This window comes from Myripristis murdjan, chromosome 9 (assembly GCF_902150065.1).
Source record: "Myripristis murdjan chromosome 9, fMyrMur1.1, whole genome shotgun sequence".
NCBI classification, from domain to species: domain Eukaryota; kingdom Metazoa; phylum Chordata; class Actinopteri; order Holocentriformes; family Holocentridae; genus Myripristis; species Myripristis murdjan.
Window position 1 is genome coordinate 6,173,088 of NC_043988.1, and position 72,089 is coordinate 6,245,176.

The 72,089-nt window shown below is 40.3% G+C and overlaps 2 protein-coding genes across 2 annotated transcripts; one reads left to right on the forward strand and one right to left on the reverse strand.

The window, feature by feature from the left end:
- The first annotated feature begins 12,141 nt into the window (after positions 1–12,141).
- On the forward strand, positions 12,142–32,355 carry htra4 (HtrA serine peptidase 4). Its single transcript, XM_030059182.1, has 9 exons — positions 12,142–12,562; positions 20,978–21,077; positions 22,623–22,827; positions 25,966–26,160; positions 26,312–26,344; positions 27,084–27,198; positions 28,329–28,386; positions 29,193–29,288; positions 31,550–32,355. Exons 1-9 carry the CDS (start codon positions 12,142–12,144, stop codon positions 31,713–31,715), a joined length of 1,389 nt encoding a protein of 462 aa, XP_029915042.1. The 3' UTR covers positions 31,716–32,355.
- Positions 32,356–33,706: 1,351 nt separating this feature from the next.
- tm2d2 (TM2 domain containing 2) lies at positions 33,707–42,778 on the reverse strand. The gene is made up of 4 exons (XM_030060635.1): positions 42,384–42,778; positions 41,759–41,846; positions 41,545–41,660; positions 33,707–36,890 (listed from the first exon to the last, which is right to left on the reverse strand). The coding sequence occupies exons 1-4, from the start codon at positions 42,656–42,658 to the stop codon at positions 36,677–36,679; spliced, it is 693 nt and encodes a 230-aa protein (XP_029916495.1). The 5' UTR covers positions 42,659–42,778; the 3' UTR covers positions 33,707–36,676.
- Between the last annotated feature and the right edge of the window lie 29,311 nt (positions 42,779–72,089).

Below are 72,089 nucleotides of genomic sequence, written 5' to 3' on the forward strand. Positions count from 1 at the left end.
GATGGTAGTTAGCAGACAGATTGCGGTGCAAATGCCTTTTCTATCAGGGTCAAGGTAAAAGCAAAAATACTGATCCATAAAATCACAAAAATGAAACATTTGCCAACAGCCTCTCAAAAGTTTTGCTGATGCTTTGCTATACGTCCATATTTTTCTCAGCTCAGTTAATTGCCTTGTTTGGATTTGCATATTTAATTACAGGAGTGTTGGAATGAACAGAGCTTCCTTCCACTAGAAGACCCAGGCTTACGTCCCTGTGACATTAAGCGTCCACCCTGCTGAAGGACATTTCAGCAGGGTGGATGCTGATAAATTAAATTCTGCTGGAGAAAAGTTATTCAGTAATGAAAAGTATGGGAGCGTCCTGGTGATTCATTGGTCTAAGGCGTCAACAGTGTAAGTTAGAATCTGTCCTCGGACTTTTGTTGAATGTTTCTCTACCCAATCTTTCCTGTCTCTCTACTTTAAATTTTCAAATAAAGGTGACAAAGAAAACAAAAATCTTGAAAAAAAATAACACAAAAAGAGAGAAAAGTATGGACAAAGATGTTGTGCTTTCTAGGATCTAAACACAAAGTGAAACTGGTTGCGCTGAAGGTTTTGGTCGTTGTTTGAAGGACTGCACAACTTTGACCAGTTAATGGTAGTAAAATCACTTCATCAGTTTCTGCTAGATAGCTCTTTATTGTGCTCATGCTAATGCTTCAGCGTACCCAACAATATGTTAAGGCGAGCGAGACTAAGTGTGTTCCCCAAGGTCTTTTGTTACAAGGCCCTGTGTTCCCAGTGTCCCATGTCCTTATTGTCCTATGTTCCCAATCGCCCATGTCCCCAGGGTCGTATGTTCCCAAGGCCCTTTGTTCTCAAGTACCTATGTTCCTAGTTCCTATTCTTTCTTATACCACTGTCAAACACCGTTTGAGATGTTATTTGTTCATAATATATTAATACCAACATTTTTGTTCATATATATGAGGCCATGGATGTTATTGCTTTTATGTTGAGGGAACATAGGGTTGTGTATTTTGCTAATGCTCCACAGGAAGACATTCCCTCCTGTAGCCATCAGACTCTGTAAGGCCTCCAGTGGAGAGTCAGACAGTCAAAGTTACCAGACTGCGTAACTGTACACCATTTAAATTGTTTATTTAACCATTTAACTGTGCAATAATTTATACCTGTAGGACTTAACAACTCAACAGTACACAGTATCCCTGTGCATATATGGTGTATATAGGTATACCTTTTTATATATATGCTCAGTTTCTTATTTCTGTATTTATTGTTGACATTTTTGTAGGAGTTAATGCACATGTAGGACTTAATGCACATAATGTCCATAGTTTTGACACAATTTATGCATAATGCACACAATTTTTTAAAATTTGTAAGACACAATTTTTTATATGTCGTATTGCTTTCTATTTCTTGTAATTATTTCTTCTCTTGAGAACTGAGCAACTGCAACTGACCCAATTTCTCCTCGGGATCAATAAAGTATTTCTGATCCTGATTCTGATACAAGTCCAATGTTGTTTTTGCCAATGTTGGCCAATTCTGTTGATATTTTGCCAGGTTAATAAAAAGTGTGTTTGAATAACAGAGAATATTTGGAAGCAGCTTGACCATAAAAGCCAATTTGATATTATTTATAAAACATGTACTATGCAATTCTGATTTCTTTTGTATAACAAAGGCAAAGAAATCATTTTTGTTTTTATGAGGGAACATAGTTTTGAGGGACATGGGGTTTGAAAGGATGGCATTTACATTACTTTGTTAAGTTAAAAATAAGGAAAAAAAAATTATGGAACCTTTGGCCTGGGAACATACAGGACTTTGAGAACAGAGGGTGGATCCCATGTTAAGTAATCTGGTCAATTAGCATCACCCAAAGTATGAAAATAATCTTTTTAGTAACGCTGAAGGTTCTCTTTCTCCTTTTTCTATTGGCCTATATATTCATAACTTAATGAAAACAAAGTCTGAGTCTTTATTATTAGTGAAGTCTGTTGCAGATAACAGCATCAAACACTTGAACTGTGTGTAAACTGTCTGGCTAACTTCACCCACTTCATCTTTGAACCATACATGTTACATGGCTCTTGTTGAATTCAACTAAACCTCTACAGAAGCCATGCATGTTTAGATGTGTCATTAAAATGAACGAACCATCAAGCTTTGGATCGCTGCAAGTTGTCATTTTCTCACTTTTAGGACAATGGTAATTGTCTATGATTACCTGTGTACAGCTATGTACCAGAGACAACGAGATGGTTTTGGCTCCAGTCCTCTCATCTCATACGAGGCGAAGCGAACCAACAGTCAAAACTCCCAAAATGTGAGTGCACTCTTTTGTGTCTCCAGGGAATCAAAGTATAAATAACAGCTAATCCAGCTCCATTTTGCTGGGCTTCCGTCTACAGGCTAACTTTCCCCGTCTCCAGACTGAAACACAGCCGCTTGTCTTTTCACAGCTGTCACTGCTGCCCAGTCCCAAAGGGTAATTGCACCGCCAAATCATTACCGTTGTCCCTTATCAAATGGCCACCAAACTCTCGGTGCCAACAGTTCAGAACCCTTTCACATAAAACGAAGCGAAATCCAATAAGCAGCAGAACAACAAAGATGAATCTTCTCTCAGACTTGTCTGATCAAAATGATTTCAAACATAAATTCTGCTTGTAGGACCTCACGGTTTTTCTTGTAAATTTCCCAAGGCAAGCAGCAAGTTACTGGGCCAGTATATCTTACATGGCCCTGCCTTAGTCAAGTTGGCAGAAATAACACTACCCACACACCTTTTTTTTTTTTTTTTTTTTTTTGCCTCTGGTACAGAAAATATTTCATAAACAATGACTAGCTCATAAAGCTACAGTAAGGTCAAAAAAATATGACTAGAATCCTTTGAGTCAAGCAGATGTGAAGGAGAGGGGGTTTCATGAAATACATTTTAGCTTTAAATTGTATGCTTTTTCTGTGGCACGGTGACAGGTGATGACTGAAAATGTTGGGTCCATGGTTATTGCTTTCCAGTGTCAAGAATTTCTATGAAATACTTATCTGTGGACTCATAGACTATATGTAGCAGCTGAAGCGCTTTCACAGCTAATGAGTTTTCCAAGATCATCACTGAAGTTGCCCTTACCTCTTGTTACTGTAGTTTTATACTGGAATTTTCTGACATTAAGAAAGCTAATTCTCTGTGAGTTCTGCCCTCAATTTCAGACTAGCCCAAATCCTCTTAATAGATTATGCACCATCAATCAGCACACAAAAACGAGAGAGAGGGAGTAAACTCCATATCCATGACTAAGCTTATTTTCCTTGGTGGTGATCTGACAGCTACCACCGGAGAGGGGATGTTGAGATACACTTTGCCACCACATTACATCTCATCCACAACAGCAGACAAGGCTAATGAAAGAGGATATGACGAGTTCCCCCTCAAACAGCCCTGGCTCTGACAATTGCCATATGGGACCTTTAAAAAGCTGCATCTCAGAGAGTCCAGAGGGGCTGTCATCTCTTTTCAGTTTCATTTTCAGTGTCACACAGGCAACCCATAGCCAATTAGTCTGGCGATCATCAGTGGAAGAGGAGAAGAGCTGCGGTCAGTGCTGGTCCTCAGATGGCTGACCTTGGGAGCAGCAGCCCTTCCCTTCATGCATCAGGGTCCACAGAGGCAGTGGAGCTTAGAGGCGTTCTCCCTGCTGCACCTTCTGCCCCAAATCAGATAGGAAACGCTGGATTACAGAGCGGATGAAATATGGATTACTTCTGCCCCCTACTGGCAGTCAGAGCATCCCCCCCCCCTCCTCATAACCAACAGTAACAGCAAAAGGTGATGATCAAATGCTGCTCAGCTAAAAAAAAAAAAAAAGAAGAAGAAGAAGACTCTGGAGAAGCCTGCACTGCACACAGGCCTGGCTCACACCATAAGTGTGACAAACCATGGCTAAGAGGAGTATACGCACACACACACCCACTGAACAAGCCTCGGTGTGATCTGCACTTTCTCTTACAAAAGGACAAACAGAGTCTTTTCAAAGTCACTGGGAAGAATCTGTACAAGTTGGAAGAATAAACGCTTTTGAAACTGTTCTTGACTTTCAAAACTAGGCCACTCCTGATCAGGAAATTGCACAAAGGACGCGCACAGCCTCTTTAATTCACACCCTCTGTAATGAGCTTATGAATTATGAGTTTTCCGGGGGAAATAATGGATTTGTATGCTGAACGAGCAGCCGGAATGACAGCCGCTATAAATGAAAAAAAACGACTCGTGCAGTTACAGTCAGCCATTCTGGAAATGTCAGGTCATTTCTTTTGCCTCTGATGTAAGGGTTCTTAACTGCACTATGTTAAATGCAATCCATTTACCGTGTGGACATACTGTAATTATAATCATAACAAAATAATCAGGAAATTGAATTCCACCACAGTCTGCTATTATTGTGTCTCATTTCAGCCATTATCCAGTCAGCTTGAGGAAAAGTATAAGGTCCTTGCCAGTTATTGCAGTCGTTTGAAATATGGCAATATGCAGACTTGCCTGAGAAGTTGCACATGCAGAACACTTGGAATTAATTGAAATACATTTAAGGAGGTAAGTTTTAAGTTGGTCTAATTTTCAAAACCGGATTCCTGTGAGCTGTTTTCAATACTACAGTAAATCAGGAGGTGTAATTTTTGCTACTCTTTCTCAAAACATGATGTGTGCTTTGGTGAGACTGTTTCAACACAAACAAAGCCACATACAAAGCCACAATAAAGCCTGGCAGATGCTACTCTTGTGTCCGTCTGGTCTTCGCTAATAACAAGACTGAGGATCACCATATAATGAGACCTGGAAGCCTTTCAACACATCATGTAACATCATGTAGCTGGACCCTGGCCAAAAGATGAGGCATGTGGAGCATCAGTATCATTATTATAACCCATACTGTTAGTTTTATCAAGACCTCACTCGGTGACATGCCTCTCCGTGGCTTTGTTCAGTCTTCCCAAATAATAACTCAAAGGCAACCCTCCTGAGCTAAAGTAAGATCGATGGTTTGAATAAAGTATCATTAAGTCATTAAAGAAAAATAAAACCGGGGTGAAAGCTGAATGGAAATAAAGAGATCATCTAACACATATGAGACAACACAGTTTGAACACTACTGATGCAACTATATTCAAAAAGAGGGACAGGCATACATACTGTGTGTGTGTGTGTGTGTGTGTGTGTAATATCACAGTACTCCCCCAAAATTAATATGTCATTGGCATGTTATTAGTAGACCAAGAGGTGGCCTCAGTATTTGTAGTATCAGTAGTAATAGTACCACTACAGTAATAGTATCAATAGTCTTAATTTTTAGTGGTAGTTTTTTGTTTTGTTTTGTTTTTTGTTGTTTTGTTTATTGGGATAAAGAACTTAATCGATCACAGGCAAAAAGATGGTTGCAGTGATCTTTACCAGCCTTTAACTTGGGAAAATTTGACATCGGAGGCATGAAGAATCTTATTTTTGAAAAGTTAAAAATGGATCGGGTCATATGTGGGCCAAGCCAAACCTTCAGACCTTTTGTTTGATAAAGAATGGGTTTTGTGCTGGGAAAAGAGGTCACTATGTGCCCAAATCAGATGTGGAATACTGCGTCACATTGAAAATTATGTTTTCTCAGGACGGCTGCAGAAGCAAGGTTTTGTAAATGGACTTTTTTCATAGGAGGCATTTTCATATTTAATTGCAGCTATAACAAAGGTGTTACTCATGACATTAATTAATGTTTAGTTCCATTTATGTGTAGCAGGGTTAGTTCCAGTGAGCCAGCAGGCAAAACACCAGGAGCCGGGCTCTATTAGACCTGAGTGGAGCAGAACCTTTGTTGTTGTCATGGTAACCCCTGTGTTTACCCTGCTATTCATGTCAAAATGGCTGCTGTGAAAAAGTCTGCTGTGTGATCTGAACATCGTGGAAGACGAAGCATGTTTTGTTTTACACTGTACACGTTAGTTATCCACAAAGTGAATTCCATGGTGGATTTGTTTGCAACTGGTGACAGTGAAATCCTCAAATTGCTCTTTGAGAATGATTTTTTTTTTTTTTTTTTTTTTTTTTTTTTTTTACCAGATTATGTGGAGAAAGCATGGAATTTCAGGAAATCTTTTGGTGTAAAATAGGCTTGTTTTATGTTGATTCTTTGCTGCCTTGGCCCTCTAACACTGTTGTATGTGAGGCTCTGTTGGGAGCATGGTCCCTCAATCTGTGTTTTGTTTTCATGGTGTCTTGTAATCCCATGGATGTGGCCACTGTATGGCATGACACAGTAATAAAAAAATAATCAGTCATCCAGTCAATCACTAGTGGTGGTAGTAGTGGTAGCAGTTGTTATTGTAGTATCGATAACAGTAGTAGTAACAGCGCTATCAGTAGTACTAGGAGAACTATCAGTATTATTGGTAGTAGTATGGGTCATAGCAGCAGTTGGGGCAGAAGTACAATCAGTTCATGTAACTGCACACTACTGGTTGTATTCATGGTAATAGTGGCATTAGTAGCAGTGGTTGTTGAAACAGCAGTAGTAATTATTAGGATTTTCATCCAACTATACATATACATACATAATGTGTTTTTTATTTGAAAAGTACATTAAAATAATATATGCATTGGGCCAGTGCTTCAATGGTATTTTAATGTCATTGCATTAATATTATATTATATGCATGCAAATTCAAGTAATAATATTTTAAATAGTTTATGGGTCTGTATGGTGGACTTGCAGTGGGTCTGAGCCAGTGTTTAGTAAGCGACACAGCCCACAGATGAGGCGTGGTGAGGTTAAGGCCGCTATAATAAGGTTCCTTTCACAACCTATGGAACTATTATCTAGGTCTTTCCAAACAGAATGAGGGGATCCAAACGCTGTGCCATCACAGCGCCACCGAGCACAGTGATGGGAAAATAAGTACACAGATGGACAATTCATGTCTTTTCCAATCAACAGAAAGTAAATGGTGTCATCTAAAAACTATTGTACAAGCACTCTGCGACACCGAGTCATACCTCTGCTGTCAAAACCGGCCATAATGTCAGAGTTAAAAAGTTCAGCAAAATTTTAGGAGAGGTGAAAATTATCAAGTAGAATCTCAATGGCCACATACTTCAAAGATGGGCAGCCAAGCGCTGTCCTAATGACTGTCCACAATATCAAAGATTGCTCTGAGCACAGAGAATGTTTCATGTTTAAAAGGCAGTGGTGAAAGCAGATCCCATTTGATCCCAGTGGATGACTTCTCTAATTGATAGATTATGAAAATGATCAAATATAATCGGGGTCAGAGAATGTGGCAAATACTTTAGATTCATCCATTATAAAACAGGAAAGGAGTAGCCTAAAACATTTAATTGGAACCACTAGTACTATGTACAAAGTGAAACAATTTATTGATGGGCTGCATGTCTGGGATAGGATCAGATGATTTTATATTATAACCAGTAACTACATGAACTCTGTGAGAACGAGTTCATCAGAATAGCACCTGAACATATAGATGATTGTAGATATGTACATAGGAACAATTAATAGCTGACATCTATTAAAGGCTGTTTTACTGTTTGCTCCAATAGTGATATTTTTGAATGAAGCTGTCAGCAACAACCATAATAATTCTACTAATACTATTACTATTGATACTATTACTGCTACTACTGCTGCTGCTGCTACTACTGCTGCTACTACTACTACTACTACCCATAACAATAATAATAATAATAATAATAATAATAATAATAATAACAACAATAATCTTTATTTATACAGACCCCTCATGTCATGGAATACAGCTCAAAGTGCTTTATGGACAGGCATATAAAAATTCATTAAAAATATCAGGCATTTAAATGTACATAAAAAGCAAAATATGCTACATATGTATGTAGGTGCACACACACACACACACACATATATAACAAACATATAATGCACACATGTAACATATTTGCTGTTTGTGCCTATATCTCCATACTTACGTCCACACATGCACACATATACATATACTGTATGCATATCTATCTATCTATCTACCTATCTATTTAAAAGAAATAAAATAGCCAGCATTCACTATTTTGCTCCAATATTCCATTTGATTAGATATGATCATTTCCCTACCATAAAATTCCAAAAATAATTATTAGAATTAATCAGTGTTTACTAAGAATTAAGAAGGTTGCCGCATACCAAATGACAGTTGCTCCTTGAAAATGTCTCGATAAAGATTTTATACCCAAATGTCAACAAAAATATTATGCTAAAAAAAAAAAAGCAGCAATATTATGCAAGTATCACGCAGAAGTGAAGAGAGTGTGGGAGCTCTCTTTATTCTCAGTAATGTTCTCCTACGGGGTTTCTCTCCCAGCTCCTCAATTTTCTTCATGAAATTATCCACTGTTATCCACAAAACCTTATTCCTGTCATCGTGGAACCCCCTTTTGAAAAGGCATCACCGGACACCAAAACTCTCTATCAACAGCCTGCTTAATATAAAGCACAAAACCACAATATTATCAGCCTAATGACACACTCATGCACACTCAAAAATGTTGCATCAGAATCAATTGAGAGTTGGACGACACTGACTGATATCTGATTTGTAGTTTAAGGCCAATATCAGCCCAGTATATAGGTCTAAGCTTAGTACTTCAGTACAGGGAATCATTTAAAGGACTGTCGTAAACTTGCATTTTGAAATGAGTTAAGACAGTTCCTTTAAGCATTGCTTTTGCATGTACAGCTCAAACTTTACAGCAGAAAGGTCTATCTTTAAATTGAATTATCACATACTGCCAGTTCTGCTACATGCACAACAAGCAGAGGATCTTCTCAGCTTGAATCAGAAGTTAATTTTAGGGTTGTTATGACAGCTTCAGTTTCTAAATTTGATTTCAATAGAGGCTTCTTCGGTTTAGACTTCCACGTCTGTCCACATTACGAACCAACAGGAGACGATCAAAGCGATCAGGCTGCTTTGGATCTTTCAGTGAAGCCCCTCAAACATGATCAGATTGAGTCCAACAGTGCCAGTGTTTATCAACTTTCAAGAAATAGCATCAAATGAGTTCCAACTCTGGATCAAATAGGCGCTGCCCCCCCAACAGGTATAATTTAGGTGAGAGAGACACCGGCCACTGATCAATAGATGGTGAGCTATTCTCTCAGTGATAACAAGAGCAGACAGCTAATTATGGTGTCTAAACGCTGAACCAAAAAACAAAGATGATCACAGGCAGACTAAAGCAGAATGAAATCTTTTGTCTTTTTGAAGATTGCGTGTGTGCCTGTGCTATCATCTCAAAAAAAAAAAAAAAAAAAACACAAAACACACAAAAAACAGAGGGATTCAAATGTATTCAAAGTACACTCATGAACTTGAAACCACCATCCTAAATTGACACCATCATAATGAGGTATGTAGCAATTATGAAAACACAATACGGTTCACTTTTGGTATCTTTTAGTTACTTTTGATGCCAGAGCCCAAGCTTTGTGCTTGTACACTGTCAGACAAAGGGGTGCAGCAGGAGTCCATGTCTGTCCCCCAAGGTGCAATCTACATAAATGTTCCCCCTGTAGGGCCAATTATTGGACCTCAAGGTAATTATGTGAAGCTTTTTCAGAGCCAGAAAGGTCCATATATGTTCCCAAGCAGAAAAATGTACATGTACTGTTTCCTCCAAATGTTAAAGTGCAAGTAGCGTTTGTTAGGCCAAATACAATGAATGAATAAATAAATACATAAATAAGTACTTATAAGGTACAAACCACAAGGGTGAATATGAGTACCCAATGTCAAGGGTACAAAAGCTGTACTTTAGAGCGTACTGCTCCAGTGACAAGCCTCTGTGCCCCTACAGGTACTATTATGTGCTTTATTTTCTGGGAGTGTAATATAGTCATATTTGAAGAAAAGGTTTACTGACACTATTTCACCCGTCCACTTAGTGCACAAACGGCAAACAGCTTAAAGTATGTGGTGAAACTATGACTTTGTAAACTCACAACAGATTTAATTGTTGTGACTTTACAGTAAAAAAAATTAAAAAGTGGGGAACAAAAAATTATTGATTTCATTAGTTTTGTAGGATTTTGGGTGTATGTCCAGGTTTTAGGGTCGTAGAATTGTAAACAAATAATCATAATGTTGTGCGCTGCACAGCTCGGTCAAATCCACCCATCTCCACTGAGGGCCGACCAGTGAATGAGGACGTCTTCTTCCAGAAAGTGTAAGATGCCTGTTTGCTCAAAAACGGTTCCTGAAAGTCACCCGGAGATTCGCCAAAAATTCCAACTCCATGGATTACATGTCTGACAAGGACCTTAGTGGTTTAAAACAATCTGTGTGACCTGTGTTAATTCTTAGAGTCAAGTTGTTTCATGGTTCAAATGTTGTTTGGGGGTTCACTGTCACTCTGTGCAACAAATACTTTGGTGGCTCAAGCACATTCACTGGAAGAATTCTGACTTTATTCATTAAACCAACAGGTTTTGGTGCTCAGCCATCTTCAAGGTCATTTCCAGAATGGATGAAAGCGCATTTTGTATGAACTCTGCAATATGACCAACCATCTGCCGGCTGATGAGTCCACTACAAAAAGCAGTGCTACATCCACAGCAATTTCAGCATACAAGCTTCCTTTTAAAAACCACTGCTGGTGCTATAAAGAAGAATTTAAAGACGTCCATGTTCCAAATCAGCAGAGTTAAAATAACATTGAGTTCTTTTATCCAGTGTACCATGTTTTTTTACTACCAATGTTACTGAGGTCATAATATTGGCTACTCCAATTTTGCCTCTTACTCATTTTTATGCCATTCTCATGTATTCAAAAGATGCAAAAATATCTGGTACAGCATCTCTTGTTCATGATGCTGTGGCTCTGAACCTTTTGCTCCCAGCTCTTACTCACGGATGTTTGTACATCAGGACATTGAAGGTGCTGCAAGTCACATTTTAACATCAATCACATTGATTATGACAAATTAGTGTAATTACTGTAAACAGATCACTATAATTGCAGCGATCACAAATGCACTGACAATCAGTGATGTATAAATCACATCTTTATTATCTTAGCTAGTTTTATACCTAAACAGTTTTATGGTCAAATTTGTCTTTAGCAGTCTACATATTTCAGTTTTAATTTATTAATTTGAAAAGGGGAAATGTATATAAATCAACATTCAAATAAATGTAAATATATAAATGTTTACCACAATACATTTACATTTTTTTCTGCTTTGGCACTCACTGTACATTGCTTCATTGTCACCATCACATGTCTATTCCCACATTTAAATGTTTGAAATATAGCAGATGAGTTTTGCTCTGCATTGCCTCATATTCTTGTCAGGTTCCCATATCTACGTCCATGCAAGCAGAAATGACAGCTTATCTATTTCTTTATGTGACAAGAGCTTCTAAGTTATGACAAGAATGAAGAGCTGATGGAGACCTGGCAGGTGTGATGAGGAGACTGGCTACAGGCACAGATGTGAAAAATCAAAATTTTATCATATGATATGATAATTCAGTTGTTAAAAAAAAACACATTACATGTTACATTTGTATGAAGAACAAAATAAAATATATCCAGTGATGTGAGGCTTGTTCATGATTCTGAAAAGGTAAGCTTTCAGAGTGGGCCCCCAGCTTCACTGCAGCATCAACACACACCACCTCCTCTTTAATTGAATGCTACAAGCAAAGAAAGCATTTAGCTGCAACTTAATATCAGATGCATTTTGTCTCAATATGTGTGTGAGAGCCTGAGAGTGCATGGCCTGAGGTGGTGGCTCCTGGGTTTCCAGTGAAAAATACAATCACCTCCTACCACCGCATTCCACAGCGCTTACTGAGGACTGCAATGTACAGGGAGTTGGATGAGAACCCAGGATCAGCATGCTGCTACTAGAAGATAATTACAATGACATTCAGACAATCCTATGCAAATTAAAGCAGCTGTGGGTACATTATGTGTGGTGGCTTGTGGTGGCTGAGGCCTGGATGAACCTCTTTACCAATGTGGACTCGGCAAAAAACACAGTGCTGTTTTGAACTGTTTGAGGACAGCTGCGCCATAATTGTTGGATCAAGATGAAGTTTGCGGGTTATTTCATCCTGCTGACCTGTGCGGTTCATGCCCACCTGGTGATAAAAAGGCAAACCTGCCCGGAGGTGTGCGATGCACCTCGCTGCCCCGTCCCGCCCCAGGCCTGTTACTACGGGCGGGTGAAGGACGGCTGCGGCTGCTGCGTGGTGTGTGCGACCGGGGAGGGAGAGCCGTGCGGGGAGCGGAGCGACGGACCCTCCTGCGGCGAGGGGCTGCGGTGCGACTCCGCGCCCGCGAGGCGCAGCGGCCTCCGCAGCGCCTGCGTGTGCGCCTCCTCCGGCCCGGTGTGCGGCAGCGACGGCAGGACCTACCCCAGCATCTGCCGCCTGGCAGCCGAGAACAAGAGAGCGGAGCTCGGCGAGACCCCGCCGGTCATTCTGCTCCACAGGGGAGAGTGTGACTCTGGTGAGTTGACTTTCTGCCTGTCTGTCTGTCTTTCTTGTTTTCCAGTTTTCTTGGTTGCTTGTTTCTTTATTGATTTATTTTTTGCGTTCTTGTTTTCTTCCTTCCTTTATTGCTTTCTTGTTTTCTTTCTTCTTTCTTTCTTTCCTTTCTTGCTTTCTTGCTCTTGTTTTTTCTTGCTTGCTTTTTCATTGTTCTTTCTTTCTTTCTTTCTTTCTTTCTTTCTTTCTTTCTTTCTTTTTGATTGAGGTAGGCTACTGATTTTACCCTTGCTGTTATTACTGCTACTACTGTTGCTGCTGCTGCTACTGCTAAAACTACTGCTAGTACAACTACTACTGCTGCTGCAAATACAGAGATTACTGCTTGTAGCCGATGGGCCTTCTGATAACAATAACCCTTATTTAGTGAGAGCTTAGCATAATTGAGTTGCAGGGCACCTTTTAAAAATGTGAAAAAAACAAATAAATAATAAATGAAGAAAAGTACCAAATACTAAAGGGCTAACACAAAGACTGAGGAAAAATAAGACTAAATTTGAAAAAACGGTCAATTGCAGCCCGCCTAAAAGAGCATTTTTCACAGCGTTTTAAAGGAAAGCACTAAATTAGCAAGTGGCTCCGGAGTCTTGAAAACTCCATTAGCCTTATTAGTCTTCAGCTCCTACTGGAAAATTACCAAAACTTGCTGCTGCTCCGAGGAACTCAGAGCTTCCCAGAGACAAACAGATAGCTCTCTAGCACCAGCAAACAGCCCCCCGGTTGACAACAATTCATCCAGTGGGCTCTCATCTGAAAAGGTTTTCATCATGTCTCGTTTGAGCTAGTGCATGATTGTGTAACTTTCTAGCTGGGGGAGATAATTATGGGGCTCAGGAACCTATGATTATGACTCATTCTTACACTTTCATTCATTGTTATTTTGTAGTGAATGAAACACCAGTGATATAAAGGATTTTGGCATTATGCTTGGAACACACTAGGTCCCCTGCAGTGACCTGAGTGGCTGGTATAATGCTCACTTCTCAAAATTAAAAATGAATAAATAAAGTGATGACATCCATGCTGCTTTGTCCAGGCCCTGTCACTGCTTGGTTCACAGACTTCCCAGACCTCAATTGCATCTGCCACACTTCTGCTTTTTGACCAGTATCCCTGATGGGGATAACATAAAGGCAAGGCAACATAAATGTACCTCAGAGTAGCATCCACATCACTGCAGGTCATTTAGTAAGAGTGGCTCTAGGCTGGAGGTTGGACAAGACGACTTGTGACTCAAAGGCTTCTCAAATCCTGGACAGGCTCGAGAAAATGGTAAAGTACAGGGCTGCCACAACAGTTATTTTTATTGTTGATCAATCGATCACCTCTTTTCTTGATTGATCGATCAGTCATTTAGTCTAAAGATTGGCAAAAATAACAGTGAATGCCCGTCCCAACTTACTTTAATCTAAACTGATCTCTTAGAAATGCTTTCTTACGGTAAAATGTCTTTGTACTGCAAATCCCTGAATTAAAAAAAAAAAAAAATGTGAATTTCAAAAAAAATAAATGTGTTCTTAGATCAAAAAGTACAAAAAATATTCATCTTATAATGACATGAAATAGCGAGAAATAAACAAATGTTGGAAATGGTGATGCTGGAACCAAAATTTCTTGATAAAAATGTTGCATTTTTTTCTTTATAAGTGACAAACAATTATGATTCACAGTTATTGTAATCAGTTAATTTACTGTTGATCATCTAATCGATTAATTGTCTCAGCACTAGAATATATTGAATTGCACTGATCTCCTTGCACTGGTTGACGTGTGAAACACAATTTTGTTTTTATGTGACGCATAATAAATGACAAATAATAAAGAAAAAAGAAAAAGAAACACACAGTAAATGAGTAACAGTTATTATTTTGGTGCCTCGCCCTTAAGCAAGGCACTGAACCCCCAAATGTCTCAGTGGAGCTGCCCTGCAACCAAACTATAGAAGACTGAGGTGCACGCTGCTGAAAAATAGCTAGTACGCTCCATCAACATTCCCCAGATTAAAAAAAAAAAAAAAAAAAAAAAAAAATGAGATCATTTATATTTCCATGGTGTGTTGGACTTGAAGAACCCTGCTGAACACTAATCACCACCTATGCTTTTTAATTTGACTTGAGAAGCTAATAAGCCTTTCCAGAGACTGCATATGACTGTTATATTGGGTGAAAATGAAATATAACTGAAATATATATCTTCCAGGCGAGCGTGATATAGTGCACCTGCAGTCCTCTGCATATTCATGTTTAGAAGAGCAACAAGACAAAAGGCAGTCACAAATTCTCCGATGATGATGTTGAATTCTCCTGAGGGAATCCCAGCTACTCTGCAGTGCAAATATATCCTCTTCATTTTTCTCTCCTGTCCTATCCATTTTCATAATGTGCAGTTTCTTATCGGAGCCGCCCACAGAAGGACGAGAATCCATCATGCATTAGCACTGCTTTCCTAGAAAAACAGGTATGCAGCAGCTCAGAGAATACTCTGTGCCTCAGAAGGGGCCACATAATGTTTAGAGGCAGCGGTTCACAGTGAATCAATTTGGGTAACTGTGATGAGCAGCAGCGGCGTAAGGAGATTTCCTCAGCTTTAATCACAATGGAGCGTCTTCATGCCAAGAAACATTGGAATTTTGGATTCTGTGTATCTCAGCGTGTGCCTGTTGCAGAGAGTGTCGCTCATCTGCAGCGAGTTGCCTGTAAAAACGTGCAAAACTCATCCAGGCTGGACCTGGTAATGCTAACGATAAACTGAATTTGTATAGCACGACATAATTACAAAGTTAATTGCAAACAGCAAAAACACAATAAATAAAACCGCTTGTTAAAAATAATTAAAATGTCAATTATGAACCAAAAACAGGGTTACAGGTGAGTAAAACAGGAAAACAGCAACAATCAACAAAGTAAAAGCAGATTATATAAAACTTTGTCTGAGTTAGGGGGTGGAAGTGGTTTTAACCCTTTCACGCATTGTGTCCGCTTCAGTGGTAAAACATTTAAAAGCTGCCTATATTTCCATGTGATTGTAACTTTTGTATCTTATTGGCTTTTTGACCTATGACATCATAAATTCAAAATGGCAGATGGAAGGGAATATATACCAAGTACCTCTGGAATATCTCTTAAAGCAAAATAGACCTTTAGTGTTGGGTTGTATGTCTATCTCTCCATTCACTAACATGGTGCAGCATAACAGCTCGCAGAATAACACTTTGAGCACATAAATTAATGTGAATAAAGTGGATTATACCAATATAAACAACAACAACAAGTCCCAGTATCCATTTTGGTGGAAATTTACCAGCTCCCTTCTTGGTATTTCCTCATTTGAATTGGAATGTAGATCCGGCAGGCAGTGTCTGCAGGAAACCTCCACCAGGAAGAAATGACCTGATAGTACAGATAATTGAAATGACATGGAAAAAATGGGCACCGGAACGTGTTGCATTTTATACTGGCATACTCCACCTCGTTCATATTCATGAAAGTGTTATTTTTGGGAGGTGTTTTGCTATGTCAGTGAATGGAGAGATAGAAATGCAGTGTTGTGGATTAAAGGCTTAGGGGAGCACGGAGCAACTAATGACGATATGTCACCACCATGTAGACGATGCCCATGTAACAATGCAACCCAACACTACCAAAGTTCAATTTTGCTTTAAGTCTCGTTATGCTAAGAGAATCAGAGCTGAAAATAGTATTATTGAATTAAATAAGATGTCAGGCATAGGTTTATCCAGATTTTAATAACATGTTTTATGGCTGAAAATTCTGTGGAAATCATGCATGGGATATTTCCCTGTTGTGTCTTTATATGCATTCAGCTATATTGTGCACTCTTTCAGCACTTCAACACATCACTTATTTAGCTTATACATCACCTTACTATGGCCTTCCTCCAGTGTGTTACTGTGCAGTTGCACTCTGTAGGCCATTTAAATGCACCTGCTTTGGCATACCTAATAATATATAATACCTAATTAGTCATAATTAGGCATATCTGCATATCCATGCATAGTGCCTGCTACAGCTGACAAAGTTGTAGCTACTAGAGAATATAACATAGTGATAAAAAAAAAAAAACTTTTTCACATGATTTGATACTTCTGATAGGGTTAAAAAAAAAATGGCTGGCCAGAAATCAAAGCTGTGCTCACCTACAATAGCTGTCATATGACTGGAGGCAAGATTTAATGGTTCACAACACTCGCAGATGAAATAGAGAGTGGGTAGAGAGCTGTCCCTCTCCACTTTCTCTCAACTAACTTTTCAAACGCTGGCTTCCAACTTCAGGTTCAGCCTCATGCCCAAACGCCGGCTTCATACAGAGCTGTGACCTCCTTCGCAGCAGACCAGGGTGTGACCACATCATAATGTGCTAAATGAACTGCGAAGTCGCCGGGCCGAGGCTGCACCAGCCGAGATTTTTATGTAAAAATCCAGCCGTCTTATCAGTGTAAATCACCAAGTGGGGCTGCAGCAGAGAAGAGCGTCCCATCTCCACCAAGTGAGATGCTGCAGATATTTGCCTAAATGAAATTTTGGTGTCAGGTATGGCCACTGAGCGTTTCACCGTTTCTGGGTAATGAACCCCTTCAGACTTTGAAAAACTCGCGTTATCTCACACTGACACTTGGGACTGTTAATGTGCCAAGTTGTCTAATTTGGCTTTAATTAAATAAAATCTTCACATGAATTTCTAAAGCTACGAGACACCCAGAGAAGTGAAGGTAAGATAAGGACAATATGGTCCTATGACATGTGGATGTCAGCGGGTGCGTTCAGGAAGAGGATTGCCAGGATTTTATTTCATCACCTCTGTTCCCTACTGCTTAGGAAGCCAGATGATCAGGCACTAGACAAGCTGAACGTGTTGACACTCTGTATCTGAGGCTTGACTGCTACTTGATGTAAGGCGTGTGTGTGTGTGTATGTGTGTGTGTGTGTGTGTGTGTGTGTGTGTATAACTGGAAGGTTTCAGCAGTAAAGTTAGGCTGAATATCAGATTATTCAATTTAATGTCAGCTCTTCCATCCATCATTCAGCATAATGCTAAACAGCAGGGGTGTAGACACGCTTGTCAACCTTGAGAGTCCAAAAAATGCAGTGTTTTGAATGTTAGGTCAAGAACCTTGTTTACTTACTTACAAACTTTTTAAGCATATAACTGAAAATACAGTACAAAGCCTTTATCTTTTATTTACCATAGAAACTTGATGTATTGGAAATATACAGCTTCAGAAAAAAGCGTATTATATCACAATGTAGGCTTTTTATAATAATGAAAAGGGGAGGAATTTATCTCTCACATGCATGTGCATACAAGGCCTACGCATGTGCAAAATTGAAGCACATGTAAACAAATAAAGTTGTTTTCTATCAATATAAAACTTGTTTGGATACTAAGGTTATCGAGCTTGGTTGCCAAGACCTTCAAGTTGACTTGAATCTTGTTTGTTTCAGTCACATGGTGAATCATCCAAATTGCAAGCAAAGTAACGGTGGCCAAATGATGTTCAGGTTGTGAAATTTGATCAAAGTATTGGAGAAAATCAGAAAACATGAAACAAAATCTGGAGTCTCCTGGGACCTATAGGATTCATGCACTGCATTGATGTATCGATCACAAATTCTGCATATTCAGCTACATCGATCTGCTAACAAATAAATAGAATGAATTCTGCTGACTTTAGCCTGAATTGATATGAAATCTAACAGAGTAGTATGTTACAACTTTTTTTCTGGCTAGTTTTATATATATATATATATATATATATATATATATATATATATATATTTAGTAATTCTTCTGTCTATTTTTTTCTAAATATCAGAAGAAAAAGTTATAGATAGTAGCAGCAGAAGTAGAAGTAGCAGATAGTCTCACACTATTGCACATGTTGAATTAAAGAGAATATAATTTTTGCTTTGAGCTGTGACTCAAATTATGGTTTATACACTCAAATCAAATAGTTTCTTTTAAGCAAAGAAAACTGCTTCTTAAATGTAATTGCCAACCAGTTTTGAAACTAAATCCATGTTAACCCAAAGATTCATAGCCTTACTGAAAAGAAATTGCTCACATTTTCAATCATTAATTGTGTGGCGCCCTGTCTGAGTTTTTTTTTTTTTTTTTTTTTTTTTTTTTTTAATCAGTATATTGATATATTGCTGCTTGCTTATTCGTGCTACAGCAGGTACAATTTGCAAAGCTCATAAACAAGCTGCTGCTTTGTGTGCATCCATGGTTTGCTTATTTTCAAGGCCCTCACTGGCTTGGCCATCCTGTTTGAGCCTTGGGGAACAATATTTATCCACCATCAGCAGAGCCAGCTCGCCGCTTTCCAGCTGCATTCAGCCCCTGGACAGTCTATGAGTCTGTCAACAAGGGCTGAGGTCAATGTACTTATCCTTTTATTTGTTTCATTGAACATTATTACGGCAAAATAGTACTCAAAAATAGTGCCCTCTTACTGAATTATCTGGATTGGCAGTGAATGTTCTCCAATAAAGTATTTTTTTTTTTTTTTTTTGTCAAAAAAAAAGGTAAAAAGGAAAACAAGGTAAAAACAATCTGCTAAGGGGTTGAATCACATGCTTCCAGCGCAGTTTCAGCTTTATTCTAGTCTTACGTAACATTATTTTGAAATTAGTTACAGCCAAGAAACAAGGGCATGACTGGACTTCAGCACAAATGAAAAGATCTCATCTGAGGAGCACATGATTTTCACTTAATCAATGCCCAACTCAGTGCCATACTACATAACTTTTCAAGTGCAAGTGGTAATGATATGATGAATTACATGCATTATACACAATCATACAAGTTGGCATGGCCCCGCGATGTACTTCAGAGCATAGAAAGCGCTACGTTCTACCAGTAGGAATACTACTTTATTTTTTTTCTGTAGCAGTGCTTTCTGACAGGCAAAAAAATAGTTGGTGCACTGCCAAAGCAGTTCTTGGCACTAGCTGCACTGTCATTTGCATTTAAGGATGCTTCAGCAGAGATGAGTTCATTTGTGCTACTTTGCAAGCATAAATAACTTTGCAGCATCCATCAGAAAATGTGCGCTATATGAAGGCTTCAGGAGAGGAACATGTTTGTTGTGAGAGGAAGGTATATGTGAGAATCAAAGCAGTAGGCAGACAGAGGAGGAGGACTGCTTTGATGACATATTAAAGGGGGAAGAGATTGCATCGGCCCGAAGGTAACAACAAAGAGTCGTATATCCCTGGTGTCCAAAGCACATTTGGTTTTAAAGGGAACCCCAGCTGTTACAAGCCTTAACTTATGGGGCACTGACTTTACATTTTCCCCTTGCAGACTTGCACGTCTGCATTCGCCTTGTGTATGGAGCTGGTAATAACCAGTGATATAAGGTCAAAAGTTGCTGATATGCCATTGAGGCATTGACAAGTTGAATGGTGGCCAGGATGCAAAGCAATATTGGGGCACGGTGTGTTTGAAAAGTGTGTGTTTCCCACCAGTCTCTCTAGAATTGTTAACGCTTGAAATGACTCTCAGTAGGGCAACGATGTGCTGCTACCTGCCTAAAAAGTAGTCCCTGCGTCATAAATGTCACTGACATGTAAGGGATAATTGGATTATGGATTATGCCCCTCATACTGTGGCCTCTTGCCAACAATAAAATATGTGCAGAGAGAATTAATAAGGGGAGCTTTATGCTCTGAAAATAAAAAGTTTCTGCCTGCACTATCTTCATACAAGTCAGGCAGCCTAGCAACAGAGACGCTGCCAGCTGATTCAGCTAAAGTTAGTCAGCTTGAGCCACAGCGTTGTAGACTTTGTGGATTTGCTAGAAAGGGTTAAATATGCAAAAAAAAGTCTCAGCTAGCTCAGTATTGGTGTTACTGTAACATCAGAGTTAATGGCTGTAAAATCAGAAGAAATCCGTTTTTAAAAACAGCGGGCAGGATATGGTGGCTAATGTAGGCTAATGTAGTCAGGGTAACACTTGAGTTTCAGTAACTTTGTTTGTTGAGAAAAATGACTAAACCTGAACAGGACTAAGTGAGCATGACCTAATTTGAATGTAAAAACCTCCAGCCAATCAGAAAGGAGTGTTCACCCAGAGCATAGTGTAGTGGCTCTGAAAACACAGCTTCATATTTACTCACACACTCAAATGAGTCTGATTTGTCCAAGCTCTCACCATGTTTAGTGTCAATGTCATGTTATTGTTATCAATCACACATGTTCACCAACCAGAAGATCCTTTCCATCTTAGTGAAACTGCTTGAATGGAATGCTGAAAGGTCTTTTTTTTTTTGCCCAAAGTGATATATATATAAATATATGTATATAGTGGTTTAAAATAACAACATATTCACTGATCAGTGTTGTTTCCTCACAGTAACCCAACATCCAGGAAGCATGCGCTACAAGTTCAACTTCATCGCAGATGTGGTGGATAAGATTGCCCCTGCAGTGGTGCACCTCGAGCTTTTCCAAAGGTAAATCATTTCCACTGTCATCTCAGTTTGGTCTTAATTATTGTCTTACTCAAAGCAGAATCATGGGAGTGTCCTGTTTAAATACACAGTACTGTATGATTATGGCCATTGTTTTTAAATGTTTCAACTTCATTTCTGCACATTTGCTCTGTCAGATTGCGCTAAACACTACAGTGCCCATGAGCCTCATAGACAGTTACCATGGTGAAAAGACCCAGCTAATGCTGCAAAGCAGATTATCGTGTGTTCAATATCATATTGTATTCCAGATCAGTGGCTGCAATCAGTAACAAAACACTGCAGCATAGTTGCTGAGATGAAATAGAGCCAGTGCCCTGGTGTTGTTCATGCTGGCTCACTGGAAAGACTCTGGTCCACTTCAGTGGAACACAACCTTAGCTAATGTCAACAGTAACACCTGTGTTTACCTGCTATTTCAGGTCAAAATGGCTGCTGTGAAAAAGGTCGATTGGCAAGATTCACAATACGTGTCATGTTACAGTGGCCCCGGTATCATTTGCATCACAATGCATTGCAATACTCAGAAAAAATGCAGCATAGTATTATGATAAATCAGGCAACAAACTGACTCAACACAGTTTCATTCAAATTTCCAATCCAATTTATTAAAAGTGAATTAGCACAATGCTCTTGACACATTTAACGCAGTGCACTAAAATATCAATGTCATATAGCATCAAATTAAAATGAAGCGCATAAATGATGCCGATCGATACAAGAGGCTACGGAATCCATACAGTTTTGAAGAAAATAATATTTATTCTCAGCTGCATTGATTTTTTTGCACAGCTATAATTGCTGGGTGGGAGTAGAGAAGTGAACTATTTTGGGGTGAACTTGCCGCCTGTAATCACAGCTCATTCAAGACGACAAAGAAAGAAAGACAGATAAGCTACCACTGGACAGGCACCGTCTTCTTTACTGGGGTACCTTGTCATATTCACACAGCGTTTCTTTAGAAATATTAGCATATAAAACATTTAAACGTTAAAGGACCATTCCAGTGATTTTTTTTTTTTTTAATTCAGAGACTTCAAACTTTCCCCACACTAGTCTTCCGTCTCTGTAATAAAGTCATCCATATTTGTCTTGCAGCAGCGCTGTTGTGTTTTGATAAATTGAAATTGGGCGGAGGGAAAAGGTCTCCCTCCAGAAAATAGTCCCCGAGGAAATGTTTGCATTCCACAGCCAATTATCAGTTCTGTTGTTTATGAATGGAAACAAGTTTGTTTGCTGCAGAGGCAGGACATTATAAGGTGGTTGTCTCAAGACAAAAATTCTAATTTGAAAATCAAGAGATACATGATTTGCAAAATGATGTTGCACGTGAGAATGAGGATGAGTTGTCGTAAATGTGCCAGACATTGGAAAACACAGGTATGATGCTAGAAGGAAAAGTACCAATTGATAATGTGACATAATCAGTGGGAAAGGATCTACAGTGATATTAAAGAGTAAGAGAATGCAAAAATGGACCTCTGGATTAATATATCTATCTATCTGTCTGTCTGTCTGTCTTTCTAGGCTGCCGTTTTCCAATCAGGACGTGCCGGTGTCGAGTGGTTCGGGGTTCCTCGTGTCGCAGGACGGCTGGATCGTCACCAGCGCGCACGTGCTCACCAACAAGCAGCGAATCAAAGTGGAGCTGAAAAGCGGCGTGCAGTACGACGCCACCGTCAAGGACGTGGACCAGAAGATGGACATTGCACTCATCAAAATTGAGTCAGATGTGAGTGCTCGCTGGAAAGAAGCCACTCCATTTTCACTAAGCTCCCCAAGGTCCTTGGACTAAATTCTGTCTTGTGTTTCGCTCCGGCCTGGCAGCTTGTCATCAGTGGCTAACATCAAAGCACCACACAGTGTATTAATCTTCAGCAGAAAGTGGGGCAGATATTCCATGGAGAAAGTCATCAAGGGCCTTTGCCCACCAAAATTAGACTCCCCTCCTTAACATGGCCAATTTGTCGTCTGATTTCCCCTAGGGGCTATTTGGTCATGTCTTGTAAATTCAAAGCTTTTTTTTTTCCTCTTTTTCTTTTTTGTTATCACACGTGTTGCTCTGAATAAAACATTTGTCACTTACTTTGACATATTCTTACACGACCAGCTACTTTGTACGGCACGGTAGTTTCCACCCCTGACTGCCTCACCGAAACTCATGGACAAGATGATTAACATTTTCATAACTGACCTGAATACAGGAAGCCCCCACAAAAAAAGGGAAGATAACAAGAAGAAAAGGAGACTTTATTTGACAGGTACAATAAATGTCAGGGATTAGCCTTGAAATAATGTGGGAGTGGTCACAGGTATGCCATGGTTTATTTTTTTCTTTATTATACCCTATAAAGGTGCACAAACCTAAAGGTTGGCCAAAAGGCGAATGTGTCGTGACACATGGCTCCATGCCCCAGGAGATAGGGCTGCAAACTTGGCTGAGCATCACATTCCACTCCAGAGGCAAACCTGCTTCATCTCAGGATGAGGGAAGGCAGGCACGGACAAGCTGAGGCGCCGTTTGTTTTGGTTACTGAACAATTTTCAAGATGCATTTCGCTTACATGCATCGGGAAATAATCAAGGACAGCACAAAAGCAAATAACTCACTTCTGTTGTGGTCCTTGGCTTTGCAGACATAAACGAGGATAAACAGACAGCGCTCATTATGTATGTAAATTGGGTATGACAAGAAAGCATTTGAATACCTGTACCTGAGTGCGTCTACACTTGATGCGGTCGTTTTATCATTTTAATGAAGAGCAAAGATCACAGGAATTAAACAGATTTTTGTTTTGAATTCAGGGACGATGTTCCCGCTCGTCAAAACGTATAAATGTTCTCTGATTTGGGGTTATAGTGGTGCAAACGCGTCTCGTATTCAGAGCTGCTCTGGAGGCAGCAATAATCTCATCGGTTGAGTTAAACCTCAATGAGCAGCAGGAAACGTCCAACATGGATTATTCAAGACTTTTAGATTTCGTACTAAAGTTGCCAGTGGTCGATATTTCTTAACAATATGTTTGTTTACCTTTCAGGAAATTGATTTTGAAAAATTAAATGCATACATTAAAATACCTTGGTGCTACTGTAAGGCCGTGTTCACCAACTCATGCCTTCTAACATACGCACACTGTGATTTCTGTCAAGTGATAAGCAGTTCCCTGTCACAGTTAAGTCACATTTATTTATTTCAGATTCATTTGAATGTGACAAGCCCTGTGAGCCACAAATAACATTAGAATGAAGCTCAGTGAAAACAAGCAACAGGTAAGAGAGGATGCAGTGATTATAAAGCCTGCTCTCCTCTTGGTGCCAACCTGAAAAATGCAGTCTGGCCAACGAAGCCGGTGGTTCTTAAGCTTTTAGGCACAAGACTCTGCAGGACGAGGAGAATTCAGGGGGAAGGAAGAGGTGCAACGCAGGTCAAAATGAACTGAGAACCACTGACCTAAGCCCGCGGTGCCGTGGTCTCGGATTAATTGGGTGAACAAGTTTCCCACAGGTCACAACTTGGCCGTCACTAGTTTTTGTGTTCATGTGCACATGGTTGGAAATTTTGATGATAATGCAGCCAGCCACAGCAGAGCTAACAAGCATGCTGCAGCTATTTCAGAGGATATTCTTGAAACTAAATGTTAAAGCACCATGGATATCAGGAATATACAGTTTGTCTTTCTGTTTTTTTTTTTTTTTTTTTTTTTTTTTTTTTTTGTGGAGCTTGTTCACAGCTGCCATTTTTACATGAAGTAGCAGGTAAAGACAGATGTTACTAATGACAGTAATTAAAGTTGTGATCCAGTTAAGTGTAGCAGAGCCTGTCCAGTGAGCCAACATGAACAACAGCATGACCCTTGTGCTGTTAGTCCTGTTAGGCCATGGTAACAAAATGCTATAGCAAAGGCATTGTAAGAATGTATTTTAATTTTAATCCATATTTTGACCCTAGCTCCTTCTTTGCCATTCAAGTTTGCTTGTTAGCTCCGTTATTTAGCCCCGCCCACTGAGCTTTGACTCAGCCAATGAGATCATTTCTGCCTCCAGAGCCGCTCCTGCAGCCACAAAGCTGAAACGCCATTCACTCTGAAGGGAGGGGCGGATTGATACCAAAGCCTCGATACTTTGATCATGAAGTTTCCTGAGCGTCAATCCTCACATGGAAAGTGCATCAAGTGTTTTCCATAACTAAAAATTTTTATATACATTTTTTATGATATCAAACGTATATTAGATGCTGAAAAATGAGAAAACATACTTTTTTTTAGCTGTACAGGATAGGAACTACTTTTCCTTGGACCTCCCCTCTGCATTCTTCATCCACACAAAGTCACTGTTGGAGACACAGAACCAGCAGGGTAGTTGGTGCTGCTCTGATACAACAGCAGAAAGAAAATGAGGCATCATTAAGAGTTATTTCAGCCCACTAAATAACAATAGCTGCCTAAATTTTCAGTCGACTCGATATGAATAATAACCCCCGAGATGGGTCATAATTTAATTCAACAGTTATTGAACACTGTTGAAATATTTAACATGTTTTGCAATTGCTGTTGTACACAAAACATACGTCTGATATTTAGCTGTTTAATACTAATGCAAATGCTTATAAATTTAATTTTTGATTTTACACATTTCCCCATTTTAGATTCTCCTTGTCTGAATATTCAAGAGGACTTTAAAAGTATCTGTGTCAGTGTTGGTATCAAGATAAGTCCCCTTGGTATTAACTGGAATCAGATGGCAAAGAAAATGAGTGGTATTGCCTATCCCTGTCAATCTGAGATCTGAAATGATGAAGGGTTTTCAAGTCTCTCTTCTCCCTCTCTCTGTGTATGATTATGTCTTCTTGCCGATGCGTGCCTCGTCCCAGAGTCCCCTGCCCGTGCTGCATCTCGGCCAGTCGTCCGACCTGCGTCCCGGGGAGTTTGTGGTGGCGGTGGGAAGCCCCTTCTCCCTGCAGAACACCGTCACCACCGGCATCGTCAGCACCACGCAGCGCAACGGCCTGGAGCTGGGCCTCAAGGACTCCGACATGGAGTACATCCAAACAGACACCATCATCAATGTGAGTAAGCATTAATAAACATCTTCATTTTCACTCTCTCTCTCTCTCTCTCTCTCTCTCTGCTGTGCATTGCATTTTGTCTCCCTTGCCATTTGTTGTTTTAAATTAACCATGAGTAAGAAAATTCTTGTGCTGCTCTGCTGATTCACAGTACGGCAACTCCGGGGGACCGCTTGTTAACTTGGTAAGCGGATTTACAGTGCTACATTACATGTAAAGGGATAATACCATGCCATTTGCATATTTGTTATACTTATTGCTGTGCGAGCGATCTTTCTTGTTTTATTTATGACACTGAAGAGCAAGGTCGTGGCTGTGTTTTATTCAATACCCAAGGTCTCCACTCTGCATTCCTCATTTTTAATCCTACATCTGGAAAGCTTTTTTGAGTGCAGTATCTAAATATTCTTATGGGGCTGTCTTACTTGTGCTTGTTGATTAAGGAAAAAAACATGGAAAAAAATGAATATTACAGCTTCTCCCTTGGGTGTCCTTGTGAAGTTTAAGGCTAAGCCTGCCTCACAATATTTTAGGACTTGGGCTTATATGATTTTGAAGGCCTTTGCATTGTTACTATGTATTCAAAACATACAGATGGCACATTCATTTATTTATGAAGGTTGTGGCCTCCAGCTTTGTCTTCTAAAAATACAGCTCTTTCTAAAGGAGAACAGTTGCCCTAGGTACATTTTATTAGTTGCCCTTCACAGTGAAAATGTAGATGAGTTATTATAATAACTAAGACTGATGTATTTTTATTGTAGTGCTGATGGGGGGGGAGAAAGAACACTTAATAGACGATAAGTTATGGGAATTGGAACGTAACTCAAAGCCATTGCTTCTCTTTGTATAGCTGAGACAAAACTGTAATAACAGTGAAACACTTTACTTACGGATGTCCTTCCACTCACTGTGTTTAACAGGACGGGGATGTGATAGGCATAAATACACTGAAGGTGACTGCAGGGATCTCCTTCGCCATTCCCGTCAACAGGATACGGCAGTTCCTTGCTGAATCCTACGACAGACAAGTCAACGGTTAGCAGGATCACACATTTCATCAGTGTTGCTGACTCCCTCACGAATTTGATCACTTGGGTAGGCCGATGGGGCAAAAACTGTCTTGCAGCATACCTGTCAACGCTGCCAATAATTACCTCTTAACACAGTATAAAAATAGGCGTTGAAGCAGTTCTGTTTCCCGTGTCATCACGTCCTCAATCACTTCAGCCAACGATAGGCCTAGAGCTGATGAGGCACGCAAGAAATTTGCTGCAAATATTGTGTCACTGAAAACAAATTGTCAGTGGGAAGTCGGATCTGGCCAAACACTCGATCAGAGAGCAAGCTTTGCAAACAGTGCGTAAAGATCAACCAATCAGAGATGGGAAAATGGATCAGATGACGTGCCCTCAAGCAAAAAAATATTTCCCCTGTACAAATTCCCTGTACCTGTATTAATTTTGGTGCAAACAGGCCTATTTTTGAGAAGCTGTTACTGTTACTGATACTATGAGCACAGATCTCCCACTAATCTAATCTACTAGTCCAAGATGAACTACAATAACAAACAACTAGAAAATGATAGCCGCTTATACATGTTATGAAGCGGCAGTGGATGAACTTGATAGCATTATTAAGTTATTAGCTTTGCAGTAAAAGAAAAAAAACTAGTCCCAGATGACAGCCATGGCAGCAGTGTCTGTTATTACATCCAAATGTGTTAGTTCGTATTTTCCCCTGCCCAGTCACTCATAGTATTTACCCATCGCTTGCAAATTTTGCCATGATTTGCCCCTGTATCATCAGCTTTATGCTTGCATTTCTCTACATAGCATGCCCTGTCAGCCCTCTACATCACACTTGGCTGCAGTCACTATCTACATCACTTGCTTGTTAATATAACATAGCATTTTAACACGCTCCCAAATATGTGTAGGCGCACAAGAAATGCAAATATAAGGAATATCACTGGCTAAAGTGTCTGGAGACACTTTAGAGACAAAAGGGCAGCTCTTCAATTCCTCCTCAGTACATATTTTTACACCGTGTTAAGAGGAAATAAATGGCTGTGTCTACCAGTATTTTGCAAAATAGTTTTTGTCCCAGTGGCCTTCTGTAGCTCCCAGCTTTCTAAGCATATGATGATTTTGCTTCGTTCACTTTAGGAAAGGCGCAGCCAAAAAAGAAATATATGGGAGTCCGGATGCTGCAACTCTCGCCATCGTGAGTAAACACCTGAAGAGTTCATTCCAAAACACTGTGTATTCATTTTAGAGAGAAAAAAAAAATGGCCATCATTACATTTTTTGTGAAGACTTTAGTGGACGTGCATGGAGAGGCTTTATCCTCCCATCAGAAGCTCAGATTAAACTTTTCTGACAGTATGATCACCAAACATCAGAGAATAATATTCAGTCTAATATCATGCCATTAATCACACAGTTTACCCATAAAGGATTCAGCTTTCTCAGATTTTTGCGTAATGTTTTGTTATATCAGGCTCTGATAGTGATAACTGTATCCTGACAATGTGTTTATGATGCATTTTTAATGTCTAACAAAGCCTTAGGAGTGCCTCATGCACAATACTGTGAATATTCCTAAATTGCACAGGGCCCAGGCTGTAAAAGTGTCATCATTCTGTTACCGTTGGACTTCAGTTACAGAAACAGTGTTTTGAGAGCCTCTTGCTTCCTTACTGCGATGTATTTCCTGTTGAAACAGGTTGTCATGGCAGGTCTTAAGACAGCGGGCAATCATTCAAAATTGCAGACAGAATGTGAGTTCAGTCACGGATAAAGAGACAGTTTCATTTGATGGGAGGAGTGTGATCGTAAAACAAACAACAAAAAAAAAGTGATGGTTTTATTGGTTGAAATTATTGTTGAGGCCCAGTGTTCAGCATGAGAGTTGGATTTTGACTGAAAAATACAAAGAATGGGGAAAAAATACTTAGTTTCTTGATATTTATTGTTAAACAGGTAAATATTCTGATATGGAAATCCCCGTGTTCTTCTCTCCGGCTCCAGTTTAGTCCGAGATCTCAAAGACCGAGAGAGGGATTTTCCAGATGTGAGCTCTGGGGTTTATGTTCACGAGGTGATACCTGGAACTCCTGCATCCAGGTAACAGTCAAGTGAAAACACTATACTGATACTCAGGTTAGACCCATATATTGGGCCAGTATTGGTCCTTCATTAAAGATCAAGTGGGAGCCAGCCAGTGTCATCCACATATGATCAATACTACTAGTCAATGAAACAAACTTAACCTGAATTGATTTCATTGTGATACTTTGTAATGCAAGTGTGCATGTTTCGTTGGTTTTGCTATTATTATGAGTTTCGGAGGTCTAAATGCTGTTTCAGAGGCTTTTCCTACATGACAGGATTAACATTCATTATGCTTTTGCAATTTTTTTTAAAAAAAAAGAAAATGTGTTTTTTAAAGTGGATGTTAGCACAGGACATAACTCAGTGACAAATCATTCAACAGTGTAAACCAACAGGACTCCAGTAAGGAAGAGAACCACAATGTAATGATTTTAATGGGACAGTGGAGAAGCAGGATTGCTCACTACTAAAGACACACTGGTTTCCAGGTCTTCAAAGTAATACGAATTAATTTTATGGGGCCTGAATATCACATAAATTGTCTATTCGTTGTTTAAACCCACAATAATAACATCCATATTGGCTTTTAACAACCCATCGGTCTCAACCTAATTGCTATATCAGCTGTTAATCTCAACAACATACTAACCCAAATTTTGACCCCTGTGCACTGTGTGTGTGTGTGTGTGTGTGTGTGTGTGTGTGTGTGTGTGTGTGTGTGTGTGTGTGTGTTTGTGTGTGTATTAAATATATCCTGCTGTATCCTGTTCCCCCCTCTTGGCCTGATATTCAAATAAGATAGCCCATCGATGAAGGAGCTTTTTGTTAGGTGTTACCTGAAGCTAATCAGTATGATGCACAGCACAACGTTGTTTAGCCACAAGGTTTTGCAAAATGTAACAGCAGCACTGTGAATCGTGTGTTTGTAGGCCTCTGGATATTTTCAAAGGCGTAGAGTAAGAGCATCCCTGCGGTTCTCAAGGCTGCAGATTGAACTGTGGTCCAGTTGCTCATTATACTCGTGCTTCCCACAGGCAAAGCTCTGACATCTTTCTCTTCATGTAGACAGGCTCTCTCTCGGACTCCTTACGCTCACTATATTCCTAATAGCCCACCGCTGTCCCCCGTGACATTGAAGCCTGAAGCCTTGAACAGCACAGAGCAGGGCTCTCACACACAACCAGATGCATGACAGAGGATGTCAATTTACTGTGATAACACCGAATTGTCCTGCCTTTTTCCACTTACACGAGGTCTTGCACTCTTCTCTGCTGGTTGGTGAAACGATCATTTAAAGGAACAGTTCACACAAAACACAAAATTGGAAGATATTTTCCCATTTACCCTAAGTGCAATCTATCCATTCAGACATGTGGGTGTTGGTTGTTTTGTTGGTTGTTGGGAATGATTTCCTGCCGAACAACATCAGCAAACCGTGTCTGTCCACCTCTAATTCGTAGTCCTTGGTGGTGGATATGCACAGTTTGATCCTGTTCTTTTGCAGGAAATAGTTCCCAACAAAACTCTTTGCCCGCAAGAGCTGTGAATTATACCAGACATCAGTGTCATCATTTTTGGACAGAGCTGCTGCTGTTGATGTACCTATACACTTTTGATCCCCGCAAAATGATACCCATCCAGCCCCAGTGTATTGCTGTGAAGGGAGACAGATTGGAAACCTTGCCAAATCACACAGTAAGTGTCTGGGTGGATAGATTACACTAGGGTTAGAAGAGGCGGGTGGGGGACAAGAGGATCTTTGGGAACTATTTTCTGATGAAGAACAATGGCAATCTATCTATGTGCCTCTACTCTTTGGGGGCAGATAGAGGCAGTTTGCCAAAGTGAGAAAGACTTGAAACATCACCAAGTCACAAAAACTGGATGGATGGATTACGTAAGAATCCAGGGAGAATATCTTTTTCCTTTTTTTTTTTTTTTTTTTTTTAAATTTTTAAATCTATTTTGGGTGTGCTGTTCCTTTATTCCTTTGTTCCTTTTGCATGCATTGTCAGTCAGCCTATCTAAGATCATCAGCTACAATAAATGCTTCAAATATAAATGTCAATGCAGTGCGGCAGGCTGCATTGTAAGGTCAAGACGTCACCGTTTCTTTTGTTTACCCTGCCTCTTGGAGGGAAAAGAACCTGCAACAGGAGACCTGTCTAAAGGTCAATGATGTTTTCCTTAGGGTGTGAGGTCTACCCGGCCGACTTGGGTCTAGCGCTAGCGAGGCTTTATGTGTATGATGTACGGTGTCGTTTGCTCCACAGCGCTGGCATGATCAATCATGATGTGATCATCAGCATCAACGGGCAGCCGATCCGCACCACACGGGACGTGAGCGAAGCCATCCAGACCGGCTCCACTTTTTCTGTGGTGGTGCGACGAAACGACAGGGAAGTGACATTGACCCTCGTTCCTGAGGAGATTGACTGATGCATGAGTAGGTTTAAGTCAGCTGGCCGGAAAGATACACCCTTTAACACTTTAACAGTAGCACATATAGCTATTGATCACCTGCTTTCCTGGGTTCCGTTTGGTTGTTTGTTGATGTAGTTTTTATGTTCCTTCGGATCACTAAACAAACGTCACAGATTTGCCACCACATGCACATTCTTACAGTGGGCTCACCTACAATGGAGTCTGATATTAGAAAATATTTCGGCACTCTAACTCATCAACGGTAAAAATCTGGTTCAGTTCCTCAGAATTGGAGATCAAGGGCTTCTTGTGTCAACATTCCTCAATCACACAGAGAGAAACCCATTATAGGGGATGTGAAGATGCCAAATCCTCTAGTGTCACATTCTTCAGGCTGCAAGACACGTTATGGCTTGCGTAAGTGTTCACAATCACAGACCCTGTTTCACAAACAAGTTGGCTTTCTAGCTAGATCTGTATACTGCATACTGTATACACCTACTCTGCACTAAAAGCAACAAGTTTGGGCCCTTTCTCTGGCATTCTGGGAAATGCAGAAAATCACCAACTGAAGCGGAAGTAGACTGAAGCAGGTTGAGGAAAAGTGCGAGCACCAAAAAAGTAAATTACAGTGCTTCTTAAAATAACACCTGGGATGCAGTAAGCATGACAGATTGACGATAAATAAGATTGTAAGAGGATTTGAGGGTGTATTTTTCCTTTAAACTGATGCACGTAAGCTCTGTGACTGTGTATATTTACCCATTCAGTCCAAACAGTAGTGTGTGTGTGTAATATTTTAAGCAAACAGTACTGAATACTTTTCTTTGTGCCAGGATACACAATTATGGAGATGACAGCAGGTCTAACTGCAAAGCTGTGTGCTCCAAGTACAGATTTGGATTGGGCATTTACCTTTTTTGTCATTGGTGAAGATATACATGTGTATAAATGTAATAAAACACACTACTTGAAATGAACCTCCTCTTCATGTTGTTGGACATGCACCGGCACACTGGAGGGACTGAAGGAGCTCGACAGTTTGCCAAATCATTTCAATCTTTTAGTTCAAGCCAATATCGCAATCTAATTAGTGTAGACAACAATCTCTTCCATTGATATGCTATCACCTCATGTCAGTCGGCACCCATTAAAGGAGTGGTTCACTCAAAATACAATATAATCCATAGCAACAGCTCCTTCCAAAAGCAACATGGATAACCGAAATAATCCACAGCCCTCTGAGACAAAGATTTCTGGTGGAAACTTTCCTGCTGAAGAACACCAGTAAATTGCATCTGTCTGCCACAAATTCGTGCACGTTGGGGGTGGATTGATACAGTTTGCTGGTATATTTTTGACCATTTGGGCTACAAAAAACAACACCCCTTCAGCCTCATTGTATAGCATGTTCCAGTGATGACATGTTTTGATAAGTCAGTCCGGAAGATACTTATTCCATGCTTTTTTTTTTAAACCTTGAGAAAAAGTTGCTGAAAAAGTCTTATGATGATCTCCATAAACCAATGCACTTTTTACCCTTAGAGGCAGTTAATAAAGTCAGAAAGCTAATGCTAGGCTGAAACAAACTATAAAAAACTAAATCAATTGGACATCACATCACCACCAGCCCACTCTATATGTCCTGCATAACTGATACTTGTGTTATAAACAGTTATCAAATACCAAAAATTGGATTCAGGACAAACAGGAGATACAGCTATAGAACAAAGTGCAGGGAGCAGCAGAGCAAGAATGTGAGTTAATGGACTTGGCACAATGACATCTTATTCTTCTAACATCCGCACATAAGTTTAAATTTCTACACGATAAAAGCATTGGAAATCTTTGCAAAGACTACAAACTGTAACTCTCTATTTGGGCTGAGAGAGAGAACCTGGAAACCCTGCCAAGTCACACTAACTGTTTGAACAGATAGATTGTACTGGGAGTAACCAGGACATATTTTGGGTGAACTTTAAATAAAAAACAGAGAATTATGACAATACAGTTAAAACTTTGTTTTTATTGAACCATAATAACTGTGTGCAGTGATAAATGCAAGATGAGACGGTCTATTTCTTTTCCTCCTTTGCAGGAGGGAAGACACCTTTCTGAGACACTCACGTCCGGCTAAGTAAAAAGTTTATCAGAACACGAAAGCCATTTCGGAGCTCAATCTTTGACAAAACCAAATACACTAATCCCTGCTTTGTCAAGTTGCTTATGTATATCTTTAATTTGATCATCAGTAGTATTTAGTTTCAGAAGCAACGTGCCATCTGAGATTGTCTGAAACAGATCTGCTGTCAAATCAAAGAGAAGTACATGTATTACCCTCATCTTTGGAGGAATATGTTTCTTTTTAGTCAGCGCATTGCAGACACCATAAATAAGGCAAATAAATAGTTTTCTGGATTAAAACTGAAGAATAGAAAACAATATCCAAGTCACAGCTGCAGGCTGATCAATATTATACACAATATTTTCACAATAGAGAGCCTCCAGGACGTCAGCATTTCTCAAAACAGAGGCATTTATACAATATGTGATAAAGTACATGTGCTCATTTGGGACAATTCTGCTGAACTGGATTTGGATCCGTGAGAACGAAATAATTGGCATCAGTGGACGTCATTTTAAACCAAAAGAATACAGTTATGCTAAAAAAAAAAAAAACAAAAACAAGAAAACATCCTGTACACAATAAAGTCACTATGTACACAATTTTTACAGGTGTGTAAAAACAAAAGTGTATGAATTATGTTTTTTTTAGTGGAAAAAATGTTACATGCAAAGTACAGTTTGACTGGCAGACTAAAGGATTTTATCGCCAGCTGAAAACACATTGCTTCTTAAAAGCATATTGCTGCTGCTGCTGCTGGGTGAAAACGGTCTACACACTGATGATCATGGCTTTTTGAAGCTTTTATGACAGCTTTTGAATGGGTTTTATGGGCCCTGGGATCATGAAACTTGCTCTACCTATAAAAAGACCACATAAACCTTCAGATCTAGTAAAAACAAGGAATTCACCAAAATGAGAGTTGGAACATTTGAAGACTTCATGTCATTTTGCAAACCTGAGCCTATCCAGAAACACTATCCTCGGTGTCAATGAGGAGAATATAAAGTCAAATTCACTCACTTTAGGACAGGGTTAGACACCACACCTGGAAGCAAAGCGGAGAGCACACAACAGAGAGGTACAGTAGTTATGAGCTGAGGAATTTACTGCTTGCCCTACCTCGAAACTTTCCTGAAGCTAATAACTCACACACTGCATCAACAATTGCACAGTAAACAAGACTTGTGTCATCACTATCCATCTTTGGTGCTGTGTTCATACTTGCTTGACTGGCTGTAATGTGTAATCAATCCTTGTTTCATATGCTGTTCGTTTTGTTTTCATTTCACTGCTGCAACACTTAAAAGGAAGTGAGAAAAAACAATATTATGATGCATGCTACAGAGGAAGCATACAGTAAGACAGGTCGGGTTTGGATTTTTAGTCATTAAGCCAATGACAATGGTGACTACAGTTCAGTTTAACATGCTACTACTAAAAAAGACAAAATGTTTACAAGAAGACTGATACCATAACATCAAGAGTACTTAAATGTTTGCATGTTGCACTTCCCACGGTAACAGCACATTCTATGTCTCAGTATTCTAGGCTTTGCCCAGATTTATTTGCACTAGTACAATCTATGCATCCAGTTTCTATGTGATTTGTTTCCAGTCCAACTCCCTTCCTTCCAATAAGATGAGGCTGGATGGATACGGCTTTGTGGAGCTCCAACCATAAACAATGTACTTGTGAAAACTCAACAGCAACAGCTCTTTCCAAAAAATATACCACGGACACCTGACATAATCCACAGGGGGTTTGGGGGCAAAGAGTTTGGTTGGGAACTACTTTGTGCTGAAGAACACCAGCGAACTGTATCTATCCACCCCCAATCAGTTCACAGTGGAGATAGATAGATTTTTGCTGTTGTTTAGCAAGGAATAATTCCCAATGAAACACTTTGTCAAGCTCCACAAGCAAAAACTCATCCAGCTCATTTGCACTGGGGTGAAGGGAGACAGACTGGAAACCTCACCAAATCACACAGAAATTATCTGAATATACAGACTGGACTAGGGTTAAGTGGAAATCTGTTTTTATGTAGTTTGGATGAACCGTCCTTAATTTGTTCAGTTTCCTATGTAGTGGAAATTAGTTTCTCCCTTGAGGACAGATTAAGCTTAATTAAATTTCTTGACTGGACTGGAAGATTTTGGTCAGCACTGGCAGCGGCTGGGCAATGTTAAAGCTGACAAGGTCATCACTTTACAGCTGGTGAGTAAGTCACAACAACAAATAATACAACATATTAAATGAATAGCGGGTGTGTAATGAAAAAAGTAGAGCCATATGTATTTCCAGACTTGATAGTTCACATAACCTTCAGACTTTCTGTCCAATCCCCACACTTTACAATGACAGGAAAATCCATCTTCCCGATTCAAAACATGTCCAGGAAACCGTAGGACCCCCAGACAGATCCACATCAGGGCCACAGATCCCTATGTGGTAAGATTTTATCCCACAGAGATAATGGAAGACTTAAGTCATTCCTGATTTAGTTTTGAATTTTACAGCTGTCTACAGTGTAGATGTGGTGATAATAGTGGGGAGTCAAACCTAGGTTTAAAACTGTTTTTTTTATACATTCTCTGAGTGGGGTACTGTCAAATGAAATAAATTAGAGTGAAATTAAACTTTATGTTCACTTTGCTGAAGGTCACTGAACTCCACTTTCCAAAGCATTGCTGTGCATGTCCTTAAACCAAGCGGCACAACAACACAGAGGGTGTATTTATAACCATGCCAGGTTACGTCCAATCCCTGGATTCCTCTGCATTTACACTTGACAGAGGAATAATTGAGAAGTGGCCAAAGTCCTCGGCTAAGTGTTTGGCTTTGGGCTTCAGTAGTAGGTGCACCAGTTGCTGTAATCACTGGGCATCAGGCCGCCGGTGATGAGCAGGATCAGGTCAACAAACCACCAGATTCCCAGGCCGCCCAGGGTCAGGAGCTTGCCCACAGCTGTGCCAGTGTGGCCCAGGCAGAAGCGATCCACCCCAAAACAGCCCAGGAAGAAGGAGTACAGCAGCGTGGTGATGAAATAGTGTCCTGTGTATCTGCAAGACAAAAGGTATGTAATGGGGTAGATGAGAGAGGGTCCACAACATGCCCCGCAGTCCTGTGTTGTCAGGGCCCTATGTTCCTACGGTTCTATGTTCCCAAGGTGCTATGTTCCCAGGTCCTTTGTTCCCAGGGTGCTATGCTCCCATGGTCCTGTGTTCTCAGGGCCCTATGTTCCATTGTTCCATCATCGTAATCTTTTCGATCTGAAACCACTCCATTTTCCCTCTATCCTAACAACATAAAAAAAGAATAATTTCCATATGTCTCATAATTAAGAATAATGCGTAATCTGGTGCATTGCATGGTCAGTAAATAACACCTGAAATGTTTTTACCGTCAAACTGCATCAACAGGTACCATTAAAACATCAACCAAGTTAATATTTAAAGTTAAAAAGCCATGTTCCCTCTGCATAAAAAGAAGAGTAATGTCCATAATGTTCATGTACTCCAGTATATGAACAAAAATGCATAATCTGATACCACATGTTCAGCAAACATTATCTGAATTGGTGAAGGATAATCTTGGGAACGTAAGTATGCTCCCAGTAAATGTAATTGTTTGCTCAGTATCATGGTGTTTGTAACTTTCTATGTGGTGCATCGGGTAAATGTAAGATTTTTTAAAACCCAGTTGAAATGACATAAGACTTACATTTTGCAACTGCAGAAAAGCTAGCAAATGAAAGAAAAAAATCTGTAGGCCCTAGCAGAATAGAGGTATGCATGACTCGGCTGATTTCTCAGTGGAAACACCAAAAACACTGCAGTAATTTTAAGACTTCCTGATGTGAATTCAAGACATAATGTTAAATTTAACTGTACTCCAACTGTTTTAATCCCTTGAGTACAGTGAATCCAGTTTAAGACATTGTAATACTTTCTCTGGACCTACAGACACTGTGTATTTATTTATTTAATACTTGCTACAAACTGAATATCAGATATTTTTGTGTGTGTGTGTGTGTGTGTGTGTGTGTGTGTGTGTGTGTGTGTGTGTGTGTGTGCGTGTGTGTGTGTGTGTGTGGATTCATGAGAAGCCTGTACAGAAAAGCTGCAGTTCAGGTCTACACTCTGTGTCTGATCTCTGTGCAGCTGCTAGAGAGAGGTTAAGGTTAGATGCTGAATGCAGAGAGATGCAGCAGGATCCTGGTGTGCTGAGGACAGCACGGCAGAGCGGTTACTATACATTTGTAAATAGTGCTCTCTAGTGGTAAAGCCCTGTTAGCAACAGACTCGAGTTTTGAATGGATCAACTAAACCCTTTAACAAATAGGCGAGTTATTCACTGAATAAGGTCAGTATATTGATACATTAGATAAAACCCTGCCAAATACATTTTACAGCTCTTTTGTGCATGTTGTGTAATAAATGAACCCATGTAACCCATATTTCTGTGCATGTTAACTTTATCTACAATGATAATGTGAATAGCTGGTAATGTACAGCACACATTCAAATCAACCTTAAATCTGTCAAAAACAGATTCCAGAGTAGGTTTTTTTTTTTTTTTTTTACTATACTTTACAACACTATTTTTTTTGACTATAGGCTTTAGAAAGATTTTCTCAATGTTTTCACACCTCATACTGTATTTCATTTAATAAGTCTCCTCTTAATTCACAGTGTGAAATATTGGGTTCTTCTCACAATTAATATGAGATACTGATGAAATAAATGTGGTCCGTACTGTCACTGCTAGCCCTTTAAAATTGAAAAAGATAAAAAAAACATTTTGCAGCTGTTCCGAACAATATCTGAAGCCCTTAGCCAAACAGTTCAGGGACAAATTGTCCTCCTGAAAGCTGAAAAATTTTCCCAACTCCAAACTGCAGCTAAACTGAAAGTTTTCATAAACCAAGTCACTCTCCATCTAAATTCACTTTTATCAAGACCAGGGAGACCTAAAGTGACCACAAATTCAGAAAAAAAACAGCAGATAAACCAAGAAAACACCTTTACAAGACAGACCACCACCTATATCCAAGATACAGAGAAATACTCAAAATTTGCTCAATCAGCAGAAATCTATCCACTCTTGACTGCTAGTTGCCGTGTCATCAGTTTGATAGCCCCTTTTCAGATTAACAAAACACTTAATTTATGCACAATGAATAACAAACATCCATTATAAAAGGAATAGCAGAACAGCAAGGCATGCAACACACAATCTTCTACAAGGTGAGTGATTACATTACTGGACATCTTTAATCAACGTGATTAATCAAACTGAACTGTATAATCACAGCTGTCACAGATGTGTCACAGATAATCACAGATGTTTCATCTATTCTGGAAATAATGACCCACACAGGATCAAAAATACACTGAGCAAAGAGAGGCAGCACAGTATTCTGCAGAGGCATGCTGTCCCTTTTGGCTTACACTTTAGTTTTAGAAGATGACTTTACAGCAGCAGAACAGTGAACCTGAACATGCATCAATGCTATACCAAACCTATCTGAAGTCCAAAGGAGAGCAAAAAGGAGCTTAAAGTGCTGACTCGCATTGCTTTCCCTCCACAGTCACTAGCCCTCAACCCTATTGAACATCTTTGGGAACAATTGAACAGGGAAAAGGTGAAACGCTCTCTAACAGCATAACTCTTTGGCTTGCTTTAAGAGCGCTGCAAAAGTGTGGATTCTCAAATTCTACAAAAGACACATAGAATCGATGTCAGACAGAGTGTGCAGGCTGTGATTAAGGTAAACAGTGGACTCACCAATACTGAGAAATTTAGACTCTCAGTTAATACAAACAAACCTTTATTGACTTTGCCCACTTTATATTTATCTTTGTTTAGTTGTTGTATTACTTTGGTGTGATTACTTGCATTGTCCTCAGTATGCTTATTATCTTCAATTTTCTGATAGGTATCACTGATGTTTTTATGCGTTGTTTTGTTTTTAAAACACACTGTTATAGTAGTCCAGCAGCATGGATGTAGCACTGCCTGGGAGTAAAGCCTGCCAAAAGACTCTAGTCAGGAGTCCTGAAGCCGGTAAACCAAGTACCATACCTCAGTTTGAGGCCCTGGGAGGATTTGGTCTTATTTTAGTCAACGTATTGTGCAGTAATGGAATGATCTGCGTATGTCCCAATATGCTTCAATATACAATAGCAGGTTCACAATTCAATACAACACAATATGATGTAATAGCAGCTTAAAGTGCAAGGACAACAAAGTATGGCCAGGAGAATTATGTATAAAGTAAAATAAATGTATAAATGTAAAGTATGACGACAGACGTAAAATTAGGACGGAGAGCATGTTAATATGTGTTAAGGGAGCCATCTCATTTGTGATTACTACAGCAGAACAAAATGGTGTTATTATCATTCATTTCTCTGTGTTACAGCACGTACTGTCACATGTTTGCACTGCAATATACTGAATTTTGGCAAAACTGTCCCATTCCTAACATTCTGAAGTGTCTACATACTCATTCATCCACTGCATTGCATGACCTTATGGTTTGAATACGTAGTCCATAGTTTTCTGAAATGTATCACTGTGTTTAAACCTGACCCTGTTTGGTTATTCTCTGCCTTTACTGACTTATAGCTTCCCTGTCCAGAAAACCATTATGTATGGAATGATAATAGCGAAGATACTGATTTCTATTTATTTAAAAAAAAAAAAAAGAAGAAGAAGAAGAAGAAGAAGAAGAAGAAGAAGAAGAAGAAGAATACATAGTCCATTTCTCTTTGTCCTCACATCCACCTATTTCTAATCAGGTCATGCAGAGCTGGTTCCTATCCCAGCATGCATCCGGCAGTTTACAAGAAATTTTTAGGATCTGCTGATGAATTCCGCATGCAAGCGATCCCCTGAGAAGCTTGAATTTGAATAAAAATAACTAATTAGACAGTTCGTTTGTAATGTGACCCTTATATTTATGCCTTTCATTCAGAGAGACATGGGGCAGTAGTGAAAACTTTTTCCTTTGGGGCGGAGGAATTTGGAAAAAAATCAGAGAAAATGCATGAGAAACAAGAAACAGGCTCTGCTTCATGCACCATTTACACACAGGGGTTTTCCAGAGCATGGTTACACTTTTTGAAGACCTGAGTGATGCTACACAATGTACATAATGTTTGGCCACAAAAGAGGTTGGATACTGATGTAGCATCAGCCAGGTAAACCCAACTGATACAGTTTATGTATCTAACATACAGACTAGGGCTGCACAATATGGACAAAATTTAATTCCTCGATATTAATGCCAAATATCTTGATAGCGATACAATATGCGATATGACTATGGGTTCACACTTGTTTGAAAATTTAAGCGCAGCAACAGTAAAAATTCTTTCAAAAAAACAGTATAAAAATACCAAATGGACGTTGAAAGTGCAGTTACTTCAAATTTTTTTTATTGATCAGAGCAGGTCAATCACTGTCTTAGGCTAACGTTTACCCTAAATTTGATAGTCCTTAATATTGCCTTTTGAGATATTAATATCACACATGTTCACATCTAGATAACAATATGATAACAATATATCATTCAGCCCTAACACAGATTTGGAAACTGAGTATAGATTTCCACACTGATTTATCTACCATGTGACTCCAGCAGGCTTCTGTTAAAATGTCATGTACCAGGGTTATATGTTGTGGTGTATCAAGCATGCCTTCACTTACTTGATGCAGGGTACGTCCCCTCTGAGGAACTCTCTGGGTCCAGCACACTCTATATCATCGAGTGCAGTGCAGATCACTTTTGTGACGTTCACTTCTTTTTGAGTCTGGCCTCCCCACTATAGAGAGGAACAGTTAAGTGAGTCTCGATTTCACCGAATGATGGAGCACACAACATATCTGCTTGTCATAAAACTTAAGTCTGTTTGACACTTACTCCCACACAGCCGTGACCTAACTCCTGACGGGCGGTGCTGTTGCCTGCATGATCCACAGGGTCTTGACAGTGGATGAACTCCTCCGGCCTACAGGCCACAGCAGCGATGTGGAAACAAAGACAAGGGAAGTGAGGCTTAAATAACTGACAGTGGAACAAAACACTAATGTCAGCCATCGGGGTTTATGGTAAAACGTCAGCTAGTCGAGGCACTGAACTGCTGCTCTGTGTATGGAGAGAACCGTAAACCAAACCTCGTTCAAAAAAGCAAGTAGTTTAACGTTAACGCTCTTAGATATGAAACACATACGCCGCCGTTAACGTTAGCACGTTTTCACAACGCTGCGCGGTTCCACTATCAGAAAGCGACTGGGTTAATAACACGCACAGCAAATTTGACAGTTTAATATTTTACTCGACTAGATGCTGCTTTAGATATTAGACATATGCCGAATTGAATAATGCTTTTAATATTATTAAAAGGCGCTTTAGTTGTGCACGTTACCGTTGAGAAACTGAGCATTCCAGTGTCAAATTTGGGCGAGGAGTCTGGTAGCTAGCTCTGCGCTCATTAGCATTAGCAAGGCAGACATGCTAACGACAGCGAAGCCACAACGTTACTTACAGATAGCTGCAGAGGACGACGGGAGATGGAGGTCTGTATTCATACTCTGGAGTGTAATTCACTCGTTCCGTTGGTATTACATGATCTGTCGCATTTTCGGGCGGCTGCTCGCTGACAGGGACCAGCGTCGCTCCCTGACCCGGAGGAGTAGCTGGCGGCTCCGAAGTGGTTGAGTTTTGGGAGTGAATTCCTTCCAAACACTGCAGAAGTATCACTGTCAGCAGAAGCAGAAACTGCCCGCATAACAGAATATAGTTTATGGAAATCATTGCCATTCTCAAAATGCTACATACATACTAAAACTACCCCCATTTGACGGCTACATCGAAACGCCACTTCTTACTGATTGGATTGTGTTGTTTCAGTTGGTCGCATTGATATGACATCATCAACAACGTTCTTCTTCTGCTTCTTCTTCTTTTTAATTCCTCTTCTTCTTCTCTTGATTTTATGGTGGATTGCAAGCAACTTTCAGGTGCATACCGCCACCTACTGTACAAGAGTGTGTAACACTATGTCATTTAATTCAGATTCTGGCTATAAGATGTGTGCTATGTAAAAAGGCTATCCATCCTTACAGCTCTTATTCTTTCTTCCTCCCCTTCTGTTCCCTGAATTCCTGCCAGGGTCCACTCCTGTCCTGCTGCTCTTACTCTCTCCCGAAATCTCACTCACTCTGCTGTATAACAATCACAGTTCAAATTTACATGTTCTATGTTTTCTTTTACGCCACATCTGTCACATTTGTCATTATTCCTTTTCCCCAATGTAAACATGGGGTCATTTAATCCAGTATGGCCCACCCTGAGTCTCAGTATAGTGATTTTGTCTCTTCTATTACTTTCTTTATAGTTCTATAGTTCTTTATAGTGCAAGAAACCTGTAAATAAATTATTATTTAGAAATAGAGACAAGTGTCATTTTGTCACAAGATTATACAGTAAACCATTTCTATATGAAGATTTATCTTACAAAATGCCAAGAGATAACTGGACAAATTAGATAACATGTCCATGTCTGTCAAATGACCTCTGAGTTGAAAAGACTTAATGTATTTATTGCTGATCACGTCAAACTTCTTGAAGCTGGAGGAATCAGATTACCATCTGAAAACAAAGAAGAGTATACTTCAAGAATTTTCCCCTGAAGAATAGAATGAAGGGAATTTTGTTGAGCAAGTGAAACAAAACTTCTCAAAATTAAAGCCTGCTCACAGGCTCCTGGGTTTCAAATGGTTAATATATACACACAAAGCACAAACCCGTTGATCTATTTTTCTCTGAAAAATGAACAAATTAATCAAAGTCTTACTCCTGAACACTCCATTCACCCTCCCTCACTTTTGAAAAGATGTTTACGCCCCTGGGTCTTCCCCCGATCAACATTAGTGGACCCAGGCCTGCAAGTTTGCATTTCAATTCAAGATCCTGAAATTGTCTCCAATTAATATACAAGTGCTTGGAAATGCAATCCACTATTCCCGAATATTGTACCTTGGGGTAACAGAGCCCGACGTCAACAACATCAGGCCACATCAGTTGTGGCAGTCTCAGACAACCAGAGCAACAGAGCTGAGTTCAGTCCCACTGCGATGCAGAGAACACAAATCCACATGGCAGCCATTCTGCTCTGACGTCACGTTCAGCCTGGGAAGCTCACACGCTGCAACTGAGAGGATAATGTTGTACTGCTGTGTTCCAGCTTGCATATATTATAAATGTAGGGCATCTGACAAAATGTCATCATTTCACTGCTTTCCTGTTGATCAGCAACTGAGAAAACAATGGATAGGAAAAATCCAGAGGCCCAGCGAGTTGTATGTCAGGGACAAACAACATATTTGATCAGCCATTACCTTCCGTTATATACCAGCTGAGCTTATGAAATATCAACAAATACCTTGGACACATTTCTTCTTAGTCTGCTGCTAAAATCAGAAAGTAAAACACTCTGGATTTACTTGGATGGATGGGTTCATTATGCTGTTACATTTGTAATTAAATGGTGGAACAAATTAGCAATGTTCCACAAGAACTATATCTAAAGACTGAGTTCAAGTTCAAATCCAGATTTGAACATAGAAAATGCATTAACAAGGCAATTTAACATCATGAAATAGCCAACATCAATACTAGCCTTTTCTTTCATAATCCAGTGCAATGAGCGCTGTAGACCAGACTGTGGAACAATCTGCATGGAGTACTCCATCTATAATTCAAATTTCAATTCAGTTTTATTTGGATAGCATCAAATCATAACAGAATTTATCTCAAGGCGCTTTACAGAGACCCAACAAATTTTGGCTCGTCCCATGCACCTAAATTTCTCCCATGAGCAAGCACTGGGCGACAGTGGCGAGGAACAAACCCTTACAGCTCAACTTTCAAATGTTATAGTGGTTTTCAGTGAGGTATAGACAAGTATAGACAATAACCATCACGGTACACAAAAAATTTGACTAATATAGTATAGTATATAGTTGTTAGAGTGGTTTTCCATGTCACTGTCATTTTGTATTTATTTGTGGTTAACATCCAACAATTAAATAAATAAATAAATAAATAAATAAATACTTTCGTTTCCCACTTTTTTCCTGAATCCGAATTTGGTTACTTTGGCCCAAAACAAATACAAATACTGTACAAATAGTGGTGCCTCCGCACACCCCTACTTATAATGCCATTGTTTTTCATTTTCAGCTTACACTATTTGATCCATGTTTCATTTTTATATTCATTAGACAGTGAACTTTGCAACAACTTGATTTCTGCGAACAGATTGTTTGTTCTTGGTGCTGCTTTTTAGGTGTTGAATGTGGTTAAAAAAAGAATTTGAAAGAATTAAAACATGGTTTGATGTAAATAAATTATCGTTGAATCTTGAAAAAACAAACTTTATGAGTAGTAACATTTAGTGTTATTTAGTAACAGAGGGAAAGGCACTGATGCTTCAATTAATATAGATGGTATTGAAATTAATAGAGTAAGGGAAATGAAGTTTTTGGGTGTCATTCTGGATGAGAATTTGAGTTGGAAATCGCATATAAATTATACAAAGTTAAAAATATCAAAAACAATTGCATACTGTGTTGAAGTTTGGACGTTTGAACGTTTGAATGGTATAAACTGAATTGGAACTCGGGAAAAAGAATGTGACTGTCTGTGTTGTGGCCGGCAGCTATTTTATTTTAATTTTGTTTATTTTGTTGCTGTTGTTTTAATTTAAGTGCTTTGCAAATTGATTTTTTGGGATAAAAGGGCAGATTAAATAAGATGAATCTTCGTTCTGCCCCCTTTCATTCAAGATTTGGGAATGTTGTGTTTATAGTGTATTTTTTTTTTCTTTTGTTTGTTTGTTTTGTTTTGTTTTTCAATTAATGAAATAAAATAAATAAATAAATAAATAATTCTTTAGGCTACCAATCTTACTTAGCTAGATTGTCCATGAAAGAGTGAATATACTCCCTGAATAGTTTCTTGAGTTAGAGAGTTGTTAACGCTCCAATGTTTGGATCGCAGTGGTGCAGGTGTCAAAGGTCAGTCTCAATAGGACTGTGATCTGAACCACCTATTGGCTGTATTAGGCTCTGGGCCACATTTTCATCAATTTCCTGCGAGACCAAAACAAGATCGTTTTTTTTTTAGAAGGTCTGATGTCTGTTGGAATAAAAGGTGTACTCTCTGACATCGTGCTGCACAGTTCTCCAGATACAGACTGAAAGTCTGCATCAGCTTTTGGGTGAGAAAAAGGATTTTTGTTGTTGTTGTTCAGTTATCTTCCCACTTTAACCAATTTGTGGGTTAAGTGTTAATTTCAGTCTCCTCCTAATATTATTTTTGAGCTGCAAAAGTCTGACAATGTACTCTCAAGTGGACTGAAAATGAGGCTTATCCTCATTTGGTGCATATACATATATTTAGCAGTGTAATATTATGTGACTTCAAGGAATCCTTAATAAAAAAAAAAATAAATATATATCATCTTGATGGATCTCTTGGATCTCTTGAAATATTGTTGACTTTGACATGTAGATTTTTAAATAATACAGCACCTAGTGCCTCCCCAGCCCATTCTCTTTTTAAATGCTGTGAGCTGTCTGCTTTAAAATGTGTTTCTTGGAGAAAGACAATATCTTGGGAAAAGGATTTTAAATGTTTTAAGTTTTTACCACATTTGATTACAAGAACATTTACAATACAATTGAGAATGTGCCTTAGTTCGAAGGAAAAATCCACCTTAAAACATTGTAATACTCTTCAAAGCAGTTATTGGCTGATGGTACTGTACCTTGCATTTCTGTGTGACCTAAAGACAAGCCTGAGTGGCATCAGGACAATGTTGTGTCATAACCTGCACTACCTTGAGGGGAAGCTGAGATGATTGTGGTGACTTGATTGTTCCAGTTAAGATATTTCATAAGGGTTGAAGTATCACTGCTTATGCACTAGAGTATATTTGTGATTACTGTAGAGGGATTTATTTTTACTACTTATTTTTTGAGAGTGGAATATTTTGCAGAAAGAGGAGTTATGTTCCATCATTAATGTCTGCTACTGTATACCACTAGGGGGCACTGTTGTAATGCAGGTAGCAGTTACAGAGCAAGAAAATCAGGAAGACAACACTGAATTTGTGATATTATGCCACCACTAAGAACTATGTTTGCTTTGCTGTTAGCCTGCTGAAGTAAACGGTGTTTGATGAAGAAGATGTGCTTAGTTATTGGTGACCTCTATTGACCTCTATCAACGACAAGTAGAAGTAGCGAATAACACAAAATAGGTGGAGCTTGTCTGCAGTGTATGTCTACACCACTTTTTAAAAAAAAAAAAAAAAATGAATCCAGTGTTTAGACCAAAATGTAAACTACAACCTTATCATTCTATGGTCATTAAAACGGTACTTTGAGGTGAGACAAAGTGTTGAGAGCATTTAAACTGAACCACACAGTTACTGAGAGTTCACTTCACACACAGTTGAATGTGGTGAAGCTTCTAATTGTACAGACTTAATAGGCAGTATTGTATGTTTGTTTGTTTTTATTGGAAGGGAAGAGGTTCTGGAAAAGTGATGGTGTTAGGGGTGGTGGGGTTGGAAATTGATGTAGTGGTGTGTGTGTGTGTGTGTGTGTGTGTGTGAGCCCAGATGTTGGTGTGCTCAGGGTCTGCTGTAGAAGAATGAGAAGAATTTGGAGTCCATTAGTTGTTGGACTCGTCCTTCTTCTTGTTCTTCTCTCTAGAGGCTCTAAAGGGCCGGGTCAGCCACCTCCAGAAGCTTTTAGGAGCACTGGGACTTTTCTTCTTCTCCAGCTCGATGATCTTCTCCAGCATTGTGGCTTCTTTCTCTGCCCACTCTTGTTGTTTTTTGTCCATGGCCTGCTCAAAGCCTTCTGTGGCCTTGAGGAGGGAGGTGTTCTCCTCCTGGATCTGGACAAGATGGGTCTGCAGCTGGCTCATCTCACTGTCGACCTGGGCCTGTTGGTCAGCCTGGAGCTTGTCCTGAATGATCTGGACCTCGCGTCTCTCCTGTTCCAGGGCGTCCTCCAGCTCTTTGACTTTGAGGACAGCGCGTCTCTCACTCAGGTCCTTCTCCATGATCTGAAGCTGCAGGTTGGAGATGGTTTTGTTTGAAGCGGCTTCATCGCTGGTGTCCGTGGCCTTCTGTGTGAGGATTGCTTCTTTGAGCTCACTCACTACCTGACGAAGCGCCTCCACCTCCGCCTCACAAGCCTCTATCTTTGCAGCCTGCTGATCTGCAAGATCCAGAGCTCTCTGGAGCGCAAGCTGGAGTTGTTCGGTGTTCTCCTCCACAGCTTGGCTGTTAGTGCAGAGATTGTCCTGCTGAGCACAGGTTTCCACTGCAGCCTCGCTCTTGTCCTGCTGAGCGATGTTTTCCTCTGCAGCCTGACTCTCCTTGCAAGGATCGTCCTGCTGAGTGATGTTTTTCACTTCAGCCTGACTCTCCTTGCAAGGATCGTCCTGCTGAGAGGTGTTTTCCTCTGCAGCCTGGCTCTGCTTTTCTTCTGGAACAATCTTCTCCTTCACAGCTCTTCTACCCAGTGCGGCGTCTTTGAGCGCTTTTGCAAACACTGGAATAGCATTACTGTGAAGTTGCACAGTGTCAAAGAGGTGCTCTGCTGTCAGAGAGGGGTGACTGACCACATGTACATTTGGCAATTTCTTACCAAGTGCCATGATGCCCAGATTCGCCCTCTCAACGACCTGTGGGTCCACATCAGTTCTCGGTAGCAGAGAGGACACCACTATCCTAGAGGCAGGGAATCTTCGATGAACCTTGGTCATGAGTTCTGAGAAATACATGACCACGTCCTCCTGCCGGATCACCAGGTCATCTGTGCCTGTGTGAATAATGATGTGGCTCGGTGAGCCAATGGTGGGACCAGACAGTGTTGCCCAGGCTGATCTTAGGGTTGGACACCACAGCTTCTCCACCTTGTGAGTGGGAAAAAGCCGAGTCTCCTCGAGGAATTTGCCGTTTGAATCAATGAGCAGGACAATGCGGCCCATTGATTCATTAGGCTTTTTGTTGGGACCGGGCTGGGCGGTCTGAGCCGGGGACGTCTGCTTTTTGGCAGCCGTCCTTGTGGCTGTGTGTCCCTCAGGGTGTTTGTTCCCCTGGGGTTTCAGATGGGCTCTCCCGATGACTGTGTCCTGGGGCCTCCAGTCCTCGGGAGACCCAGTTGGGGCTTTGTGTTTGGCGTTTCCTGGCTTTTTTTTGTTCGCCATCGTGGATCGGTTGGGTTTGGGTGTGTGTGTGTTGAGGTGCCTGTGAAAGTTTGAACACAGACTCAAAGTCAAACCCTGTGCAGCTTGGCTTTATGCACTCTGTTGCTGACGTCATCGAGACATGCACTCCACGTCATCACCTATGGTATTGGCAATGTCCGCAGCTGTCACGTGTCATGGAGTCACGTGACACGTGACTCCATGACACCTGCGGACATTAGGGATTTTTCATCACTAGAGACAATCATTAGTTTTTGCTGACGGGGCTACATTTTGCGTTCTTTCTACACTGATGTTGTGGACTTTTTGTCGGAGGCAGACAGGCGAGGAGCCGACATGTGATGAGAGGAATGGGACGTGCTGATGGCCTCAGCACACTTTTTCGCAAGAGCTCACTGACTTTGACTTCAACAAGCCGGTAACTCATTATTTTGCAACTGTACGTTCATTTCGCCCAGTTTTGTCATGTACAGTTGCGCGCGCGCGTGTGTGTCAGCTGAAGGCTGGAAAAAACACACGTTCCGTAGCTGGTAAGATGTTGTGCTCAATATCAGCAACAGAAAACGGTTTGGAGTTGATAAAGCCATCCGTTTGGTGAAGGAGGAGCATCACAGGAGGAAAGTGCAGCGTGCCTCTCTGTGTGTGTGTGTGTGTGTGTGTGTGTGTGTGCGTGCGTGCGTGTGTGTGTGTGTGTGTGTGTGTGTGTGTGTGTGTGCGTGCGCGCGCGCGTGCGTGCATGCGTGTTGGAGTAGCTTGTCACTGGTGTGTCTCTTGCAAACGTTATGTGTGCTGAGCCACGGGCAGCAGGTGAGCTTAGTGAAGCGGCTGCAGGTGAGACTTGGAGCAGCACCACAGCTGGACAGGAGCGGGGCTTTTCTGAGCCTCGTCGCAGGACTGCAGCAGCTCACTTGGACACATTTTTCCTCGCCTCACTTGAGCTTTGAGCGTCTCATTCCCAACTCGTCAAGGCAAAACAAATGAACAGAATCAAGAGTTTGGGCTTTCCAGTGTTTGAGGTACACAGGTTCAGTTGTTTTGCAGCATTTTGCTCCCTTCGTTCAGGCATGTGTGGTCTTTGTGGGTTATATGCCAATATGAATGCTTTTTTCCCAAAACAGTATCACATCATCATGGCATACTACACAATCCAAATCAAGAAACCAGTGTCTGTAGCAACATGATAGCACAGAAATCAATCAGCACATCAGGGAGTTTAGTGTAACTTTGAGCACAGAGCAGGCACAACATCATTCAGATCATAAAAAAAAAAAGATGTGTGCAGCTCCATAGTAATGCAGTGCATCAAGCCTTACAGTGTGAATGGAAAACTGCTCCAACCAACAGCCACATGCAGGTAAACTGTGGATGCTTCATGTTGTATTTGGCAAAATAGCAGCAAAATCATCTACCCAGTATCAATCAATCAAGTCAAGTGTCATAGGAAAAATGAATCCATGTGAAATCAATATGAAACTTTGATCACAAACATGGCACTTACCTGAGACAGCGGTCACTTTTACAGATATTGACTATAATCATGTTAGCTCCCGATTCTTTTGTTGAAAGCCCAGGAACAGACTGGAGTCAGTCTTCAATTTTCTGATGCAATATTTATTATGGTCACATATAAAGCACCGCTGCGCTGGTCTCAGTGTGACAGAGCTCCCGCAGGATCTCAGTCAGGAAAGATCCCTGATATCAGGAAATGATACACATTTATGTTCTTGGGCTGGGCCTGCCCCGTACATAGGTTGGACTTTTAGACGCAACCGAGAATAATTGGCCAGTTACCCGGACATGGACAGGCTAACCACTGTCTATGCCTTGTTCCCGGAATGTGTGATGCTAGTGTGTGGATGTTGACTGGGCGTGTATCTAATGCAACAGACCTAAATAACAAGATAGAGAAAGTACATCTGGCTCCTGCTGTGTCTGTCCTCTGCTTAGCGGTTCAAGCTGTCCTGAACTATGTAATATATTGGATAATGCAAGAGACAATCGAACTATAAGGCCAATTGTAACAATCACACACAACATTTGACTGAGTTTTGCTGTTGTAAAAGCACAGAGCTTCATTTTTTCCACTAGATCAGAGATGTCTTTTGTTTTTTAGAATATGAGTTCAGCATGTAGGCTTGAAAATCAGACTTTTTTTTTGTCAGGGATTCAAGGCAGTGCACGGTAACAACTTGATCCCCATGTGGTTTGTGGGTGAAGTAATCCTGTAGGGCTCACACTGATACCAAAAGTCCAACTGTGGTGTCAAGGCCAGTGTCATGTGATCAAGTCAGTCAGGCTGATGAAAACTGAGATGTGAGCTCTCACAAAGATTTGCACACATATATTGAGTCTTGCACTCCCACCAGCATGATGAGTGTTTGTACAGAAAATGTCAGCAGCAGCGTCTGGATGGTACACTGAGTTGCAGAGTTTGTGTCGTATGAATGTGATAATCTTCCTAAAGTGGAAGTTTTCCAGATGTCAGGTGTTAAAGCAAGCCTTGCAGCAGCTGCTGGACATTGATTAGTCATGTCTCTAGCAGCTTTAAGGTGGGACCTCATGTCTGTCACTATTGAATGCCATGTATTTTGATGTTTTCATGTGACATGTTAAACCTTATCACGTTGAATGCTGTGTAGTGTCACCTTAACTTTCAGGAGGGGATGCTGTCCATTGAGGACAGAGTTGTCCTCCAACCTCCTCCAAGTGACCAATGACATTTCAGCTGTGCCCTGGCTGTCCTGTCTGGCTCACACTCCGTGTTCAACAGTGAAGATCCAGAAGAGGCAGCCACATCACTGAAGTTATCCAGAGGTAAAGCACTTATTGGTTGGTGATGACTTGATCAGATATTATTCATTACGGATGGGAGCAAGTACTTGAGTCCTTGTTATGTAACCACCTAGTACGACTGCTAAATCAGCAAAGTGATTTTGCTGATCTAAGACAGGACAGAAAAAATGATTTCAATCCCTCACTTGAATGTGGCAGTCCCCTCTGAATCCACAGGGTGGCAGTACAGCCTTCCTGAGTTCAGCTGAGCCCACTGGTCCTTGTTGCTAAGATGCAATGTTGTTCAGTTGTAAAACAGCAAACGTTTATATTTACTTGCCATGTAAAAGATAGAAAAGCAAGCACAGCTTTTATTGTCCAATGAATAACGACAACTGTAAATTTCATGCACATATCAGTTGTTTTTTCACTTCCTCATTTTAAAGTGAATACCCAATTAAAAGTGAACACTTGTTTTTTTATTTATTTATTTATTTTTTTTTTTTATATATATCTAATAGAGCACTCAATATAGGATCTTCCAGTTTGCCTCAGTTGGAGAGGCATATTTGGGGCAAAATGTTTATATGTGTTCAGTGTGTGCTTGTACTTGTACAATTTTGATTTGGGTAATTTTTCATTTTGAGAGCTATCAAAGTCACCACACTCTGTCACAGTATATGTCAATCCTAGATTTGTGCTGTAATAGAGAAGCATGAATGGTTAACATGAATATAATATGATCTGTGATGAATCTTGTTAAATTTGTAACAGTAAATGCCAAGGGCCTGAATAGCCCAACCAAAAGGAAGAGGGTGTACACACACTTAAAGAAACTTGACACAGGTATTGTGGACTTCCAGGAAACACACCTCTCTGGAAGTGAACATAAGAAACTCCAGAGAGAGTGGGTTGGTCCGGTGATTGCTTCCTCCTTTAATACCAAAGCAAGAGAAGCTGCAATCCTTCGAAACAGAAGTTTCTCCTCTCTAGTCACCAAGAAGACATTTGACCCCAGGGGCAGGTTTGTATTTGTCCAGCAGAATATGTCCCCTGAATGCTGGTCACTGGTGAACATCTCTGCTCCCAACTTTGATGATCCTGCATTTATTCCAAATATTTTCCTCCACATAGCGCAGGTGTCTGCTGTGCTTCTAACAGGAGGGGATTTCAGTTTTTGTCTAGACACAGTTCTCCATAGATCGTTTCATAGCCCAGTTTCTCTCACCAAGACAGATAAATGAACAATTTCTTTCATGGGGAATTTCAATTTGCCAGATGTTTGGAGATGGTTCCACCCCAGAGACAGGGGCTGTTGCTTTTACTCCAACCCTCATGGCACCCACACGCCTATAGATAATTTTTTGTTATCCACCCATCTATGCCATTGAGTATGGGACACTCAATCACTCCCTCTTGCCCTTATCTATCTCCATACCTAATAAAGTAAAACATCTTATCGGTGGAGACTTAATTAGAGAACGACTGATAGTGGATTTGGCTGATAGTCGATAGTGCTGATAGTTGATTACTTGACCGGCAGTCAGAAAAGAGGGAGTAGGCTAAGAGAAACACCTGATTGGAAGGTAAATCTTAAACTTTATTTGTAGAACTTGCTTTATAAAATTAGCAAAAGTAAATATCCAAATAAAATAAGTATATAAAATATGAATTGCAATTAAAAACAAAACAAAAAGGAGGGCAGGTTCCCCTGTGGTCTTCTTCCTGACTCTTCAGTTATCGCTGTGGACAGAGGAAAAGACATATATAAGACATAAAATAGGAAAGGATAGGCCTACTGCACAGTTCATATTATTTACATACCCGTAGACGTATATACGTAGACGCCGCATCGAGTGGGTTTGCCCGCTGCTGTGATACGTCAATGTCGCCGCCATATTGGATCGGGCAAGGCTGTGCTGTCAACTAATACAAGTACTTACTTTCATAAAGCGCCTTTCTACAAACAAATTTAAGTTAATGCCTCTCGTTTATACATTCACACACGCACTAATATACTTGGGAAACGCACCAAAAACAATGTATTTGATCTTCTCAGATGGCTAAGATAAGAACTTTACTGATCCCTCACAGTCACATTACATCAGCTATAGAGAACAAGGTAGTGCCGAAAAACAATACACAGTATACACAGTACAGGCCAAAAGTTTGGACACACCTTCTCATTCAATGCGTTTTCTTTATTTTCATGACTATTTACATTGTAGATTCTCACTGAAGGAATCAAAACTATGAATGAACACATGTGGAGTTATGTACTTAACAAAAAAAGGTGAAATAACTGAAAACATGTTTTATATTCTAGTTTCTTCAAAATAGCCACCCTTTGCTCTGATTACTGCTTTGCACACTCTTGGCATTCTCTCGATGAGCTTCAAGAGGTAGTCACCTGAAATGGTTTTCACTTCACAGGTGTGCCTTATCAGGGTTAATTAGTGGAGTTTCTTGCTATATCAATGGGGTTGGGACCATCAGTTGTGTTGTGCAGAAGTCAGGTTACTACACAGCCGACAGCCCTATTGGACAACTGTTAAAATTCATATTATGGCAAGAACCAATCAGCTAACTAAAGAAAAACAAGCGGCCATCATTACTTTAAGAAATGCAGGTTAGTCAGTCCGGAAAATCGCAAAAACTTTAAATGTGTCCCCAAGTGGAGTCGCAAAAACCATCAAGCGCTACAACGAAACTTGCACACATGTGGACCGACCCAGGAAAGGAAGACCAAGAGTCACCTCTGCTTCTGAGGACAAGTTCATCCGAGTCACCAGCCTCAGAAATCGCAAGTTAACAGCAGCTCAGATCAGAGACCAGATAAATGCCACACAGAGTTCCAGCAGCAGACCCATCTCTAGAACAACTGTTAAGAGGAGACTGCGCCAATCAGGCCTTCATGGTCAAACAGCTGCTAGGAAACCACTGCTAAGGAGAGGCAACAAGCAGAAGAGATTTGTTTGGGCCAAGAAACACAAGGAATGGACATTAGACCAGTGGAAATCTGTGCTTTGGTCTGATGAGTCCAAATTTGAGATCTTTGGTTCCAACCGCCGTGTCTTTGTGAGACGCAGAAAAGGTGAACGGATGGATTCCACATGCCTGGTTCCCACTGTGAAGCATGGAGGAGGAGGTGTGATGGTGTGGGGGTGTTTTGCTGGTGACACTGTTGGGGATATATTCAAAATTGAAGGCACACTGAACCAGCATGGCTACCACAGCATCCTGCAGCGACATGCCATCCCATCCGGTTTGCGTTTAGTTGGACGATCATTTATTTTTCAACAGGACAATGACCCCAAACACACCTCCAGGCTGTGTAAGGGCTATTTGACCAAGAAGGAGAGTGATGGAGTGCTGCGGCAGATGACCTGGCCTCCACAGTCACCAGACCTGAACCCAATCCAGATGGTTTGGGGTGAGCTGGACTGCAGAGTGAAGGCAAAGGGGCCAACAAGTGCTAAACACCTCTGGGAACTCCTTCAAGACTGTTGGAAAACCATTTCAGGTGACTACCTCTTGAAGCTCATCGAGAGAATGCCAAGAGTGTGCAAAGCAGTAATCAGAGCAAAGGGTGGCTATTTTGAAGAAACTAGAATATAAAACATGTTTTCAGTTATTTCACCTTTTTTTGTTAAGTACATAACTCCACATGTGTTCATTCATAGTTTTGATTCCTTCAGTGAGAATCTACAATGTAAATAGTCATGAAAATAAAGAAAACGCATTGAATGAGAAGGTGTGTCCAAACTTTTGGCCTGTATTGTGTGTGTGTGTGTGTATATATATATATATATATATATATATATATATATATATTTATATATATATATATATATATGTGTGTGTGTGTGTGTGTGTGTGTGTGTGTGTGTGTGTGTGTCTGTGTGTGTGTGTCGGCTGGTACTGGGGGCAGCCAGATCTTTTACTAGCCAAAAAAAAAAAGGTCCCAAAGGGGCCTGGGACCAAAGGAATCATCCCCATTGTCCCCGAAAATAACTTTCAGCTCATTTTCATTTCATTTCATTTAATCTTTATTTATTCTGTTAGCTTTAGTTAGCTTGGTAGTGTTGGTCGTGTTGCCGACATTAGCCGACGTTAGCGTAGCTGAAGCTAACGTTAGCATCTCCTTAAAAATGCTGGCTAAAAAGCGTGTTGTTAGTGTTAGCTAACATTAGCTAGCACGTTACCGTTAGCTTGGTTTATTGTTCATTAGGATCCCCATTAGCTACAGTATGGCTGCAGCTATTCTTCCTTGGGTCCGCCAACGTTTTAAAATAATACAATTCTTAAAATAATAAAAGCAAACCTAAAAAGGCTTACATAGATGAAACAAAATACCATATGCCGGAAAAAAAAATACTGGTTGTGTTGCCAGAGACGCCAACGGTAGCTAACGTTAGCTAAAGCTAACATTAGCGTCCCTAAAAATGCAGGCTATTTTGTTGCTTGTAGAGTGCCTGGAGAGAGAGAGAGTAGCTTAACTTCATCTGGAGAAACAGATGTCACTATGTAAAGAAACAAATTCTTTGTAACCCTAAATGTCAAGGAGGCATGGAGGTATTATGTTTTGAAATGATGAACAATACTTTCAAAGTGCAGTGGTTAGTAAATTTAATCAAGGAGAGAGATAGCATCTGGAACACTTTTCCTAAGTTTGTGTTTAATGCTGTTGGTGGGCTAAATTTTTTATTGAAATGTAATTATAAAATAGAGAAATTACCGGTTAAATTGTCAAACTTTTATAAACAAGCTTTACTTGCCTGGAAATTGACCTATAAGCATAATTTCTCACCAACTAACCTCTACATTTGGAACAATGAAAATATTCTTTATAAAAACAAATCGTTATTCTATAGGAAGTGGTTTGATCAGGGGATTATATATGTCAAACAACTTGTTAAGGCTGGAGGACAACTTCTCTCATACCAAGAATTCATGAATAAATTTCAGTTTCCAGTCCCACCCAAAGAGTATGCAGTAGTGTTTGATGCTTTACCGAGGGGTGTACTGCAGCTTCTCAGAAGCTCAGGAACCTATGATGTTACCTTTCCTACTGCTGGATCTTTTGATAGTCGGATTTTTGTGGGAGAAATTGATATAACAAAGAAAAGATGCTCAAACAAATACATTAGAAATTGTTTGCAAACCACATCTTTACCCTCAGGACAATCTTTTTGGAATTCATTTTATGGAGGAATTGACTGGCAGAAAGCATGGATGGTTGGTGAGAAGTTTTGTTTAAACAATAAAGTTAAAGAGGTTTCATTTAAGATACTACATAAGATTTATCCAACACAAAAAAAACTAGCAAGATTTAATATTGATATTGATTCAATGTGTAAATTTTGTGGGAATGAAGAGGAAACAATTCATCATCTGTTTTATCAGTGTGTATTTTCCAAAGCATTCTGGAGTGATGTACAACACTATATAAGAACAAAAACAGGACAAGTAATTCTTTTACAGGAAAAGGACATTTTCATTTATTTCGGAGGTAATTTGGATGATCATATAGTTTTTTTTGTACAGCTAATCTTATTGCTTGGCAAATTTCATATACACAAAAAAAAATGGACTGATTACAAACCAAACGCTGATCTTTTTGTTTTGGAATTGCAGCAGTACGCGGCTACAATTAAAGACTGTAAAAATAAGAAAGCTATCAGAACAAACCGTGTGCTTGAAAGTGTTAATATTTATCCCAGGTAATGGAATGTGTATTCCTGCATTGATGAACCATGGCTATATTGCTGTTTGTTAGTAATATCCTGAACGGCTGGCGTGTTTTTTTTTTTTTGTTTTTTTTTTTTGTTTTTGTTTTGTTTTTTTTGTGTTGGGGGGGGGGGCTGTCTGCTTTTATGTTGTATGTATGTTTGTTCCTTTTTCTGGATGTTTTTGTAATTGTAATACAGCACTTGTGTAAATAAAAAAAAAAAAAAAAAAAAAAAAAAAAAAGAGAGTGTAGCGACACCTCCTTTCACTGGAATGGTTCATTTTTTTCACAGCAATGGCGGCGTACGGAGACCCTCAAAAGTTCCCGGAAGTTAGCAGAAGCTAACTACCACAAAATGTATTTCAACGGAGCAGATTGTCAGAGCTACACTTTTTCAAGGTAAAATGTTTAAATAATCGTATTTCCATATCAGTTGTGCTGCACAACAAATTGAATTGACACAAGTAATTAAGTATGTTGATGGATAGTCACAGCCGTGATTAGTAGATTAAGGTAATATAAACTGATAAAAGTTTAGGCTAGCACACTGAAAGAAAATGACACTGAATTTGGGCTTTTCAAGACAGCAGTCTTAAACTTTTGATCGGCTGATGAACAGCCTATTTCAGTTTAATGGTTGTTTGCAATAAATTGCTTACTCAGTTTTTTTTTCTCTCACTCCCATTTCTTCTTTTTGCATTTTGAAGCTCTACTTAGAAACTTTTTAAGATCCAACAGTGCAAAATGTAAATTCTTGCAATTGCTCAACTGGTCTTAAGATTTTGATCAGGAGTGTAGTTGCTGAAGTCTATGCCTGTCATTTTCTACTCTAAATAAAAAATCTAAATGTTACTCATATAGTTTTCTTCAATTACATGATAGTAGACAACTTAGACAAAGGGTTTAAGAAAAAAAAAAGTTTGCAAGTGTTTCCTGTCACATGACATCAACTTCCTGCCCCTTCCTCCCGAGAACATGGCAGCAGCAAACACTCCCAGAAAGAGGTAATTTTCTTTAAATTATGATGTTTTCAACCCTGACATGTGTATATGTATTTAATCATACAAGTCTCTTGAATAACCCCCAAAAAAGAATTTTGTACCTGGGATGAATAGTTTTTTGTTTATGGGCAAATTTGTGCAAGTGGCAACTATAGTTGCCGGTGGGCACATAGCTTGTAACTACCATGGGAAAACACTGCTTGCATTATTGCTCATGAATTACTTATTTTAAATTGTAGAATGATGTACAATGGCTCATTTCAATCCTCTTAGATTACCTTTTCTAACTATATAAGGACATCGGTGTTCAAAAGCCACATGTCCCTAGATTTTGACACATTCACACACCTCATCTTGCTAGTTGCTAACATAATTGATCCTCCTTTGCTAGCTAGCTAGCTAGCAAAGGAGACAGTATGCACAAATCACTGAGAGGTTTATGCAGCCAGGCATTGAAACATTAAAAGAGCTGGAAAACTCACTCCTGACTCCCATGACAAACCTCGCAGCAGTTTGCAAATATCCTGAACTGAATGGAGAAGATTTGAGAGTCCAGCTAGCCTTGTTTAAAAACAAGTACAAGGTCAACACAATAGCAGATGCTACGCATGCTTTGAAAAAAATGCCCCCAGAAGTCTGTGGCCTGTTTAATCAGGTAGAGACACTTGTAAGGTTGCTGATGATGGTGCCCATATCATCTGCGGAGGCACAGCGCAGCTTCAGTGTATCATTTCACATTTCATGCCATGGAGGCTATTCTTATTTAATTTTATCAATATGAATCGATTGTTTAAGTGTGTACTTCTGTTATCATACACATTGTTATGTTTATAATCGTTTACATGAAGGCACTATTGTGAATCACTTAAGCTTTATTTTATTAATTTTTGCACATAGGTTCTTTGCTTTTTTGTCAGAATTCAATTCAAGTTTCTGTGCTGTGCTGAATGAGATTCTTCATCCTGTTGAAATCAGCAAATGTTTAATAAAACGTGCAGAAGGCATGAAGTTTTGTGAATGACATACATAACAGTTTGATCATGTATGGCTAGAGTTGATCAGGTAGGCCTTTGTTTACCAATATTCATTCAGTCATATTCTAATGTTTCTAATGTTTTATTTATATCTATCTATCTATCTATCTATCTATCTATCTATCTATCAATAGATAGATGCAGTTGGTTGGCATTCAAAGTGAGAACATTTGGAGTTTGGAGTTAACGACAGCACCAGCACCAAGTATGTAAGTAAGTTTATAAGTAAGCTCTCTCAGAAAGACAGAGACGCTACCTGCTCTTTTGTGGTTGTGATATGGTTTCTGCAATCGCTGGCCATGGGAAAACAACTCTGTTTGACAGGTAATAATAATAATAATAATAATAATAATAATAATGATTTTATATCATAATGAAATATTTGTATATTGAAATATCTGAAACAAACCTTGAAGTGCATTCTTTTGTAGGTTTTGTACAAGGGACATTGATGAACATATGGACATCTTCCTTGACATACACGCTACCAAGGATGCAGTGATTCAGGCTGGTACTGCGATCTTCCAGTACATCTACCATGCACCAGATACTACTCTGGGTGCAATCCGATACAACATGTTCTCACGGAAGGCAGCGGCTGGGCTGATCAAACCAGAGACTCTACCTCCAACAGAGGGTGCAGCTGCACAGCATTCTCTCCGTGCCTACCTACAAACCCGGGACTGGATCCTTCTGCAGAGCATGTCTCTGGACCCCAGTGACTATGGATGGACATTAAGGGCCCTGTCTTGCGTCAGAGTCCCTAAACCCGTTATTTGGGGATTTAGCATTGCGTAAGAGGCGTTCCCCCGCAAAAGTTGCTATATTGCACACTTGCCTTTATCCCTAAAACACTTGCACTACCCGTTATATTATGCATAGGCGTGTTTTGGGCGTTACGCCAGTTAAACCAATCAGTGTGCCAGGTGCCATTGTCTTGAAGAGCAGGCTGCGCCATCCCAAATCCTCAAACCGAAACCCGTGATGGAGAGAGGAAGGTCGCAATTTAGTACTATCTCTGCCATTTTCTCAGGGGCTCAACTCAGGCTAAAGCAAGGTGGCTTTTTACAGGCGAGTTAATTGGGGAGGTGGAGCCGTATGTGCACGTCCACATGTGTCCAAGTGGACGCACATTGAAGCCGCCTGGGCGTGCTCTTGTAAAAGCCCAAATGGTTTCCAAATTGTAGGGAAAGCGCATAAAACACGCCCACGGACACACCTCCAGGCTCAAATAACAGAGTCGGCATAATGGATAGCGGGTAGTGTGGCCGCAAGATACCGTTTAGGGATAGCGGAAGCTGCTAAATGCGCAATTCACAGGTAGCAGGTAGTGGCAACGGGTAGCGGGTGGCACAAGATAGGGCCCTAGGTGTTCATGGTTATGAGCCAATTCCAACACTAGACCCCATGGCTCCTGAGGAGCTACTCCAGTTCACAAGCTACAATTGTAATGGAGATTGCAGCAATATATAATTATATAATTATATATATATATATATTATATTTATAAATAAATATATATATATATATATATATATATATATATATATATATATATATATATATATATCGATATATAAATATATCGATATAGATATACCATATTTCCCCAATTAATCGCCCGGGCGTTTAATACGCAAAATCAACTTGGACCCCAGGCATTTAAAAGAACCAGGCAGCTATTCGCTGCAGGCCTTTTTTATTTTTACACAGACCTGCACCAGGCCATTATTGTGATGACAGTTACTGTCCAACATATTTACCGTCGGTCAATTTAAGATTACGGTACACCCTTTTTTTCTAACATTAACTAGCTCTCTTATTTTGACAGAAAACGGAAGTGCCGCACAGTTATTGTGTGGCTAACTGTTTACATCTGCAAAAATAAAGTGAATAGCCTTATTTTGGGTTTACCTCAATATAATGCAAATAATCGCGCCGGCAGTTATTCGGGTCTGCGTTTACGCAAAATGGGTGCAGACCCCAGGCATTTAAAAGAACCTATTTGCGGCTGGGCGATTAATTGGTGAAATACGGTATATACATATGAGTGAGTGTGTGTGTATACACACACGCACACTCATATACATATACAGCTTATTCCCCCCCAGTTCTAAAATCCTATCTGTGCCCCTTCCCCCCTTCCCCCTTCCCCCCCACTCCCATTTGGTAGCTAACCCTAACCCTAACAAAGCTGTTATTAAGAGATATGATGTGGAAAGAAGACTGTTAAATTGATAATTCATCAATGATTTCAAACTATCATATGTGAACAAAAACATAGTAGAGTCAAGTGAATTTATCCATGGTGCTTGTTTTATCATTCATTCAGGTCTTGGAAAAGGGGGGATAAAGATCTCCTGTCCTTCCAGCAGCTGGCAGCGCAGAGTCTTCTCCTGCGCCATGGGACCAAGTCAAGTGGGCATGGCTGAAGATCTGCACTGGCGATGGCGATTTGTGATGCTGCCAGATTTGACAGTGTCAACCACTGGCCCCACAACACTGGCAGAAAATACCAGAGATGCAGAAGATGTGATGGGCGTACTCCATTTGCTTGTGAAAAATGTGGTGTGGCACTGCATGTGGAGTGCTTCAAGAAATATCAGTGCGTAAGATATCCATGGATGACATAAGAGGAAAGTCAGTTTTTAGAGGTTTTGGGTCATGTTTGAAAAATGAAATGTCCATACTGTTTTGACATGAACTACAATTCATAATATTTATTTTTTATACAATGTTTACCTATTTTACATGCACTTTATCATTTCTAACTTTATAAGTAATTTTTAAACTTGTTATGGGCTTTTAAAAAATGTTAATGACCCTTTATGAAATTCTTTTAATTGGTTTACATTTGCTGCAATCGGTGCTTTGATGTATCCACCTTGTTCCCACATTTTTTGTCGGTTTTGGATTGACAAAGTGTTATTTAATGTTTTAAACCTTTAAATTGATATTTTAATCTTCAATTTTGTGCTAAAACAGATTGTGCTTACATGTAGCTCCAGCATAAACATGGTTTATCAATAAAGAAAATTGCTGAAATATTTTTTTTTTTATTTTATGATTTAATTTGACCATTGTTCAACATGTAGCTTAGAGGAACCAGGATTCGAACCAGCAACCCTATTATCATTGGGTGACCCCATCACTACCTGCCTGGGCCAATAATTCATATCCATGTACAGTTTTAGATCAATTGCTCAAGCCAAACTGAGGAGATACAATAGCAGATTATGCCATTGATTTACTGGTTTAGACCTTGATACAAGGTCTATAGTTGCCAGTCATTACAATGCTATTTTCTTCAACGCAGAGTACAAAATGGAAAAAATACATACATAATATGATTGTTAGTGACTCAACTGAGATAATTATATGTATGAAACCTTTGAAAAAAATTTGGGCATAAATGGGTTACTTCTATTTAATTTTAATTTATTATTGAGGCTGCGGAATGATGGGCAAAGCACATGATATGAAGATACTGATTCTGGACTGTGGGTCATAATGTGTCTTATTACCACCGTGTTGCACACACTTAACACTATACAGGCCAATAATAACACAGTTCATTTTACATAACTAGAAAGTGAGCTATTTTGTGGAATAGTGCAGTTGATAGCAGTGACCTACACTAGGTGCTGTGTGGTCAAGAAGCAGTGATACCACTTCACAACCTTCTTGTGCATGCTGCAGGCCAGGAGAGCAGAATAGATAATGGTGAGACTGAAAACACAAGAATGAATGCAAAGTTTTTCCATCAATCATACTAAGCAAATGTCCCTAACAGGTGAAATTATCTTGAATATATTTTGAAACTTACAGGAGGAGCACTTTGTTGTGGAGCATCAGTGATGCTGCAGGCCAGGAGTATGGAGTGGACCACAGTGAGTCTGAAAACATAGTAAGGTAGGTCAGGTATAATAAATGCCAAATATATGTTTTACAGTGAAATTTGTGGCAGAGCAGTTGAACTGTATTGTATTAGTGTATATAACTGTCATGAATATGTAGTTTATTATTAATTAAATAATCATACTGCATTGATGCTGCATGCTGCACATCAGGAGAGCTGAAGATTGATGTTGGCTGGGGAGGAGCAGTGATGCAGCAGGGGCTGGTAGTTGGGGGAGCAGTGATATTTTTTTGGATGCAGGTAGATGGAGGAGCAGTGATTGTTGTGTGTAGGTGGACCATCGGGCTGGCTGGGTTGTGAATGGAGAGGGAGGAGTGATGTGGGTTGGGTGCTGGTAGGTAGATAGATGATTAGTGTTGTTGGTTGGGTGGTGATAGGTGGGGGAATGCTGAGGGTGGCTGGGTTTATGTAAGTGGAGGGCCAATGATGCTGGCTTTGTCCTGAAACATTTTCAGCTGCTCCAGAGTTGCCTGATGTTGAACCTAGGCTACTGTTCTTTTTCACCTTCTTGGTTTGGCTCTTCCTTCCCAGATGGCTATCTTTTAAGTGCCAGAGCTTCCTTCTCCAACACACCCACAGCATTAGGAAGCTCCATGAGGGACGAACCAGTCTTGGTTCTAAACAATTCCTCGATGTGGTGAACAACATCATAGGCTTCTTTAGACGGATGGCAAAGGGCACCTGACTTGAACTCTTTAAACTGTAACAATTTGCTCTTTTATCCCACAGGATTGTCATCACACTGCTGTAATGCAGTTTTGCATTCTTCACAGATGCTGGCAAATTTGATGATCTTATGGATAATGTAGCCTGCAAGATGGAAGAGAATGCATTGTTCCGCCTTGGTAAGGTCTGGTGCTTCTCCACTCACCACTGTCAGTTGTTCCACTCTAACTGATGGAGTGACATTTTGCGCCACTCTGTCCAGGAAGTCTGCCAAAAAGCTACTGTCATCTTCCTGGTAGCTGCCGGATTTGATGGTGGTGAGGAACTGCCCCACAGATATAATTCTGAGAGCACGGTGGAATTCCACTGGAGTTGGCACAGGATTTTTTGACCTCACACAGCTGAATGTATTTTCAAGGCAGTCTTGTGTGAATCTTGATGGTAATACAAACCTGTGTCCTCTCGCCAGCATCTCCTCCTGTATGGCCAGAATTGATGATGTTGCTATTATCACTCCTGACTGAACAGGCTTCCACCATCCCTTTGGACTGATCTTCATGCCACGAAACAAATGGACAATTTCTTGGAGGAAGGTGATGTCCTTCTGGTATTCTTCAGTCTTGAGCCTGCTCAAGGCTGTAACTGGATGCCGAGATGACATGAGATCAAACCATTTATCAGTTTGCTCCAGGGACCATGCTGTGGTCATGTAGGACAGAGGGCAGTTTTCTTGCTGCACCATGTATTTCAGCCCAGCACTTGTTGCTCGACTGAATACATTCAGTGCTGGGCCAACCTTCATCTTTTCAAAATGACTTGGTCCAATGGCTGCAGCTGACAGGTGAGGAGCTATTTTTAATGCCATTCCTTCCTGAAATGTAATTAAGTCCTTAATTGGGACCACAGACACTTCATTAGAGGGGAGATTATGTTTTTGCACCACATCTGGAGGAATTACAAACACCTGTCCACAGATAAGGGCACTTTTTAGGTTTTTCCCCAGATGTGGAACACCAGGCAGGAAGAAGAGCTGCCGGTCGGGTGTTGCTGGATGTGTCACTGATGTTTTATTGTGGTCGACCCCAAAGGATTTCCACATGGCCTGGTTAGGGCTACCCATGTCGGTGGTGACATTCATCACATGTAGCCCAATGGATGCTGCCCTTTGAATAATTTCTGTAATTATTGTCCTGTACTCTGCTCCATTTGTCGAATTTCGGCAAAGTCACATCACCATACAATTTTCCTGAAAGGGTGTGTAACTCCACATTTGGTGTTACGACCATTTCATCCAGGGTCAACACACACGCCATCTCCAGGTCTGTAAACTCATTCACCTTCAGTTTGAGGAAGTCAAATACCTCCTTCAAAACACCAGGCTCAAATCTAACTGCCTGCATCCTTCTTTGCAGGGTTCTAATTCATGGCAGGGGAAGCCGCATGTCCTGGAAGGCCTTGTAGCCAGAGGAAACTGCAGCAAATCGAAGTTTCAATGCCCTCTTCAGTGTATCGTTGCTCCATTTCATCTCTCTTGTGGTTAGTCTCCCTAATTCTTCAATTTGATCAGTTGTTAAAAATTTCTTCATTCTTTTGTCCCTTATTTTCATTTTCCTCCTAAGACCTGCATTTTCCTTTTTTAATCTTCTTAATTCTGCTTTGGTGTTTTTAATTAGATTTTCTTGTCTTTGCAGTTTTTTTTAGTAGCTGTGAATCTGTGGTTGGTGGTTCCCTGTTGTGCTGACTTGGAAACTGTTGTAAGTAGAGGACATGGCACTGTTCATTTGTAATATTAAAATAATATATGTCACTGACTTAAACAAGAAATATTGATATAATTGTCAGGAGTTCATATACATTATACCTGTGTCATCTTTAATACAGTAGCTGTGATCAGCAGCTATGGACCCTGTGTTTGGAGGTGAAAGAAAAAATATTAAACTTGCCTATGGTGTGGTCTTTGAAAATGTGCAATGCATTGTTTGAATATGATTACCTCACATATTTTTTTTTGTTTTCACAATCAATGAAGGTGGTCATATTTCTCCTGCTGACTTTAGCCATCCATATTTTCCTCCTGTCCCTGTCTTTGGGGAAGCCATACATGTGCACGCCTTTCTCTGAGCGACTGGAGCATCCCCATGCAGCACAGCATACCATGGTGAAGACTGTATTCAAGGACAGCGGAGAAAACAAATGGCTAGACATGCTGATCTATTAGAGTTCTATGCTGTTGTAAAGGAATTCATTTTGTTATTAAGTGCATTTGGAAAAACAGAGTGTGTGTGATTTATTATGTATAATATGTAGAGAGTAAGTTTGGGATAGTTAACAGTGATAGAAATCCATGTATTTGCCATGAATTGAAATCAAAATTTTATTTATTTGCCATGGATTACCTGTAAGAACTCTATATTGTGAGTTCTTGTGTAGTTACTTGGAAAATCATAGTCTGCCTCAGTCAAAAAAACAAACAAACAAAAAAAAAAAAACATAAAACTGAAAATATTTATATTTTATTGCTGTCAGCAACTGCACAGGTTTAGTGAAGTTAACAGACTTAAAAGTAATTCACACAAGGAGATACTGATAATTAAGAGTAGTTAACAAAATGATAGAAGTCCATTTATTTGCTATGAATAGAAATCCAAATTGTATTTATCGGACATGGATTTCCTGTAAGAACAGTTATGTTATGAGTGCAGACTTATTGTGTTAGTTGGCAAATCATTGTTCGTCACCTGTTAGTCTACCTCAGTCAAATCCGAGAGATAAAATGAGAAAATAATACGATTTACATTGCTGTAGACGACCATACAGGTTTAGTAAACATAGTTCAAATCAATGAACACAACTATAAAAAATATTGCACAGCAAAGCATTTATTGATCATTTTTTTTACCCGTTATTGTAGTTTTCCTATTGCTTTCCTATTGCCCGCCAACCACTTCCTGGAACTTTTGGGGGCTACATAGACCACGTGATCGGCGAGCGTTTTGAGCTTCCGGTGGCGCCACTCTCTCTCTCCAGGCATTCTAGTTGCTTGCTGCTGACGTCACATCCCGCCTTGAGTATATCCAGTCAGTACCAAGTAAACCCCAGGCCCCACCCAGGAGTTTTTCGGAGCCGTTCAGAGTACCTCCCCCGAGGCAGGGACTCTGTTCTTCGGGTGTGGTTCTGGCGGTGGAGACACGCAACAACGGCCCCAGCCCAGTAAAATTACCCCGAAATTCCTGCAGTGGAAACGGGCCTTAAGTGGTCCCAAGGGGGCCTGGGACCAAAGGGATTACCCCATGCAACACCAGATGTGCCCATTTAAACAGGAGAAGCACTATGGTGGGTTTATTCCTGCCTAGAGTAGTGTTAGCTTAGTACAGAGTGCACAGTAGCACTCCAGCGGATGGCAGTAATACACCTCGAGGTGTCTACACTGCCAATAAACCCCTAAAGAAGAAGAAAGCTAACGTTAGTTTAGCTTAATGACTTACAGGTCTATTCTAACGTTATTTCACTCACCAAAAACGTTATGGTTTTCCTCCACCTGCTACAGTGTGAGTGTGAGAGTGTTACCTGATTGTGTAACGTTATGTGTCGGCTCAGCTGGTACATAAGAGCACAATACGATACCGAGAGTTGAGGTTACACGGGGACAAAACGGGACTGGCAGCGTTTATGCTGGCTAACGTTAGCTCCCTAGCTAACATGTTCTAACGTAACTAGTTAGCACTTAAAGCATCTCTAATTCAATCTGACGATGCTGTTGTCCATTTCATTACGTTCTCGCTAACGTTAGGTTAGCTAACGTTAACGTTTTGCCCCTACACCCCAGAGCGGGTTCGTTCATGCTAGGGTTAGCTAATGTTAGCGGCTAGCTTTGCCTAGACGTCTATGTTGTTGTCAGATATTTGAATAACGTTAGCAAACATTACTATATCTTCATAACATATGAAATGTTGGTTAAAGCTAGTGGATAAAGGTGCTGCTAACGTTAGCTTTAACCGTTTGCTCACATCAACTTCAAGGTTAACGCAACGTTAGAGTCAGAACGGACAAGCAGTGATGTTAACCTAACCCCAGTTGAAAAATGTATTATTCCAGTAACATAAACCTAATTTATTAATGAAGCTACATCATATAAAGTCAACTTTTAATGTAATAACCTTATGAATTTACATAGATACTTTGTGTTGGGGTGCACCTTCTAGAAAAATCGAAGCCAGTTGTCACACGTGTTTCTGTGACCGCAGCGCGTGCTCCAGTGTTGCCAACTCCTCAGTAAGGAAAGTAGCTATTGGCTGTCCTAAAAGTCGCTAGAAGTCGCCAAATGACGTCATCGCCTAATTTGCATAATTGGCAATTTGCACGTGATTGTAATGGACGCTGTAGGAGAGGAATAACGTCGTGGGAGAGACAAAAAGTGAGTAAAAAACATCCTAAATATGTTTTAGAACTACAAATTTACGGGAAGGGCGGGACCAACAGCGGCTTTGCGCATGCGCGATTCATCTGCTGCCTGGCCGCCGAGTGGTGGGTCTCCTCTCTGCTCCTCTCCTGACTGCAGCTGCCTGCGACTGCCGCGCGCGGCTCGAGGCTGTGACCACCTGTGAGGACTTTGGGGCGGGGGAGGGGCTCGCGGCAGCACCCGCTGCTCACTGAGAACAGGAACTGCAGAGGAACGATACGTGCTTTCATGTCAGTTTCCAAAATACCAGAAGTCTCCAGTAACACCAGGAAAAGTCGCTAGATTTGTCGCTAGTCGCTTTTGACAAAAAAAGTTGCCATGGGGAGTTGGAAAGTCGCCAGATTTAGCGAGAAAGTCGCCAAGTTGGCAACACTGGCGTGCTCACCTCGTTTTAGTAATGTTTGGCTGATACCATCGGTGGGGCCAATAGTGTTGAGGCCGATAGTTATGGCCCTTTTCCATTAGTATCTACTCGGCTCGACTCAGCTCGACTCGGCTCGACTCTACTCGCCTCGACACGGTTTAGGTGGTTTTCCATTACAGTTGAGTAGCACCTCGCCGTGGGTGGAGTCGCCGGCGCACCGTCCAGCTCCCTCTGGATTCTTTGGGCCGCCAACAAGCTCAGAAAAGTCTCCACGTCTTTATTTGACCACGGTCGCGGTTTGCTTGCCACTTTCCGACTTTGACAACTTCACTGACGATCAATGCGCACGGCCGCTGTTGCCGTTTTTTTTTTTTTTTTTAAATGTCGGGTTTTGTTTTCGTGCGGGAGTCGCTCTCGTCACTCCCTGTCCAATCAGTTGCCTGCACGGCGTTAACGTCACATTTTCAGCGACTCAGCTCGACTCAGCTCGCTTGGAACCCCGGCTGAGTAGGTGCTAAATGGGACCTGCTAGCAGGTACTACGACCTAATGGAAAAGCTCTTAAACCGAGTAGAGTCGAGCCGAGTCGAGCTGAGTCGAGCTGAGTAGGTACTAGTGGAAAAGGGGCATTAGTAATTAGTACTATCAGCGCCGATACTATCGTCCTGCCAATAGTATCGGTCGTTCTCTAGATCGCATTGCTGTTTATTTTAATTTGATAATCTAGGAATTTAGCAGATTCTGTTTTCCAATGTGTTGCGTTTTTCCAACAGCAGACTTTGGTTTGCTGGTTGGATCACCAAACATTGCATGAAACCAAAAGAGCAAAGTGCTGGGAAAAGCAGCAGAATGAGAACTAAGGAGAGGGATGAAATGTATTTTGTTTAGTGGATTTTCAGTTCACCTCTCTGCCCTCCCCAGGATCACTGCTACTATCACGGCACGATTGTGAACCATAGTGAGTCAGCGGTCAGCATCAGCACTTGTGATGGACTCAGGTGATCCTCATCCTGCTGACAACTGTGTTTTCACATGAACGTCTCATTATCAGACACACACACATGTCACTCACACTATATCTCATAATAACCCAAGCCATGTTTGCAGGTTTTATGTATATAAGCCTTTCTGATAGCAGAGCCACGCTGGAGCCAAATGCTCTCACCAGTTGAGTTAAATCCAGAGGTAGAAGAGGAGGTCGAAATATTATGAAGCTTCTGACTAAAAAAAAAAAACACTCTTCTAATTGGAGACATTTACTTTGACTGGTCCTGCAAATTCAAACTAATTATGAGCTGTTGTTGGTTCAGGTAATATTTTAAAAATGAGGACAATGAAAACATCTATTACTTCCATATAAGTCTGATGTGGGATCAGTGTGTATTGAATTAATTCAGTAATTAATTGTAGAAAACAATATTGTGTGTGTGTGTGCGTGTGTGTGTGTGTGTGTGTGTGTGCTTGAGTTAAAACATGATCAGCAGTTCCTTCTATGCCCCACTTTAAGACTTTCCCTTGTAAGAAATAATAATTCCAGTATTTTTCACACAGAGCCCTGTTTTTCCACATTTTGGGTCCAAATGATTGATAGGGACAAATTTCGGGGGAATTTGTCCAGCAATGAGCAGAACGCTTCAGTGGGAAGCTGTGAGATGAGCTGCAGTGTAATCAAACAGGGCATTTGACCTGATAAATAACATCCAGGAAAAGAGCTTGATTTGCTGCTGACAGCTTCAGATTGTCAGATTGAAGGAGCCCTTACGGAGAGAGGCCACGGCTGTATGACGAGACGCAGCTCCATGTTTGTCCACCTCTTTAACAGAAGGAGTTTCAGAGATGCATCTCAGCCCGTTTCACAGCTGCTGGCTCAAGTGTTCTGGCTCAATAGTGAACCAGTTCCACATTTTTACTACCTATCAGTCATTTGGACCCTAAAAGGCAGAAAAATCGACACCAGGTTGAAAAATACTGGAATTATCCTTTAAGGCTCATGCCAAAATAAAACCCCTGATCAATTCTGGTCACGTGTCTCAATACTCAATTTATCTACTTACAGCAAATATATCTGTTATGTTATAGCACCTGTTTTTTTGTGTTACAGGAATTGTACGGGCCACATTCTTAACTCTTTCCTCTGCTCTGAAACACATCATTGTTGAAGAGCTGAACTGCAGTCTGTCCACCAGTTTCCTGCTGTTTCATTTAGATCATCTTCTTCACTTGTGATTGTTTTTATCATTTCAGCTTCAGTTTAAGAATGAATGTACATGCTTCTTTAGTGGTTGACAAAAAACATCCATGAGCCCTGTTGCTTTCAAAAACCCTTTCAGAACTCATCAGCAATATTCAAAATACTTGGGTCTGAAAAAATTCTGAAATTCACCAGTTGTTCCTTATGTATCCAATAGGCACACTGTAAAATTTTAGTTTGCTCGGATGGATACTTCTTGAGATACGGCCAATTTAGTGAGGGGAGTGTGTCGATTTTGGTGCAATTTTGGCGCGTCCTTATTTTTCCTCCATTTTCAGGTGTCAATATCTCAGGAACTACACCACATAGGAAACTGAAATTTGGTACGATATTACACCTCCACCGACTCTCTTAGAATCTACAAAAACATCTGCCATACATCATAACTGTTAGGCATGCCAGCCCCTCAAAAATGGAAGAAAAATTACACGGGTTTTGTGGTCGACCATGTCCCTCAGAAAACAACTTTGTATTTGCCCCAGCAAACTAAAATTTTACAGTGTGCCTATTGGATACATAAGGAACAACTGGTGAATTTTTCAGAATTTTTTCAGACCCAAGTGCGTGGGCCATTTGGTGAAAGGACGTGGAATGACCCAGCTGTATTAGTGTGTGACATGGCCTGCTGAGTTATACCTGCAGTCCTATAACATGTAGACCAGAGTTCCTTCAGCAGCAGCATGTTTTCCCTTATTCCCATTTTACACAGCTGAGATGGGCTATTATTCAGTCTGTTAAGTATTTATTTATTTATTTATTTTTAA

Coding starts and splice junctions, on each gene's coding strand:
- htra4 (XM_030059182.1), top strand. CDS start 12,142: ATGAAGTTTGCGGGTTATTTCATCCTGCTGACCTGTGCGGTTCATGCC. Junction 12,563..20,977: donor CAGGGGAGAGTGTGACTCTG/GTGAGTTGACTT, acceptor GTTTCCTCACAG/TAACCCAACATCCAGGAAGC. Junction 22,828..25,965: donor TCATCAAAATTGAGTCAGAT/GTGAGTGCTCGC, acceptor GCCTCGTCCCAG/AGTCCCCTGCCCGTGCTGCA.
- tm2d2 (XM_030060635.1), bottom strand. CDS start 42,658: ATGGCAATGATTTCCATAAACTATATTCTGTTATGCGGGCAGTTTCTG. Junction 41,847..42,383: donor GTCGTCCTCTGCAGCTATCT/GTAAGTAACGTT, acceptor TGTGGCCTGTAG/GCCGGAGGAGTTCATCCACT. Junction 41,661..41,758: donor TAGGTCACGGCTGTGTGGGA/GTAAGTGTCAAA, acceptor TCCTCTCTATAG/TGGGGAGGCCAGACTCAAAA.